At 37.0% G+C, this 72,089-nt stretch overlaps 2 protein-coding genes across 3 annotated transcripts; one reads left to right on the top strand and one right to left on the bottom strand.

The window, feature by feature from the left end:
* Positions 1-24,062: 24,062 nt before the first annotated feature.
* LOC115518393 (C-type lectin domain family 1 member B-like) lies at positions 24,063-42,905 on the bottom strand. Its single transcript, XM_030321866.1, has 7 exons — positions 42,794-42,905; positions 40,865-40,956; positions 39,025-39,120; positions 29,251-29,364; positions 28,481-28,632; positions 25,394-25,500; positions 24,063-24,998 (listed from the first exon to the last, which is right to left on the bottom strand). The coding sequence occupies exons 2-7, from the start codon at positions 40,929-40,931 to the stop codon at positions 24,866-24,868; spliced, it is 669 nt and encodes a 222-aa protein (XP_030177726.1). The 5' UTR covers positions 40,932-40,956; positions 42,794-42,905; the 3' UTR covers positions 24,063-24,865.
* A 13,306-nt stretch (positions 42,906-56,211) lies between these two features.
* On the top strand, positions 56,212-67,294 carry LOC115518298 (C-type lectin domain family 9 member A-like). 2 transcript variants are annotated; one of them, XM_030321723.1, is made up of 8 exons: positions 56,212-56,314; positions 56,878-56,988; positions 58,828-58,926; positions 60,005-60,124; positions 61,216-61,302; positions 62,109-62,260; positions 64,094-64,200; positions 66,936-67,294. In XM_030321723.1, exons 1-8 carry the CDS (start codon positions 56,281-56,283, stop codon positions 67,054-67,056), a joined length of 831 nt encoding a protein of 276 aa, XP_030177583.1. In that variant the 5' UTR covers positions 56,212-56,280; the 3' UTR covers positions 67,057-67,294. The 2 variants fall into 2 exon arrangements, with proteins under 2 accessions (XP_030177583.1, XP_030177584.1); XM_030321724.1 differs by lacking the exon at positions 58,828-58,926.
* The last annotated feature ends 4,795 nt before the right edge of the window (positions 67,295-72,089 follow it).

The following is a 72,089-nucleotide window of genomic DNA, read 5'->3' as shown; positions in this document are numbered from 1 at the left end:
CCTGTCTGACACAGAGTGCAGGAGTAAAGGAGACCCTGAGGCCAGTGGAAACCCTGCGGGGGAGTATCTAATGTCACATGGCCATCGCTATCTTTCTCCTGACACGGTCTCTCTGAGAGTCAGTCAAGCACGTCAACTAGTACCTTCTGGGGTCAGGGCAGAGGTGAAAGGCCCGCAGAGCCAGCACATCATCGTAGCTGTGATCCTGACCAAGCTCTTTTCCGGCTGTGAAATCCCAGGTACGATGAGGTATTGCAGCCAGCGAGGTTGGGTGACCTGTGCCTGTGCTGTCACATTGTCCAGCAGAGAGGGATAAAGTAGCATTTGCTATGGGAAAGCTGTGGACAAAGTTGGGAGGGCTTTGCATTGTTGCCCCAAGAACTGACTCCTGGATCCGTGTTAATCCATATCGAACGTTAACTTTATTCTGCAAATGAGGAAAGGAGTGGATCAGAATATTTCTGATGCAGAATATGATTTTTTTTTAATCCTGAGGTGTTTTAAGGAGTATGTGATTCTTTTTTAGACAGCATAAATCTGTGATTTTTCCCCTCTTATCTCTATGGGTGCTACCTAACTGGTTAGCAATGAACTATCCAAACGTTGAATTCTCTCTTCTTTTAGTTAAGTGTAATACAAAAGTTTGAAGCTTTGACAATAGGAGTATTTTTCTAGCAAAATAAATCCATCTTTATATTTCCAAGTTTAATTTCTTATTATTTTGTTATACAGATACTCAATTAAAATACCACTAAACAAAAACCAGTTAGCTAGGAATACACGGCCTTAAGACAAGATTTATAATTTGGCACTTTTGTAGAGAGAATATTTGTTGAAAAACAAATGACAGTGTGTATATACATTTTATCATTATTTGATGATTGTTCAAGTTTCCCAACAGTATAATGTAATTAAATCGTGAGGTATTAAGATCTTTTAAAAATCCAAAATCCATATCTATTGAGGAAAACCAGTTATCTGATTCTTTCTACACTTACCAAAAATATTCTTTTGGGGAAAATGTCTTCTCCTCTTTAATCACTGTGTATTTTATTTCTAGGGGAGAGAGATTATTATGTATTTTTTGTGGAAATATTATTTCTATAAGCCAAGTGTAGGTGAAGGATCATATTTTTGGATACATATAAATAAGCTATTTTTATGACATCTATACTTGAACTAAGTATATATTTATATTTCCCATTTAAATATAACTTAATATTTTGACATATATTTACGTGAACTAGACTATCATTTAACATATTTTATGCATGTTTATTTATATATATTTATAATATAAGTTTATTTTAACTAAAGAGTATCATTTACAGTCTGACATTGGGAATACTATATATATTCCTTGAGGCTCAGTTTTCTTCATCCACAAACAGAAAAGAAACCAATCACCACCCTCATTTAATGTTACTTCCTAAACTCCCTTTCCTTGAATCTCATGATTTTCATATTTTCCTCATACTTGAAAAAGGAGTCATGATCCACTGACTCTAAAGTTCAAGGGATAATATGAATGAATGAGCGGGGTCTGACATAAGCTATGTGGCAGGTGCATTGTTGGTCAAATTGGTGTGTGTGTGTCCTTAGTAAGAAGGGCTAACTCTATTTGGTGTCAATATAATTGCCATTTGGGCATAACACAGGCACTAAGTGATCAAACATAATTTTCAAAAGGTGATATAAGCCTAGAGGTTTAGGTGAGTATGGAATATATCGATTATTAAATTTTGGCCATGAATTCAATGATTTTGAAAGAACTGAATGCTTAACATAACAAGCCCATAAATGGTCATGGACCATTATTTAATTGTGTAGAATCTCTGTTGTAAGGCATTACAAAGATGAAAAAAAAATTTCCCTAATATTCCCAGATACTTGCTTTAACCTGTTTATTTCAGATGATCATGCTTCTCATTCATTTAGCTGTCTCTGTTATGTAATGATAAACATTGCCATTTTAATGCCTCAGGCCACATTGCACAGGATTCGAACTGTGTTCTTTGCCTACAGTCCTCAAAAATGAGCGAGTAGAGAGCGACGTGTATGAATCTGATATCACCCCTTTCAAGGAGACAGATGGATGAAAGATGTTCAAAGGATGAAAGGAGAGGTAAAGTTTTTTGTTTGCTTTCTTATTTTGTGAAAATATGATTTCAAGTAAGAAGAAGTGAAATCATGATAATTGGGTTCTGTATATTTGAAGTTATTTGTCCGGTGCTTCATAGATCAAGGGGTATATGTAAATGTAAAATTCAAGGATATTTGTAATCACAGTAAAAAGGGATATTCATTTCCAATTCCAGAATGAATTCCATTTTGTTCCAACTCTGAGGGGGTTCCTAAGCTCAATGCTTACTATATATTTTGCTTTCTGAATCTGTACAGAATTTCCACGGCGTAAGGTTGTATTAACCCTGGGAGTTACATGTATTTTCCTCCTGCTGGCAAGCACAGGCTTAAGATATATGCGTGAGTATCGGGCACACACATTTTTTTTTTTAAGAGAACAAGGAGCAGCGTGAAAAATGAGATACCATAACTGAACTTCTGCTTAGCCTTTGTAAATATAGAGTCCTATAGAAATGTTAGTAATCATGATGGTGTTTATAATATCGATGACGATGATTTTGCTATTTTGCCATCACTTAGCTTTTATACCACACGAAATAGTGTATGTCGTGGCTGTGATGGCACAAAATTTTGCTGAAATGTACAGTGAGGTTTACATATATATTCATCTTTATATTTTGTGAAGGAGGAAGTTTTCCATATGACCAGAGAATTGGGAAAATCTTTCTTTGAGTATTTTCCTCCTTATCATACTGCAACACTGCTTAAATCACAGAAGAATATAAGGTTGACCTATTTTTATATCACTTTTTATATTTTTCACATCGATTGTTAAAAATGTATAGAAAACACTTGTTTTTAATATCTTCTTTGTGAATTTTTAATCCTTTGGTTCATTAATTCCACAACAATTTTGAGTATCTTCTCTGGGTCAGGGATTATGTATAATAGATACTAAAGACACAGGAATTGTAAACAGTCAGCACGTAATGAGCTTAGTATAAAGGGGATTTTTTTCAAAATCAAAGTTATTCTTTTTTCAAGATGAGGTTTGTTTGTTTCCTTTTTTTTTTTTTTTTTTTTTTTTTTTTTTTTTTAAATTTTTTTTTCAACGTTTATTTATTTTTTGCGACAGAGAGAGACAGAGCATGAACGGGGGAGGGGCAGAGAGAGAGAGAGACACAGAATCGGAAACAGGCTCCAGGTTCTGAGCCATCAGCCCAGAGCCTGACGCGGGGCTCGAACTCACGGACCGCAAGATCGTGACCTGGCTGAAGTCGGACGCTTAACCGACTGCGCCACCCAGGCGCCCTGTTTGTTTCCTTTTGAGAGAGAGAGAGAGGGTATGCAAATGGAAGGGGCAGAGAGAGAGGGAGAGAGAATTCCAAGTAGTCTCCTCACCACAGATGCAGAGCCTGGTGCTGAGCTCAAACTCATCAACCGTGAGATCGTGACCTGAGCAGAAGTCAGATGTTTAACTGATTGAGCCACCCAGGCACTCCTATTTATTTTTAATGTCTCAGTTATTTTTGAGAGAGAGAGAGAGAGAGACAGAGAGAGAGAGCATGAGCTGGGGTCGGGGGCAGAAAGAGAGGAAGGCAGAAGATCCTAAGTGGGCTCTGTGCTGACAGCAGGGAGCCTGATGAGCAGCTGGAAATCATGAACCCTAAGATCAACACCTGAGCCAAAGTCAGACACTCGGCTGACAGCCTCCCAGGTGCCCTGTAAACAAAGCAGGTTTTAAAATAAAATATTATTAGTGCTGGGGTAATGGCTTCAAGATATCAGCTGAATAGAATATTTCATGCTGAGGGCCAGAAAACTTTCCTCCAGGAGATAATAATTGATATGATGTAAAGGATAGGTAGGACTTAATCAGGAAGCTTGGGGTAGAGAGACTACTTATCCAGGCATAGAAAACAAGAACCAAAGAAATGGATGCTTTAGCAGAATTAAGAAGTAGCTATAAATAGGTTTCCCTAGGTATGCATCTTTTGATAATTTTAATGTCTTAAGAAATTTTAGATCTGTGCTAAAAACAAAAGAAACCACTGAAAGGTTTTATGTGAGGGAAAAACATGACTCCTGTCCCATGAGGCGATAGGGATTTGGGAAAGGTCAATCTCAACATCCGGCAAGTGGGTGGAAGGGAAAGATAACAGGATGTTTCAGGAATCAGTGTTAGTTAGAATGACTGAATTAGTGTTATGAAGAAGTAATGAAGGGTAGGCACCATTTATGAGAAATCTTTAATAAGAAGAATTGCTAGAATACGAGTGCGTGAGGGAGACAATTGAATCAGTGATACCATTTGACATGAGGCTTACACACCTTGGTGAATGTCTTCCAAATATTAAATATTACTAAATTTTAATTACTAAAATTAAATATTACTAAATATTACTAAATAATACTAAATATTACAGAGAACACAAGAAGAACACTAAGTATGGTTTGGTGTTTGCGTAGGTGTGCTAATAACGGTAAGGAGTGAGGTGCTTGGATATATCAGTGGAGGTGACCAGAAAGAATGCGATTGGTCTTGTCTGTTAGAGTGGGTTTTAACAGCAGACACAGACCATCAGCACGTACACGGTGGTATTAAAAGTCTGGAGATCAAGGAAGATACCTGGATGAAAGATCCTGGAAGATATCATAGAGGAAAGCAGAAGCTGGACCATGCTCTACCTTGTGAAACCAGGGAGAGTAGATTAGGCTACAAGAACAAGGGTGAGGTGGAGGATTCTTAGGATAAATCAACATTTGGATGGAGGTCAAAGATGAGTAAAAACTGAAAAACCATGATTCTTGGTTAAACAAGTAGGTGGGAGTCCAAAACATTATGGTATCATGGAGAGAAGGCAAAGGTAGTCAAAGGCTCCAACTAGTACTGGAGGATCAGGTATTATAATGGCTAGAGATATGCTTATTAAATTTGGCAAGAGAGAGGCCAAAAGGATATTTTCTAGAGTAGCTCCAGTGGGATAGTGGGTATGGTCAAAGCCTGACTGTAATGGCTAAAATTCATTCAAACATTAGGAAGCAGAGACAGAGAATACAGTGAATACAGATCAGTGAATTCAGAGATCAGTGAATACAGAAAAGTATTTATTGTAATTGTGGCTAAGCAAAACATTTACCAAGCCTTGAAAGTATGTGGATCTCTATGATCTTGAGTGTTGTTAAAGGCAGTATAACTGGATACAAACACTTAGTGAGTTTGGTACTGTCTTCTACAGCTCAACATGATTCAGTAATTCTCACCCTAAGTGTATATACACTCGATATACTTGCACATACACAGAAATGAACTTCTACAGAACAGTTTGTAGCAGTGCCATTCACAATGTCGAACATCTCACAACTACTGAAATGATCATTAATGGGAGAGTAAATGAGATCTCTGCAACTGATTTGTCAATGGAATTTATGTGACAGTCAAAACAACGACAATGGTATCCAACAATATGCATGAATTTTAGCAAGAGCATGTGAAATGGAAAAACAAAGCAAGATCACAAAAGTTTGTGCATGTCACGATACATTTTTATAAGATGAAACAGTGCAAAACAGATACAATAAATAGTAATATTTCAGGAAATACACAAAGAGGCAATAACACTATATATAAAATATATGAAGGGAGTAATTGAAATGTGCATTAGTTACAGCATGTGAGAGAAGTAAGGAGATGAGATGAAATAACTATCAAAGTAAATAAATGTAATGCTTAAGGTCCTGGCGACAATTTGGGGTAGCTAACAACTTGCTAACTAAGGAAGAAAAATCAGTTCTGAGAGCAATGTGGTAAGTGTCTCATGAATGCAGGAATGTGAACAATCTTATGTTAGCACCCAATCTGAGAGTAAAGAAAAGAACTCTGTTACAAAAAAATATGAAAAAGGAGGACAGGAACTTTGTGGGAAAGCTGACTTGAGATGATCATATGCAAGAGAAGGGAACCATGAGAAGGAAACTGTGGAGGGTTCAAGAGAGAAATTGACAGTAGGAGATCAAGATCACCAAAGATTCGATACAGGATGAAATCCAGAGCAGGGGTGAGAGTTTCACACCTGTTCAATGCAAAGCACATTTTTTTCTGGGGTAGAGTGAGAGATTCCTGTGTATCTATAGGAGGAGGTGCAGGAAGGTGAGGAGAATGTATCCATGCTGGTGACGGTTTCCATGCGAAGGAGCAGATGAGGCCATGTTCTGAGAGGGAGAGTCAAGGAGGTGCTCCAGATAATTTAGGCAAAGTACAAATACTTGAAATAGCTGTTGAATTGAGAAAAGAGTGTGATTCAAGAACTATACTGTGTTGTAATGAGAGGGGAAATGTTGAAGAAAATCTAAGCGTTGGTCAGCATTAGTTTGTGTGTGTACAATTTTGTGATCTTTTGTTGTCACTTGAGTTTCAGAACCTTGAGGGGAGATGAGATGGTGAATGACAAGTGTGCTCCAAAATTGGCTATTTTATACATTAAAAAAAATTTTTTTTTAAATTTTCAAGGAGGCTCGCCACCCAACTTGGGCCTGACCTCACGACCCTGAGATCGAGTGGCTTGCTCAATGAGTGTTAGCCAAGAGCCCCAGTGAAGCTTGCTATTTTTAGATGTGCATAAAGACTATGCTGCAAGCTTCTTGGAGGTCCTGCCCAAATTGGTTCTGTACTACGTGTCCTTGGATGGACAAAAAGGAAAGGACAAGGGAATTGATTGGTGCCAAGAAATAGTAGTATTTAGGTACAGGAGGTCTTAATGTGGGTGGTTTTTTAAATGGTTTTTATTTATGGTTGAGAGAAAGAGATAGAGAGAGCACAGGAGGGGTGGGGGGTGGACCCAGGGAGAGGGGGACAGAGGATCCGAAGTGGCCTCTGTGCCAATAACAGTGAGCCAGACGCGGGTCCAGCTCATGAACTGTGAGATCATGACTTGAGCCCAGGTCAGACGCTTAACCACCTGAGCCATCCCGAGGCCCCTTAAGGTGTCTTTTCAATTCAGATCCAGTATAGGAACACTGGAATGGATGACTGAGTTGAGCAGTAGTTATATTTATTGCAATGGAGTACATAGGGGACTGTGCAATTGATGTTGGAGTTTTACAAGTGGACATTGCATTTGGTTCAGTGATGGGTGGTAGAGAGCTGGAAATGACGATTCCTAGCTGCCTAACAAATCCTTAAGGGATCTTTCTTTTCGTGTTTGTACACTTAAAGAGCCATATACTGCGTGATTTTACACTTTATTATTTGTGAGTTTGGAGAAGATACTGCCAATTTGCTCAGAGATTTTTCACTTACTTTTTGCATATTAGAAGTCGCCATGTGTGCTCTTCCTCTATGTATATTCAGTGAATTAATTATAAGCTTGTACTAGAGGAGAGTCAAATCCCTGGTGTTTAGCTTCCTGTGCAAATACTACATGCTAAATAAAATACTGGCTACTTCATTTCACCAACTTTGTAATCATTATTTGAAGAGTAGGTGGCATAGAAACTAAAAGTATATTTCATTTCCTGTTTACATTTCTCTTTTATAGAAGTTGATTCCTCTCTCACGTACGTCCAAAATAATGTATAGCAAGTTATCATTTTATTTAAAAATCTGTTTTATGTTCTGACACTTCGACATATTGTAACCTGGCATTTTCTCTGATCGTACTTTCATTTAGCCAGCGCCACTCACTGTGCCATTTAGAATTAGAGTAAGTGATTATAATAAAATGATCTATTGCAAGCATTCAAGACCTTAATTTTATAAAATGAATTGAAGTTTTTCACAGGTTTTCTGGAGAAATCAGGCAAGATATGAAAGCACCAGAAGACAAGAATGCTTCCTTAGCAGAAGTTGAAGATCACTTAATTTTACTACCCACTACAGGTATGTACTGAATGATTATACTGATAGTTTACAGTTTTTTTCCTCCATGGAATTATCTCATTCTGTTCCATTTTAATGTATCATTTTAAAACTTTACATTGTATTTTATCAAGTCCTTTAATTTTTCTCACTTTTTAAAATGAAATCCATTTTCTTTCTTCTAGCTAATTGAATTCTTGGGGTGCCTGGGTGGCGCAGTCGGTTATGCGTCCGACTTCAGCCGGGTCACGATCTCGCGGTTCGTGAGTTCAAGCCCCGCGTCAGGCTCTGGGCTGATGGCTCAGAGCCTGGAGCCTGTTTCCGATTCTGTGTCTCCCTCTCTCTCTGCCCTCCCCCGTTCATGCTCTGTCTCTCTCTGTCCCAAAAATAAATAAACGTTGAAAAAAAATTAAAAAAAAAAAAAAAACAGAGAGAAAGAGATAGAGAGAGCACAGGAGGGGTGGGGGGTGGACCCAGGGAGAGGGGGACAGAGGATCCGAAGTGGCCTCTGTGCCAATAACAGTGAGCCAGACGCGGGTCCAGCTCATGAACTGTGAGATCATGACTTGAGCCCAGGTCAGACGCTTAACCACTTGAGCCATCCCGGGGCCCCTTAAAGTGTCTTTTCAATTCAGATCCAGTATAGGAACACTGGAATGGATGACTGAGTTGAGCAGTAGTTATATTTATTGCAATGGAGTACATCAGGAGACTGTGCAATTGATGTTGGAGTTTTACAAGTGGACATTGCATTTGGTTCAGTGATGGGTGGTAGAGAGCTGGAAATGACGATTCCTAGCTGCCTAACAAATCCTTAAGGGATCTTTCTTTTCGTGTTTGTACACTTAAAGAGCCATATACTGCGTGATTTTACACTTTATTATTTGTGAGTTTGGAGAAGATACTGCCAATTTGCTCAGAGATTTTTCACTTACTTTTTGCATATTAGAAGTCGCCATGTGTGCTCTTCCTCTATGTATATTCAGTGAATTAATTATAAGCTTGTACTAGAGGAGAGTCAAATCCCTGGTGTTTAGCTTCCTGTGCAAATACTACATGCTAAATAAAATACTGGCTACTTCATTTCACCAACTTTGTAATCATTATTTGAAGAGTAGGTGGCATAGAAACTAAAAGTATATTTCATTTCCTGTTTACATTTCTCTTTTATAGAAGTTGATTCCTCTCTCACGTACGTCCAAAATAATGTATAGCAAGTTATCATTTTATTTAAAAATCTGTTTTATGTTCTGACACTTCGACATATTGTAACCTGGCATTTTCTCTGATCATACATTCATTTAGCCAGCGCCACTCACTGTGCCATTTAGAATTAGAGTAAGTGATTATAATAAAATGATCTATTGCAAGCATTCAAGACCTTAATTTTATAAAATGAATTGAAGTTTTTCACAGGTTTTCTGGAGAAATCAGGCAAGATATGAAAGCACCAGAAGACAAGAATGCTTCCTTAGCAGAAGTTGAAGATCACTTAATTTTACTACCCACTACAGGTATGTACTGAATGATTATACTGATAGTTTACAGTTTTTTTCCTCCATGGAATTATCTCATTCTGTTCCATTTTAATGTATCATTTTAAAACTTTACATTGTATTTTGTCAAGTCCTTTAATTTTTCTCACTTTTTAAAATGAAATCCATTTTCTTTCTTCTAGCTAACTGAATTCTTGACTTGCACAAAGTCATGTTAATTTGATTGAGTGATTTCTGCTTGTGGATGAATTTTCTCCAGTTTAGATCTCTTGGAATTAATACCATCCTCTTACATTCACTTAGGTTGATTTGTCCCGAAGGGAGAACTGCTTCCTATTTTAGCAGATTATCTGTACTTGGGAAGTCAAGATTTCTCAGTGTCATCTTAACGATGGTCTGACGTCTGTCAGTCTCTGGCTCCACAATTTGACCCCAAAGCTATTCTCAACATGAGGCTTTTGGGATATAGGAAAAGCACCTATTTTTTAGTCTTTCAGTCTGATGTAAGAGAGATGTATGCATACATGTATGTATATATATATATATATATATATATATTTATATATATATATATACACACATAAGGAAAGCATAGGTATCTAAGCGGTCTTGTGGTTGAGGATCATGTGGCTTTGGTTTCAAGATAAAGACCATGACGCATTACTTTTTCAAAAAAATATTATTAAATCCCAGCTGGTTAACATATAGTCTGGTAATTCATTCAGGAGTAGAATTTAGGAAATTGTCACTTATATACAACACCTAGTGCTCATCCCAACAATGCCTTCCTTAATGCCCATCACCCATTTGGCCCTCCCCTCACCCAACAGCCCTCCAGCAACCCTCAGTTTGTTCTCTGTATTGAGGAGTCTCTTCTGGTTTGCCTCTTATGGTTTGCCTCCCTTTATTTTTTTAGCTTATTTTTCCTTATCTTCCCCTATGTTTATCTATTTTGTTTCTTAAATTCCACATATGAGTGAAATCTTATATTTCTCTTTCTCTGACTGACTGATTTTGCTTACCACAATACACTCTACTTGCACCCACATTGTTGCAAATGCAAGAGTTCATTCCTTTTGATGGCTGAGTGATATTCCATTGTAGAATATACCGTCTTTACCCATTCATCAGTAATGGCCATTGGGCTCTTTCCATGATTTAGGTATTATTGATACTGGTGCAATAAACATTGGGGTGCAGGTGACACTTCAAATTAGCATTTGTGTGTCCTTTGGCCAAATGCCTAGTAGTGCCATTATTGTTTCTAATTATAGGGTAGCTCTATGTTTCATTTTTTGAGAAACAGCCATGCTGTTTTCCAGAGTGACTGCCCCTCTTGCATCCCCACCAGCAGTGCAAAAACATTCCCCTTTTTCCACATCCTTGCCAACATCTGTTCTTGCCCAAATTGTTCATTTTAGCCATTCTGGCAGGTGTGAGGTAGGATCTCATTGTGGTTTTGATTTGTATTTCCCTGATGATGAGTGATGTGGAGCATCTTTTCATGTGTCTGTAGGCCGTCTGGATGTCTTCTTTGGAAAAGTTCATGTCTTTGGCCCATTTCTTCACTGATTATTTGCCTTTTGAGTGTTGAGTTCCATAAGTTCTTTATAGATTTTGGATACTAATCCTTTGTCTGATATTTCACTTGCAAATATTTTCTTCCATTCCGTCCATTGCCTTTTAGTTTTGCTGATTGTTTCCTTCGTGGTGCAGAAGCTTTTTATCTTGATGAGGTCCCAATAGTTCCTTTTTGCTTTTGTTTCCCTTGCCCCTTGAGACATGTCGAGTAAGAAGGTCTTGCAGGTGAGGTCAAAGAGGTTGTTGCCTGTTTTCTACTCTAGGATTTTGACGGTTTTGACATTTAGGTCTGTCATCCATTTTGAGTTGTTTTTGTGTATGATGTAAGAATGTGGTCCAGGTTCATTCTACATGTTGCTGTCCAGTTTTCCCAACACCATTTGCTGAAGAGACTGTCTTCTTTCCATTGGATATTGTTTCCTGCTTGGTCAAAGATTAGCTGGCCGTACATTTGTGGGTCCATTTCTGGGTTCTCCGTTCTGTTCCATTGATCTGTGTGTCTACTTTTGTGCCAGTAACATACTGTTTTGGTGAAAACAGCTTTGTAAAACAGCTTGATCCAGGATTGTGATGTGTCCAGCTTTGGTTTTCTTTTTTAACATTCCTTTGGCTATTCAGTGTCTTCTGTGGTTCCGTACAAATTTTGGGTTTGTTCTAGCTCTGTGAAGAATGCTGGTGTTATTTTGATAGAAATTGCATCGAATGTGTAGATTGCTTTGGGTAGTGTCAGCATTTTAACAATGTTTGTTTTCCAATCCATGAGCATGGAATGAAGAAGATGACACATTTCAAGGAAAATGGTACTGCCGTGGAAAAAGCTGTTACCACTTTTCAAAAGAGGAGAAAACTTGGGAGAGGAGCATGGTGTCATGCCAAGATCTGCAGTCTAGTCTCCTGAAGATTGAGACTAAAGAGGAGCAAGTATGTCTACTTTCCTAAACCTGAGTAAATGCTTTGAGTATGCAATGCATGTCTGGAGTTCAGATAATTGTTTCGACTTTCCTCCAATATTATTTGGCATGTTGTTTTGAAGCACTTTGTTAACTGGTGCAGATTTCTCTGTGGAAGAGACACAGGTGTAACAGTGACCAAGAAGAACCATTGATTTAAATCAAGAAGAACAGCCATTCTGGGCATGCCATGGAATGATTATCAGTCTTTAGTATTGTATATATTGCATCTTGACACTTAGTACGCTTCAAAAGGCTCAGCATTATCTTCTCAGGGCTAATACAGGGCAAAAGAACAACTGCTTCAAGGGTATGAGCCTTCTAAAGAGATACTTTCTCATTGTACTGAGTTCTTTTGTTCCTTCATCAGTATATTGGAGGGATTCAACTTCAAAGGAAAGATGAGTCTCTCCCTTCATGGCCATGGGAAAAGAGGTTGAAAAATGAAGAGGTTGAATGTAGCTAGAATGATTCTTTTTTTTTTAATTATTTTTTTTAACATTTATTCACTTTGTAAGAGACAGAGAGAGACAGAGTGCGAGTGGGATATGGGTAGAGAGAGAGGAAGACAGAATCTTAAGCAGGCTCCAGGCTTTTACCTGTCAGCACAGAGCCTGACGCAGGGTTCTAACTCACATACCGTGTGATCATGACCTGAGCTAAAGTCAGACACTCAACCGACGGAGTCACCCAGGGACCCTGGAATGATTCTTTGGAAATGATTTTTTTCTTTTGCTTATAATCCAGAATGACAGAGAAAACATCTCTTTTCTAGAAGAGAAAATGTAGATCACATTTGCCATTACTTTTAATGTTTGGCAATATAAAGTCAGTAGAATGGATTCTGTGGGGTTCCTTCTAATGATTCCATAAATATTCCATGTAGGCACTGAGTTCTAGTTACACTATCTAGTTCTATCAGTGATATTTCTATTAGTGTCTTGTGCAGGATGAATTAAAAGCCCTATGTTTTCAAAAAAGAAAACAAAATAAAACCCAAACCAGGCCAATACTCAGGGGCTGTGGTTGGCCCAGTTGGTGGGCCATGTGCCTCTTGATCTGTGAGTTCAATCCCATGTTGCATGTAAAGCTTACCTAAAACAAACAAACAAACAAACAAACAAAGTTTGTGTTTCTTGTTTATAAAATTCTTATTAAAATAATGTATTGAATATGAATGATTCACTCATAAGTATGAGAAACAAATGAAGTACACATTAGCACATTGGTTCAAACAAATTTTAAAAATCCAGGACCTAATAATCCAGGACCTAATAATCTAGGACCTAATAATCCAGGACCTAATAAGTACCTTGATTAATTTCAACCTCAGCTGTTATGAATCAACTCAAATGGCTGGAGTTTTCTTCTTTCACAAATTAAGTTTATTTTTAATCCGTATTTCCCCTGTCATTTCCAATTCAGTTTTCTTCAGTTTCAGTCCTGCCATTGAAGTTTCTGGACTTCAGAATTTCAATGAAACTTCTTATACTTGTTATCGCTGTTTTTCCAGGAACTATCTAGAGCCTTTGAAATTTCCTGAGACTTTTGCCATTGTTTAGAGCAAAATCTGAGTTTCGTAGTCTAGCATCTCATTTGATGAGGGCTTGGCTCTCTGTATCTGAACTGGGCTGCTGGTACACTCTCTGAACCGGAGATCGACTTTGCTACAGAACAGCATTACTCTGACACTGCTGGTTTAGGATTTGCCATGTTTTGCTGCTTTACCAAGCCCAGGAGTGTAATGACAGTGGGGCTTAAGTCCATTGATACTGCAAACTGAAATTGGGTTTGATACCTATGCATACCCCTACGATCTAGCAAAATTATGTGAGTGAAAGAATCAAGGGACATTTAACATTCCTGTTTATTCAGAGACTTAGAAATGATAACATGTATTTTTGCCACACTTCTATAATTCCCATCCGTTTTCCTTAGGCATTCAATTTTGTCTTTGTCTTCAAATTTGTCTGATACAATGTAATTACTGTGAAGAAATATTGATGCATGTGTGTATTTTTGGGTACATTTGTGTTTGAGAGAGAGAGAGAGACTGAGAGAGATTCAATTATATTGCTTATAGCCAAGGACATTAATTTGTTACTTTCCATTCAATATGCCAAGTGGAATAATGATTACAAAGAACTTACAGAATTTTTATGGTAGAGATATTTTAGACACTGCATGCATTATTCAGTGCCCACACTGTTAACACAGACTGTATGATATCCACTGCCTACAGAAGGAAAATTCTCAAGGAAGTTTTATTTCCTGAGGTGTGTAGAGCAAATTAATGGGATACAGTGTTTGACCGCTTGTAGCTATAGTCTCTTCATTTTCACTGTTGTATAATATTCCCCAGTGTGGCTAAGAATTTCTACAAGATGGAAGTTTGTGTTGTTTCCACCTTTTGTGGTTAGGAACAGTCCTTCATGAATCATTCTTAGACGTGTCTCAGTGCAAAACTGTCTTGTGTGTCCTCACTTCTCTTGACCACAACTCATCGTAGGAGTGAAATCATTGGGGACAGGGTTCCTAAAGGTCCATTTTCATGTGATAATTTAAAATTACATTTCAATATGATTTTAGCAACATTTTGAAAGATGGATTTGATATCTACCATCCCACAAAGTTGGTGCTGTTATTTTTAATTTCTGCCAATTAAATACTAGTAAAATATATCCTGGTGGCTTTGATTTGAATTTTCCTGATCTCTAGTGAGCTTGGCATCTCTCTCTCTATTTCTTGGCTATACTCCCCATTTATTTGAAATATGTTCTCATTTGTTGTCCATTTTTTTTCTTATTGGATAATTTTTTTTCCTTGTTTATTTCTAGAAATACGTATTTGTTCAGTAAATTATTGCATATATCTCCAGACTTGAGGCTTGTCTTTTCACATGCTGTAAGGCGTCTTATGAAGAGGAGAAGTTCCTGATTTAGTGCAATCACATTTATCGCCCTACTTTATCATATACGGAGACTTGTTTTTTTCTAAGTCCATCCTGCCCCTTTGCTGATATCTTGGATCCAGTCACAAAGACTTGAGTGAGTCCTTCACTGAAGCATTTCCATTCCTGTGTCTTCTCTACCCCATGGAGAAATGAGCCTGCCTGTTCCATTTATCATAAAAAGTGTTTGAAGATAAAAGTGCTCAGTGTTTTATTTATGAGTCCTCTGTGGGTAAGATGTTTTCACTGACGCTATGAATAATACTAATAATTCCAATTTTTTCACAGGTCCTTATTCAATCAAAAATAAAATACAATCATTGGATTGGATTAAGTAGAGTTCAAGAAAGCGGGTATCAGTGGAAATGGCTGGATGGCTCACCCCTATCTCAGCAGCTGTAAGTTTTCATTTCATGGCCTTTCTCCCTTTACTGCTCAGTAACGGATTGGTAGATTATTGGTGAAGAAGAGGAACAGATCCTTGAGGACTTAGGGAATATCTTTCGTTCCATTTGATTTCATTTCTTAGATAGGCAACTGAACGCAAATCTGAGACCTCGAGACCCAAAGAGCATGATTTATTCCACGTTCTTTAATGGAAGGTCCTTCCAAACGCAGTGAAATGGCATTTTGCTTTTGTATCTTGTATGTCCTATGGTACAAGCATGTCCACAGATATGGTTGCAGGAAATGGTAAAAAGATAATGAGGAGAGAAAAGTGGCTAAGGCAGCCTCCTCTGTATGTGAAATTTGTCCCGTTTGCTTGGTATCATTCGAGAACAACAACAACAAAGAGCTTTTTCCAAAGGAGTCATTTAGTAATCTTACAGCTCTAATGTGGTGTTTAATATCATACAGGTTATTGTCTAACACATGTCCACAAGAATTTCTGCTAGCCATGTTTCAATAATCAATCACATAGGTTTGTCAGTTGATGTCTACGAAATGAGTTTAGAAAATGAAGAAAAGTGATCCGTTGTAACTAAATCTAGCTAACATGGGGGACGGTATGGGAAACATGGGCTACTTAACAGGCTGTTTATTGATGGCCCACAATGTGCCAGGCACCCTTCTAGCCGCTGAAGCTATAGTGGTGAATTAAACACGCTACAGTTCTGCCGTTGTGGATACTACATTCCAATGCAGGCTTGATGGAGCTCTTGGTGATGAGCGATGACAATCTCAACGTGCCAAGTGAATTTCATGGCACATTAGAGGGTGATATATGCTATGGAGTTATGTGAAATCTCTTACTTTTTGCTACAGTGCAAAGTGCCTTTTGTGTATGAAGGAAAGAGGGAGAGATTTCACTGCTTTCAGTGGAGTGGTCAGGACAGACTCGTTGAGAAATGAAGTTCGCACAGCATCTTGAATGAGCTAGGGATGTGGGTTAGCTGATACAAATGCATCCCAGCAGTAACAATAGCTGTGGTCAAGACTCAGAGGTAGGAGTGTCCTTAGCATTCCTGAGGATATAGCAAGAGGGCCTGGGATGCTGGAGCAAGGGGAACGAGGTGGGAGAGAAGTAGGTCAGCGAGGGAATGACGGTGAGAGCATGTGGGGATCAGAAAAATGTAAGACCTTGGATTGGTTCATGAGGGTCATGAGAAGCTATTAGAGGGTTTTAAGCGGAGGAGGGACAAAAGCTGGCTCCTGCTTTGGAGACGCTCTCTGGACAGTCTGTAGAGCTGAGATGGCCATGTGGCCAGATTCTATACTTGCTCCACAGATGTGTGTGAGACGAACAAATTAGGGATGGTGTCAAGGTTTTGGTCCAAAAGTGGTAAGAATGAAGTTCCCTTTAACGTTAATAGGGCATATTTGGAATTCAGGTTTAGATACAATGGTAGTAAAACTGTGAAGCATTTAGGTATGTACGGGGGTGTTGCAAGGGCCTTGTGATAGATGATCATGACGATCAGGTGAGAGGTCTGTGCCTGGGATCCAAATGTTGTGTGCAGCAGTGAATAGACTGTGTGACAAGTGCGAGGCTGGGTTGATTCTCGGGAATCTAAAGGCTGAGCCCTCGGACACCCTCATGTTTAAGTTCATGTTAAGATATGGGACAAGAGGATAACCAGAAAACATCACCGAGAAAAGTGCTTCAAGAGACAGAAGGAAAAACATGAAGGGGCAGCGAGGGCAATGGAACCCCCTACAAAGAAGTTCTACTGAAACAACAGCTGAATGTAAAAAGTTGGGGACACCTCCATTTTATTTCTTGAAATGGTTACTTCCCATCAGATTCCTGAGGATTTGGGTGAAAATTAAAACTAAGAAACATGTTTTTTCTGGGCAGTGTAGCCCAGCCTTCACATTTAAAATCCAGGTACCTTAGGCTCATGGCCCAATTTCACCGAAGTCTAATGCTTCGTTTGGTGTGGAAGACATTAGGCTCAGTGGAGAAAAAGTGCACTCTATTTTAAGTGCAAATCAGCACCTTTTTTGCTCAAAGTGAGGCTAGCAGTGGAGATGCTTGCTCTGGGCACATCAATCTGAATTATAGGCGCTTGGAAATATGTTTATATGTAATTGCATTGTATCACTTCATACACATTCTTTATTTGATCACTTCTCAGACGTGTCAGGAGTCTTAGGAGCATATTTCAAGTGTATATGTATAACTCCCTAGACCTCCCAGTCTACACTACCCTTTGTAATTCTTCACTAGTTCCAGTGGTCCATTGGCAACATTTCATTAGGTGTAGATACAATTACGCTTCCTAATCTTAACGCTATATGACTCTCTCAACATTTGTAAGGCCATTGAAATAACTGCACATATGTTTTCAATTTGTGATAAATTTTGCCTGAGAAATGTCTTTCTAATGAATTTATTTTCTGGTGCAGGAGTTTCCGACAGAGTTTATCTCGTGTGAAATGTGGACACATGAGACCATCAACAATTTATACTGCTGACTGTAGTAAACTCTTCCATTACATTTGTGAAAAGGAGTTCTCTGGCCCTGATAATTAAAGAACTGCTGTGATCAAATATTCACTATTTTCATTCTTTAACAGCTGTAAGGAAAAACACAGGGTAATCGCTCAAATTAGTCAACTATGCATGGCGTATGAAGGATTATGATCTTTCACACATCCCTCAGCATGGATAAAAGAGTAAGTTTTAGAAATAGTAAAATCAACTATCCAGAAATGAGGCTTCTTTTCTTTTTTTTTGAAATTTCAAGAACCATTCCATCAGAGAATGTGAAAAAAGTTTGAGTGTAAGACTTTACATTTAAAATATAACTAAAAGATCTTGATTTAAATAGGTAGTGAATACATTTGCAATGTTCACAGTATAAGAGGTCCTAAATGATGAACACATCCTCTCAACTCATCTTGTACTGTATTCACCTAGTTGCCACCTCAGAGGCACACATGTAACTGGTTTATATAGCATTCCAGAGGTATTCTAGTAAAGTACAAGTATACACAGGCCGTCTGCTAAACAAAATGTTATGTGGCTACAAACGACAGTAACGTTCCTTTATGTTTCTGTTGAAAATGTACCACGCGTGTGTTCCATATCAGTACATAGGTAGCTGCATTACTTTGTATAAATTTCTGCAAATGTCACACTGATAAATGTTTTATTTCCAATGGATGTTTAGGTTTGTCCCAGAATTTTAGAATTGTGTGAATGAAAGCACTTAATACTGTATTACTTGCCATAGAGTGTATACATAGGGTAAATGTCTAGCAGTGTCATTTTTATATCAAAATGTGTCCACATGAAATTTGCATAGACGTTGAATTTACAATAGATGCTCTACATCTCTATCTGCAGTCAGCAGCATTCAAGAATTCCTGCTTCCTCACTTGGTTACCAGCGCAACGTGTTATCAGTCTGTTTGAAATGCCAATAAAATCTTCACCAATTAAAAAAAATGTTTATTTGATTCACTTCAATTTACGATGTCCTGTTATTTGTGTCTCTGTGTTTATGGTATTTCTTTTCATTTAAAGTGTCTGTCCGTGTCTTTGTGGATTAATTTCACAAACGTAAGTTTGAGCAAAATAAAACCCAGACACAAAATCGCTCCTCCTATAACGTTCCAGTTATTTATAAGGTTCTACACCAGGTAAGTCTAACCTATGCTATTAGAAATCAGGACAAAATTTCCTGCCATATGGATTTATTCCTAAAACGAATAGTAATGGGAAATGACTAGTCTTTACCATGGTGCAACGTTATGCTTGGAAAGAAACCATGTCCAAGGTGCATCTCAGGTGCTGATAATATGGAGTGTAATAATCTGGATGCTGGTTACAGGGTGTTGTAGTGATTCCTTGGGCTGCCATGACAACTACCACAACTTGGGTGTCTTTGAACAACATACATTCATTTTTTCATTGTTGTGGAGGCAAGAAGTTTAAAAGTGTGGTGGCAAGGTCAAGCTCTGTTTGAAACTCTTTTGTTTACTCCTTTGGAATAAATTCTTTTTCGCCTCAGAGAAAGTCATGAAGAAAATTTAAAAAAACGTTTTTGCCGTTGTTTGTTCTAAAGGATAAATTTGGCATAGTTTGAACTGGATGAAAGCAAATCATCAAGAGAACAAAATATGTGGAGGCAGTTTGATCAGTGTTCACAGGGAAAATGCTTACATTGGAAGCAGCTTTTCCAATCAAGAATCACAACTTCTGCCTTGAGAAAGTCGAATAAGGAAAAGACATAAAATCCAAATCAAATAAAGGTGGAAATCACAAAACGAAGAGCAGAAATCAGTGAAGTTGGAAATAAAAGAAATAATAAAACAAATATAACAGTGAGTTTTGCAAAGGCCGACAACAGTGATAAACCTCTGGCTGGACCGATCAAGAATAGGCCTAAATGGCCAATTTGAAGAATGAATGAGCAGCATTATTACAGACATTGAAGGATTTACTGATGATTATAAGGGAACATGATGAAGAATTGTTTGCCAATGAATTCTAAAACCTAAAAGACATTGATTTCTGGAAAAAATTGATCTTTCAAAACACACTTAAGGAGAAGTTGATAACTTGAACTCATTGTACATCTAAAATGAGCTATTCAACTTGTAGTTAAAACATTCTGGAGAGAACCCCAGATGGGTTCTCTGGTGAATTCTGGTAAATATTTACTGAATAAAGAATAAAATTTAAAAAGAAAAAAAAAACGTGTTCCAGGAGACAGAAGAAAATTGAAAATGTTCCAACTTATTCTGTGAGGCCAGTGTTACTTGGATAGTGAAACCAGATAGCCAAGAATCCACAGCCCATGTGCACCAAACAAGCAAAAATTCCTAACAAATAGTTGCACATCGAATTGCATGGAGCAATTTATTGAGAAGATTATACATCATGATGGAGTGGGGTTTATTCCACATGTGCAAGATTAATGAATTGGGGTGATTTACCTGAATGATAGGCTGAGGAAGGAAAACCACATGATAGCTCTAGTGGATGCAGATAAAGCACCCCAAAGTCGCCATCATTTCATGATAAATCCTCTCAGTAAACTAGGAATAAGTAAAGTAGGAATAAGTGAGTTTTTCCTCAATATGATAATGACATTAGAAAGAAACAAACCCTCCAGTTAGTAATCTACTGAGCAGTGAAAGATTGAGTGCTTTCCCTTAACACCGGTAAAGAAGCAAAGATATCTGGACACATCACCCCTCTTCACCATCCCAAGGGAGGCCATTTCAGTTCAATAAGCAAGAAATAAAAAAGGGATACAGATTGGAATGCAAAAAGGAACGACACCCATTTGCAAAGGACATAATTGCCAACATAGAAAATCCCAGGGTTTCGCCTCATTCCTCCTAACACTAATATGTAAGTTTAATTTGGTTCCAGATCAAGGACAGTATGTTAAAATTCAGTAATGTGTCTATATGCTAAAATTAAGCTATTGGAAATTGAAATAAAAATACCATTTACAGTGGTATTGTCACATGCTAGCCCCTAAGACCTGACCTTTACTGCCCACCAGCTTATACTCCCCGAACTTTGTCCCACATTTTCCCTTAAGGGCATCTTCTTTCCAGTTTCTCTCTTAACTCTGGCAGGTGGAAAGCAATACCACCCCCCAAGCAACAGTGACTGTTCTGACAAAAGCTTCAGCCTGCTAGATCCCTCGAACCAGTTTGAGTGTCACCCTGACTCACACCTGCTCAGATGGACCATGGAGTGACCTCTAGAATGATTGATAATATCTGTACCTCATAATACTAAAATCTCCCCCCAGTGAAGAGCACAAACCTTATTTACACAACACACAGTGTGTGTGGAGGCCTGTTTCCTTAAGGTGCATGTGTGACCTCATGCCCTCCTCTACATATGGTGATGTGGATCCTCTTTTTCATCCTAAGTCTAAAAAAAAAAATAAAGAAAGAAAAAGAAAAAAGAAAAGTAACCGATTCACCCTTGTTTGGGGAGTCACGACTTTGGAAGTTACTCCCCATGATCTCCTTATTTGCTGCAAAGTTTCCTTTATGTGACAACTCAGTGTAATTTCCTTTTGTGACTCACCAAGGAGCAAACTCACATTGATTTGGTTACAGTATCCCATTAAATTAATAGTGTGTATGTGCCAAAATGTATGTACCATCTATATGCTGGAAATTAAAAAAAACACTTATAAGAGAAATTAAGACAAGTAAATTGATAACTATACTATCTATGGCCCTGGATGGGAAGCTTCAAAATGGTTATGATTTCTCTTCTCTCCAAATTGATCTAAGATTTAAGGCATTCCAAATCAGAAATCCAGTAAGATTTTTTTTTTGTTGTCACTTACATTCTGATTTTACTTTTTTAAATACACTTTATTTTTAGGACAATTTTAAATGCACAGAAAGAAGATGCAAAGATAGTACAGAGTTCCCAAATATTCTGCACTCAATCCCCTATATTAACATGCCATATTAGTATTGCATATTTGTTATAATTAAGAAGGCAAAACTGATATATTTTTTGTTATTTAAAATGCATAATTTACTCAGATTTTCTATTCCAGGATCTCATCCATGTTACCACATCACAGTTAGCTGTCATGCGTTCTTAAGTTCTCCCTTGGTGTTACAGATTTTCCTTGTTCTTGGTGATCTTGATAGTTTTGAGGAGTACTTTCCAGGTATTTAAAAAATATATCCTTCAGTTGAGATTTGTCTGATATTTTTCTCATGCGTAGACTGAGGTCGTAAGTTCGGGGAGGAAGCCCACACAGGTACAGAGGCAGTTTTATTATATTATATCAAGAGTGCATGGTATGGGGGCGCCTGGGTGGCTCAGTGGGTTGGGCGTCTGGCTTCGGCTCAGGTTGGGCGTCTGACTTCGGCTTAGGTGGCTTAGGTGGTGATCTCAGGGTTCGTGAGTTCAAGCCCCGTGTTGGGCTCTGTGCTGACAACTTAGAGCCTGGAGCCTGCTTCAGATTATCTTTCTCTCTTTGCCTCTCTGCCACTAACGCTCTGTCTCTTTCAGTCTCTCAAAAGTGAGAGAAAAAATGAGTTAAATAAAAAAAATAAAAAGAGTGCATGCTATGAATATGGCCTGTCACTGTTGATGATAACTTTCTTCAGTCCGGTACTATTTGTCAGGTGTTCCATGGTAAAGTTATTCTTAGTTTCCCCTTCCATATGATTCTATAATGATTTTTTGGAAGGAAATCATGATGTGCAGTGCGTACTTACAGAGCGAGGAGTTATGCCCCTCTCTTTGAAGCAGGAGTAAAATTATACTTGGAATTGTATCTGGAATTCTTCATGAAAATTTTGTCTCATTGCCCCCATGTATTTATTTGATCAATTCTTTTATACTGTTATGGACTGATGGATATTTGTTTTATATTTTGGTTTATAGTCCAATAGTACTTTATTTATTTTGTTGCTTAAATTGCAGTTGCTTTAGCCATTGGGAATTCATTCGTCTGGTCTCTGGATCCCTTTGACACACCCCGTTCTTTGAAGTACTCCCCTATTTTCTAGTAGTACACATGCTCCAGGCTCATATTGTATATTCCTACCCCTCACTTAAAAGCAACCATTTCTACAAGGAGCCAAGATTCCTTTAACTGGGTATTGGAATTATAATAAAATTATGGCCACTAACTGACCTTTTTTTTTTTTTTAACGTCAAAGAGAAAGACAGATACCATATGTTTTCACTCTTGTCTGGATCCTGAGAAACTTAACAGAAACCCGTGGGGGAGGGGAAGTAAAAAAAAAAAAAAGAGGGTAGAGTGGGAGAGAGCCAAAGCATAAGAGACTCTTAAAAACTGAGAACAAACTGAGGGTTGATGGGGGGTGGGAGGGAGGCGAGGGTAGGTGATGGGCATTGAAGAGGGCACCTTTTGGGATGAGCACTGGGTGTTGTATGGAAACCAATTTGACAATAAATTTCATATATTAAAAAAAATTTGAGAAAGGACAAAGTAGGAGAACTCATATTACCATACTTGAAGACTTCTACAAAGACACAATAATCAAGATATTGGTAGGGCACCTGGGTGGCTCAGTGGGTTAAGTGTCTGACTCCTGATTTCAGTCTAGGTTTTATCTCAGGGTCGTGAGTTCAAGTCCCACATTGGGCTCCACGTTGACATGGACCCCTACTTAAGAAAAAAATGATATTGATGAAAGAAGATAGATACTCAGATCAATGGAACAGGATAGAGAGTTTTGAAATAGATTCACAAATAAATGGTTGATTGATTTTTGACAAAAACGCCAATGATATTTCAGTAGGAGAACGCTGTTTTCAACAAGTGATACTAGAATAATTAGACATTTATATGCAAAAGTTTAAAGAAAGGAAACATGTCATATACAAAAATTAATTTGAAGTAGAGTGTCCAATTCACTGTAAACTTACAGCTTTTAGAGACCACATAGGAGAAAAAAATTCAACTTCAGGTAAATTGAAATTTTCATAGGACCAAAAACCCCTCAGAAGTCATGACTCAAAAAAAAATGATTACACTTTATCAAACTAAAACTCTGCCCTTCTTTTCTTCTAAAACTTCTAAGGACAATGTTAAGAGAATAAAAGATAAGAATGAGAGACTGCAAACAATATTCATAAAACACATGTCTGATAAAATATCAGTATCAAACATATAATGAACTTTCATTACTCATCAACAAGAAAACAATGAAATAACAGTAGGCAAAAATTTGAATCAATACTTTACCACAAAAGATACATGATTAACAAAAAAACACATGAAAATATGGCTATTCATTAGAAAAATACAAATTAAAACCACACTTAATTATGCTGTACCCTTACGAAACTGGTTTTAAAAACTGGCAGCATTAAACGTTGGAGGGATTCAAACAAATGGAATTTCATACCCTGCTGATAGGAATGCAAAATGGTACAGCCACTTTGCAAATGCAGTTTGTAGTTACCCACTGATGAGGAAATTATGACCCAGAAGTTTCAAGTTGCCAGAGGGCACATAGCTAACTGAGACTCAAATCTGATTCGAGATCCTATTGCTTTCTAGGATACAACACAGTCTTCCTCTTGAAAAGGAAGGAATCAAATAGAAATGCATACGCATTCATAGAGAATAATCTTTGTAATGACTGGTGGCATTGATTTCCAGACAAAACGTGCATGATGGTGACCGAAGTTTGCGGGATTCCTTCCTAAATCCGTGTGAGTTGTAGAAACAGTATGGAGAAGTTTCCTTCTTAATCCTCATCAGGAAAGCTGATACTCTCTTACTCCACCAACCTGTGCTCGTAACGTGGCTGTCTCCACGTGAAAGGGCAGAGGTGAGGGGTCTGATGTCGCTCACGCTGGTGCACCCAATATTCCAGCATCATCTCTGCCAGAGGCTGGCATATTGGTACAGGCCATAAAAAAGCAAAGGCATTCTGAAATGAGAGAGGAAGACTCTAGGACTTTAAGAAGTCTGGTTCTTTACAAGAAAAAATATCGTCCTTGTCTTTTGTTATTGTTCCTATTATGAGGTAGCCACACAGGGAATTCTCTTCTCACAAGTAAAGGGCAGGAGTTTGTAACAGTCAGAAGCAATCATCCTCATTTTTGTCATACTTGCACAGTTTCCACCTTTTGTCTCTTTCCAGTGACTTATCCTGAAATAGGAACATATAAACGATGTGAAATATACGCGGATGTAGACAAAATAGAAAATATTGGTCCAAAATTAAGGTGATGTGTCTTTTCTTTCCTTGTAGAAACTGTCCTTTTACACCCTAGGCTATCCCAGAGTAACTGATAAAGAAGAAAGCATAAAGTTGGAAAGCCTCTCTCTCTCTCCACATACTCATTGCCTGAACATAAGTCCTTTGGAAGTGTGTGTGTGTGTGTGTGTGTGTGATCTCTGTGTGTGTGTGAGTACACATATATGTGTGTATGTATGTATGCCTATATATTTATGTGTGCATGTTTTTCCTATATACTTTCAGAAATGTAAATGCACATCTGTGATTATAGAACCTACTAGTTAGTATCTACTCTAGAAACTTACACTTGGAGAAAGGGATATGAGTTATCTTCCCATTTCCATGACATGCTGGTTCCTTTACGGGAGAGCCCAATCCAAGTGTACAAGTGCATCTGACTTCGAATGAAGTTCTGTAATAAAAGGAACATATTTTATGACCAAAATCTTTTTATGTTCCTGAATATAAGTAACAATCCTGTTGTTATTATTTTATTGTAGTGTATAACATAAAACAGAAAATTAACTTCATCCCGATTCTATTTAAATTGTAAAATAATGAAATCTCTGTTATTGATATTTTATTAAATACCGAGGCATGAAAGAAGACTCTCTTCTCTTCACTATGTTTATTTTTTAATTTCTTTTCATAACTTATTCCTGTAGCTCAAAGATGAGTTCTGAACAAAGTCTGATTTTTACCTTGGAGTGCAGGTGTGATAGATATGACATTTTTTTTTTTACCAATGTTGTCTTATATTTTTGTTACACAAGCACCACATTTATTTCTTGCAAAATGGGCATCTTGAGGAAGGAGTCCTTACCCCATCAGATGAGCATTTCTATAGCTGGCTGGAAACTACTTAGTAAGTATTAAATAATCGATATTCACCTTGTACTTTAATTTTTACAAAGCATTTGCACATGTATTGTCTTCCTTGATCTTCCTAATTGTATTGTAAGGAAAATGCAGTCTTTCACAGGGGGGTTATAATAGGTCACTCATTTCTTTTTTATTTATTTGAAAACAGTTGACACACAATTATTGATTTAAGGGGTACAGTAAGTATAGCAGTTCAACTTTCCACACGTTATGCTCTGCTCACTCCAGGTGTAGTTACCATGACAGCCAGTTTCATTGCCTACTCTCCACCTTTTCCAAGTGAGGAGACTGATGCTCTGGTTGATTTAGTCACACAAGACAACAAGTGAAAGGGGGTTAAATTGAGGGTTTCTGGCCGTACTTTCTATTTTTCTCCATTCTGCTTTAATTTTCACCCTCCGTTTTTATTTTTCTGTTTGTCTTCTACTCCTTTGGGAAGATGATGAAAGCTGAGTCACTCTACCCAGAGATGTGTGCATCTAAATACAAAGCTTTGGCATCAATTTCAGGGTTTGCGTATATATGGCATTGATTCTCAATGAAGATAACCTGTAGGAAAGATACAGTTTCTAGATCCTGAAACTCATACTTGGACCCTCTGTATAACTGTGAACCCCAAGTTGAGATTTCTTTTGTCAACAGATGCATCACCTGTGGGTATGTCAAGAGAGGATTAATGAATACATCTTTTACAACGTTCTGAAATTTCTGTAAGCCTATGGAAAGGCTGAAGATGTACTCAGTTACGGAATACACATTCATAGTTAAAGCCAGAGTTACACAGGCTAACACATCTCACATGTTTTCCAGTGCTTCTATAATAATTCTGGTTAGGATGAGTATAGTTATATAATTGTGAAAATGTGGTCACTATTCATGTATATTCTATAGTTCTCATTTAAGAAGATGATAATGTATTTTGTCACTTAATGTGCTTATTAATTTATGCTGAACAGATTTCACATTCATTCTTTTATCACTGTAACATCTTTTCAATACATTATATTTTTATATAAATTCTTTACCATCTCTGTAATCAAATTAGGATTTAAAAATTTATCCTATTGGGGTGTCTGGGTGGCTCAGCTGATTGGGTGGCTGACTTTGGCTCAGGTCATGATCTCACAGTTCATGAGTTCAAGCTCCGTGTCAGGCTTTGTGCTGACAGCTCGGAGTCTGAACCCTGCTTTGGATTCTGTGTCTCCCTCTCCTTCTGCCCTTCCCTTGCTCACACTGTCTCTCTCTCAAAAATAAATAAACATAAAAACATAAAATAAAAAAAATTTATCCTATTAATATTACAATTATAATTTTCTTTTTTTAAATCTGAGATATAATGGACATATAAGATTATATTAGTTTCAAGTGTACAACACAATGATTCACTATTTGCTTGTATTAATAAATGATCACAGTAAATCTAGTAAACACCCTTACCATACATGCAATTTTGTATTGGAGTAAAAAGGAGATTAATTCAGACTCTACAAATGTCTTCTTTCTGGATTCCACATTTGCTTGGTTTTGTTGATGATTTTCAAGTTCTTTATATTTTTATAGCTGTTTTAGAGCAGTTGAAAGCCAAGTATATGGACAGTTGGACTAGTACCAAAAACCAAGTGATTTTTACAGTCAATCTATATTTGAGAGGATATTAAATGATTACCCTTAACTTAGAATGTTAATATATATTAGCTCTTTGGTAGAAATAATAGTAAATCATTTCAATATTCAAAGCAAGGCATAATGATAAGGATTATGAAACATTTAGTTTGGTTCTTTGGAAGCTAATATGAGTTAATGTAATATGAGTTGGAATGAGCTGATCTTCAACTTTAAATTTATATAGAGGTTTTCTTTTACATCAAGCTCAGTGAAAATGCTATATTTCTTGATTTTGTTAGAGGTATAATGATTTTTCTCAGAGAGGCTGAAAATAAATTTCTATGAAATTGTTGATATGGGATATAAAGTTATCTGTGATAAAGCAATATCCTTTAAAGGTAAATAATTTCTTTTTTTAAAGTTTATTTATTAATTTTTAGACACACACACACACACACACAGAGCATGAGTGGGGGAGGGGCAGAAAAGAAGGAGACAGAGAATCCCAAGCAGGCTCCCCACCTGCAGCACAGAGCCTGATGCAGGGCTTCAACTCACTAACTGTGAGATCATGGCCTGAGAGAAATCAAGAGTTGGATGCTTAACCAACTGAGCCACCCAGGTGCCCCAAAGATAAATATTTTCTCATTGCTTCATGTGTGACTTTACATTTGCTATACTGTGGAAATTCTAACTGTGGATGAATCAGTTGAGTTACATGAACTTTTAACCTCATTTCAATTGGTATGTCTCACTTTAACATGACCACTGTCTGGATCCGAGTTAGCTGATGACTGTAAACTCTTCAAATCACTCGAATATTATTGAGCACTAAGATTTAACCTACCTACAACTAAGGGCTAGACAAATACAGTGTGGGGTAGAAAACAGAACATATACATCACCAGTTCTTCTTCATCTTCTATCTTAACAAGTGTGGCGCCCATATTCTTGCAGATATTCTTACTGTCTTGAAAAGTGTTGAAATCACGTGAAAAATGGTAACATTTATCTCCACAACATGACCATTGAGTTTTACATATGTTCCTCCTGTGTCCTTGAAAACAAAAGATATCGCCCGGAGACCACTCGGTAAGTACCCTCATAGGCACCCCGGGGCTGAGAGATTGAGTCCTAGTTATTCTAGGAACATTTATTCTATGAGACTGATGGGCTTTATTTCTGCTTTCTGAAAAGAGCCATGACTTGGGAAGAGGGTCACATATCTTACAAACATCCAAAAATCTCTAGGAAAACCTTCTAAAAAGATTGGCATTTTCCCTCACAACCGCTGCCAAAAGGACTTCACAGTGGAAAGTAACCTCTCTGTATTTTTCAGACAAGGAAAATCTGTAGGTACAAAGCTCATCGTAACATAGTACCTGACTACGTACCAGTATTAAGGGGTGTGATAATGATCAGAGAATATGATAAGGGAGATCTACAGGGTTTTTTTTTGTAGAAAAAAAATACCATTTTGAGAGATGGTGATATAGTACATACTGAAAAATCTAAGCTCTGGGAAAGACTGAGTTTTTTCAGTTGAATAAGATTGAAAATGGGGCTCTAGTTCGTTTAATCTGTGAGAAAATCTAAGTGAGCAGAAAAGAAGAAGATTGAGGGAAATAGAGAAGAAACCTGTTGGTCTTATTCTTCAATCCATTCAGATTCATACCTGTGTTAAGTGGAAACTCTATGATAGTCGTGTTTTTAAATGTGGACTCGTCTTGCTGGGTCCTATTGTCCAGTGGAAGCTTCTGCGTTTCATTTGTCGTATGACCCTGGAAAACTTTATTTTATATCATTAGCTTGAGGGAAACCATATGGGACTGAATAAAAGACAACATTATAATTTTAATATGTTGGTTAACGTTCAGGACTAAGGACCATTTTTATTACTGTGCTTTTTTTTGGCAACTCTTCTCTGCATATGATTTACAGACTTACACCTCATTTAGTGAAAATACATTAATTGATGACAAGACATCTTCCCACACCGTGATAAGTGAGAACAACAGCAACAGTGAGAAATGAAAAGTTTCTGCCTTCAAGGAACTCACTCACTATAATGGAGATAGTATGAGATTAGAGGACTTTATATGGTGGGTGATAGAGCAAAGGTAATGGCGAGCTACTCTTAGAATTCAGAAAAGGGTTGACTGGCTAAAGGTAGGTTCTAGAATAGTGTGACAGGTCAGCCAGACCTCACATATTAGTGTTCATCTTCAAGTTGCTTTTTGTCTATGGATCATGCAGAGATAGTAGAGTGAAAAAGGTAGACAATAAAATTCTAGATCTGTGCACTCAATTTTCTAAAGTAGACAAATGGTGACAAAATGATGCATTAACTTGGTTCAATTAGTACATCCAGAAGACATGCTGTGTATAAGGGATTTTAGGGGTATAAGGCTGCAAAGGAAAACAGAAAGCGCATCATAAAAAACCCCTTATATGGACGTTAAGTTATTAATATAAGAACGGCAGTCTAAATGTTTTTAAGTTCCACAATTCACTTGCGAAATATCAGTAATGTTCAATATTCTGCTAGTTATGTTAATGGCCTTAATCGTTATAACGACTGCTTCACTACCCCAGAACTTGTTACTCCTTGAGTGTCATTGATATGGGGGTTGTTTAGCTTTTGAGAGCCAGTTAAAAGGAAAGCCAAATAATCAGATTTTAAAACATCACTTGATTGCTAAGTAAAGGATGAGTACAAGTGCAAAGATATGGGAATCATGAAGAATAATTCAGAGGCACAATTTCTTTCCCAAATTTTCTTATGCTGCAATCCTACAACTATAACATTACTAACTCCATACTTGGCTGTTAGTCACTTTGAACTCAAAAGTTCTTATACAGCTCAATGTTTCTCATACAGAAACATTTTCTGAACAGTTCACTTCTGATTCTATCTAAGGAATATCCTTGCTATGCTACTATGATAAAAACTTCCCTGAACGGTTATGTGGTTTAGTTTTTATTATTTTTGTGTTTTGATTATAAAAGGATAAAAGCAATATTTGATTGTTTACAGTGCTACACAAACTGTTTGTAATACTTGATTATATGAATTCTTCGATATTTGTAACAACATAGAATGTTGGTCCTGGCCACGCGATAAAAGTACTTTGATGAATTTATTAATTTTGTTCAGTAATATTTTTGGTTGTGGTTAGCCCTACATGTCCCACTTACTGCGGTATGCAAAGGGTGGTTTTCTACTAGAACCTTTAAAAATATTCATGATGAATGCTTACATTTTAATTTTTTAAAATTTTTTAATTTTTTAAAACTGTTATTGAAATATTGTCAACACATAATTTCACGTTTTCAGGTGTTGACAATTCTATCCATTATGCTATGTTTACACAAGTGTAGTTACCATCTGGCACTTTGCAAAGCTAATATGATACCACTAACAACATTCTTTATGTTACACCTTTCATCCCCGTGACTTACTCCATAACTGGAAGCCTGTACCTTCCACTCCTCTTCACCCATTTTGCTCTCCACCTACCATCTTCCCCTTTGGGAACCGTGAGTTTGTTCTCTGTATTTATGGGTCTCTTTCTGTTTTTTGGTTGTGTGTACTTCTTTAAAAAATTCCACATATAAGTGAAATCATTTGGTATTTGTTTTTCTCCGACCGGTCTATTCCACTTAGCATAATACCCTCTAGGTCCAACTGTACTGCATGAAAGGCAAGATCTTTTTCTCTTTTATGGCTGAATAACATTCAGGGGAATTCTTATGCACTGTTGCAGGGAATGGAAATTGGTAAATTACTGTGGAAAACAGTAGGCTCCTCAAGAGATAAACAATAGAAATACCATACATTCCAGTAATTCAAATACTGTATATTTATCCAAAGAAAATGAAAACACTAATTCAGAAAGATATATGCACCCTTATGTTTATAGCAGAATTATTTACAGTAGCTGAGAAATGGAATCAACCTCAGTGTCCACTGACAGATGAATGGATAAAAATATGGTGTGCATATGTAAAATGGAATATATATCTAAATTAACATATATCAGAATGTCTTTTATTTTTATTTATCATTTATTTATTTATTTATTTTTAATGTTTATTTTTATTTTTGAGAGACAGAGTGCATGTGCGCATGTGAGTGAGGGAGAGGCAGAGAGAAAGACCGAGAATCTGAATCAGTCTCTGCACTGTCAGCGCAAAACCCGATGTGGGGCTGGAACCCACAAACTGTGAGATCATGACCTGAGCCTAAGTCAGATGCTCAACCGACTGGAGACACCCAGGCGCCCCAGAACGTGTCTTTTAAAGAGAACAGTTTAATGCTTACACATCATATTTGACTTATTTTTAAGGAGAAATAAGTATATTTCAAAAGGTATATGTTATTTTTAAAATAAAAAATACTCTTTTTAAAACTCAAACTCTTATTAAGAACTGCTTTTTAAACCCAATCGTTCATTTCTTTTCTTTTTTAATTGAAGTGTAATTAACATACAGTGTTACTTTAGTCTCAGATGCACAATATAATAATTCAACAACTATACATTAATCAGTGCTCATCAAGATAAGTTACTCTAAGTCTTTTTTTTATCTATTTGACCCATCTCCCAACCCACATCTTCTCTGGCAACCACCAGCTTGTTCTTTTTTATTTAAGGGTCTTTTTGTTCATCTCTTTTTTCTTCTGTTTGTTCATTTGTTTTGTTTCTTCAATTCCACATATGAGTGGAGCCATATGGTACTTGCCTTTCTCCGAACATTATATTCTCTAGGCCCTTCTATGTCATTGCAAATGATAAGGGTTCATTATTTTTTTTTAAATTTTTTTGTTTTACATTTTTTAAAATTTATTTTTGAGAGAGAGAGAGAGACAGAGCACAAGTGGGGGAGAGGCAGAGAGAGAGAGAGAGAGAGAGGGAGACACAGAATCTGAAGCAGGCTCCAGGCTCCAAGCTGTCAGCACAGAGCTCGACGTGGGGCTCGAACCCACAAACCGGGAGATCATGACCTGAGCCAGAGTCAGATGCCCAACGGACCGAGCCACCCAGGTGCCCCAAGGGTTCATTATTTTTAATGGCTAGATAATATTTCCTTGTGTGTGTGTGTGTGTGTGTGTGTGTGTGTGTGTATACCATCTTTTCTTTATCCATTCCTCAGTTGATGGATACCTGAGCTGTTTCCATTTCTTGGTTATTGCTAATAATACTGCTCTTATAAATATAGGGGTAGGCACAGCTGGGTGCCTCAGTTGGTTAAACACCTGACTTCGGCTCAGGTCATGATCTCATGGTTCATGAGTTCTGGTCTTGTGTCAGGCTCTGTACTGACAGCTCAGAGCCAGGAGCCTGCTTTGGATTCTGTGTCTCCCTCTCTCTCAAAAAAATAAATAAACATAAATATAGGGGCACCTGTATTCATTTGAATTAGTGTTTTGTATTTGTTACAAACCCCAGTCATTTATATACTACATGAAAATTTTTGCTATATTTTTACTCAATCCATATAATTATATAAACGGTATTTTGTGTTAACTATTTTTCAACTTAAGTAAATTTACTTTAAAGGAAAAATTAATACCACCACCATAAATGGAGTCCTATATTTTTCGCCACAATGAATTTCAAGTAACCTATAACTAGTAAAAAATAAATTATATCCATTGATCTTCAAATCGTTTCAAGTTAAGGATGCATGCACTATATTTTACTTATTTTATTTAAAAAAAATGTGTATTTATTTATTTTGAGAGAGAAGAAGTGCCGGTGCATGTGAGTGGGGGAGGGCCATAGAGAGAGGGAGAGAGAGACTCCCATGCAGCCTCCATGCTGTCAGTGTGCAGAGCCTGATGTGGGGCTCAATGTAATGAACTGTGAGATGAGGACCGGAGCCGAAATCAAGAGTTGAATGATTAACTGATTTGAGCCACTCAGGCACCCCTATGCACTACATTTAAAAAAAAATTTTTTTTAATGTTTATTTTTATTTTTGACAGAGAGAGAGACAGAGCATGAGCGGGGGACGGGCAGAGAGAGAGGGAGACACAGAATCCGAAGCAGGCTCCAGGCTCTGAGCTGTCAGCACAGAGCCCGACGTGGGGCTCGAACTCAGACTGTGAGATCATGACCTGAGCCGAAGTCCGACTGAGCCACCCAGGTGCCCCGTCTATGCACTACATTTTAAAATGATCATACTATGATGTATTTACTAAACTGAATTTGTGAAAAAACAATAAAATAAAAATAACGTTGGCATGAAACTCATCTCTCAGAGCTTGAAGAAAGAAAAAAGTGGAAAAAAAATGTAGCTTGGAAATTCTTCTAGGTGTTCATTAATGAATAAGGAATAAAAAACTTGCATCATGGTATTGTGAGGCACTCTGATTATATCAGTTGAATCATGCTGAGGTTGTTTTTCACCCTTCTTTCTTTGTTCTTCACCCTTCTCTCTTTGCTGTATCTGTGTGAGATTGTTTGGATCTCTATTTCAATCCAGAAGGTACTAGATAAGCATCCATTATGTGTAAGTTGTCATGAAAGGGGTTGTGTCTAAGGAATATAGAGGTTTTCAAAACTTCTAAAGAGTACATTAAAAATACACATAGAGGAGTGTTTCTGCCAGAATGGTGGCATGATTAGTTCCGTGGGACTGCTCCTTAGCAGAACAACCGTAATGAATGAAAACAATCATTAAAAAAATCAACCACTTGGGGTGCCTGGGTGGCTTACTTGGTTAAGTGTCTGACTTTGGCTCAGGTAGTGATCTCGTGGACCATGGGTTCGAGCCCTGTGTCAGGCTCTATGCTGACAGCTCAGAGCCTAAAGCCTGCTTTGGATTCTGCGTCTCCTTTCTCTCTGCTTCTCCCCGCTTATACTCTGTCCCTTTCTCAAAAATAAATATACCTTTAAAAAAATCAACCACTTAAAGTCTTTGAAACTTGTGTTAAATATTTATTTAAGAAAATGAACTAACTCTTGATAAGAGCAGTGAGAATCTATAGCACTTGAGCTATGAACTGTAAAGCTTAAAATTATTTGGTTGAGGGGCGCCTGGGTGGCTCAGTCAGTTGAGCAGATGACTTTGGCTCAGGTCATGATCTCGCAGTTCGTGAGTTCGAGTCCCGCATCAGGCTCTGTGCTGACAGCTCAGAGCCTGCGGTCTGCTTCCGATTCTGTGTCTCCCTCTCTCTCTGCCCCTTCCCCGCTCATGCTCTGACTCTCTCTGTCTCTCAAAAATGAATAAACGTTAAAAAATTTTTTTAATTATTTGGTTGAAATAAGATTATGATTCGTGGAAACAAAGGTAAGTAAGGAAGGAAATTTTAACATAAATCAGGAGTGAGTAAAAAAACTGCTAATGGTTTCTTGGCACTTGGATGACATGATCTGAATTTATTTGGCAGTTTCAGTAGGAATTTGAAAGTCTATTGACTTCAGAGTTAATTAGCCGGCGATTGGAATAGTACAGGAGACAAGTATTAATGATTGTATGAAACATTTATGAGAATAAACAATTTAAAAAGTAAATGTGAGCTGCCAACCGGAGACATGGAGGTAAAGCCAACAGGACTGGAGAGTTCATCGAGAGGAGGTGTCATAGAGGAGAGAGAAATTTTCTCTACACCCAGCACGATCGATCATAAACAAAACCTCAAAGGCAACCTTCCCTGGAAACATCCTGAAAGCGATCCAGGCTTTAAGAGTAAAGCTTAGAGCATTTTTACTTTTGGCCTGGCTAGATTTTAATTCTTTTATCAACACAGAAAGGGATTTTCTGGTGTCTTCTATGCTTTTGTCAACCCAGCTAGTATTCTTATAATCGTGGTTTCAAATTCTAGTTCAGACATCCTACTTATATCTGTGTTGATTAAATCCCTGGCCATCATTTCTTCCTGTCCTTTCCTTTGCGGTGAGTTCCTCCATCTTGTCATTTTGGAGGATGAAAATAAAAAAATAAAAAATTAAAATTGAAAAAGTAAGAACAAAACACACACACAAAAGCAAATGAAGGAGGCTAGTTCCTAGGTATGCTTTGGTCTGCTCATTGAAGAAGGCTATATAGAATAGAGAAAAAGAGAAAGAAAATATTAGTTAAAAAAATTAAAAAATTAAATGATAAAATAGAATAAAATAAAAAAATAAAAGTCAATTAAAAAAATAAAATAAAAATAAAGAATTTGCTCTTTCTGTATCCAAGAAAGAGAAAGAAAAAAAGACAAATAAAAAAGAAAACAGTGTAAACAAAAACAGAAACAAAGAAAATGAGCAGATAAATGAACCAGTAAACAGAATGACCACTCGATTGAAGTCATGTCCAGTTTCCCCTAGTTCAGTTTCCAGAACTGAAACTGCAGCACACTTGTGTGGTGGAAGGGATTTTTGCTGGTCTTCTGGGGGATGTGCCTAAAGGGCACAGGTGGGCAGGGCTTGGTGTTATGACTCAGTTCTCCACTTGGTGGCTCTGCTTTACTTACTGGGGTCCATCTGTGTGCGCACCATTTCACTAGAAGTGAAAATGGCTTCACCAAGCTTCATAATCTCTAGTGCAGGAACCACATGCCCTCACCGACCTGCAATCAAGCACACCTCCCCTTTGACTCAGGCCTCTGTCTGATCCTTGCGTCTATCCTGTTCATGTCCAAGTTGTCCGCCTGCCAGCCAGCACCTCCCTCCAGAGTTTTATCTCAGAGGGGGCTGTGTTTCAAAACCCTGAACTTCAGAGACCCCCCTGTGGCTTGGACCCAAGCCAACTCTCTGGGGGAGTGTCTCACCAAGCGATGGCCGGGCACCGGCTGGTCCCAGAAAAATGCTCCCGCGATCACACAGTGGCAGAGTCCCAGAGTTTATGGCAAATCACAACACGCAGACCACACTGGGTTTTGCTGCCCTCCAGTGTCTTTGTTCCAATATCAGTAAATGTGGCTACTCTCCACAGGGTCTGCTTGGACTTTTGCCTATAGGGAGACCGCATGGCCTCTACCAAATGCACTCCAATCAGGGGAATCACTTTTCCCCCTGTGGAACATGGATCCCTCAGATAGTGCTGCCTGTTCCTAGGGATTTGTCCTACTTCCTCATCAGACACCGCCAGGCACTGAGCTCAAGACTTCAGACTTATACTCCACTGTTTATAGGGTCCTGGCAGTATTGAAACCCTCTCCTTTCTCCCTGTCAGTGGTTTAGGGGGGCAGATTTTTTGTCCAGTCCCCTACAATTGTTTTCACCCTTTCATTCACTCTCTCTTTCTCTCCAACTACTTTTGGGAGGAGTGCTTTTCTTGCATGATCCTGATGTGCTTGTTGCATTCTCTCCCTTTCTCTTTCTCTCTCTCTGTCCTCTCTCCTTGAAAACGGCTCCTTATCCTTGGCTCCATGGCTTTTCACTCCTCCAGTTCACCTCTCTGCACCACATACCTGCCAAGTTCTCTGGCTCTAATTACTCAGATTGTTGCATTCATTAATCCTCAAATCAGTTTCCTAGGTGTTCAAAATGATTTGATGCTGTATGACAAAGCTTTAATAGTCATCAAGACAGTATGGTACTGGCACAAGAACAGACACTCAGATCAATGGAACAAAATAGGACCAGAAATGGACCCACAAACGTATGGTCAACTAATCTTCGACCAAGCAGAAAAGAATATCTGATGGAAAAAAGGCAGTCTCTTCAGCAAATGGTGTTGGGAAAACTAGACAGTGACGTGCAGAAAAATGAACCTGGACCACTTTCTTACACCATACACAAAAATAAACTCAAAATCAATATAAGACTTAAATGTAAGACAGGAGACCATCAAAATCCTAGAGGAGAAAACAGGCAGCAACTTCTTTGACCTCAGCCACAGGAACTTCTTACTAGACATTATTCCAGATGCAAGGGGAACAAAAGCAAAAATGAACTATTGGGACCTCATCAAATAAAAAGCTTCTGCACAGCAAAGGAAACAATCAGCAAAACAAAAAGGCAAGTGACAGAATGGGAGAAGATATTTGCAAATGACATGTCAGATAAAGGGTTAGTATCCAAAATCTATAAAGAACTTATCAAATTCAACACTCAAAAAGCAAATAATCCAGTGAAGAAATGGACGAGAGACATGAACAGACACTTTTCCAAAGAAGACATCCAGATGGCCTACAGACACATGAAAAGATGCTCCATATCACTCATCATCAGGGAAATACAAATCAAAACCACAATGAGATACCACCTCACCTGTCAGAATGGCTTACATTAACAACTCAGGCAACAACAGATGTTGGCAAGGATGCAGAGAAAGAGGATCACTTTTACACTGCTGGTGGGAATGCAAACTGGAGCAGCCACTCTGGAGAACAGTATGGAGGTTCCTCAAAAAATTAAAAATAGAACTACCCTACGACCCAGCAATTGTACTACTAGCTATTTATCCAAAGGATACAAAAATGCTGATTCAAAGGCGCACATGTACTCCAAAGTTTATAGCAATACTATCAACAATACCTACGTCATGGAAGGACTCCAAATGTCCACCGACTGACACATGGGTAAAGGAGAGGCAGTGTACATATACAATGGAATATTACTCAGCCATCAAAAAGAATGATATCTTGCCATTTACAACAATGTGGATGAACTACAATGTAGGACGCTCAGTGAAATCAGTCAGGCAGAGAAAGATAAATATCATAAGATTTCACTCATATGTGGAATTTAAGAAACAAAACAGATGAACATAGGGGAAGGGAAAGAAAAATAAGGTGAAAACAGAGAGGGAGACAAACTATAAGAGACTTGTAAATACAAAGACCAAACTGAGGGTTGCTGGGCAGGTGTTGAGTGGGGGGATGGGCTAAATGGGTGATGGGCATGAAGGCGGGCACTTGTTGGGATGAGCACTGGGTGTTATTTATACATACGAGATGAATCACTAAATTCTACTCCTGAAACCATTATTACACTATGTGTTAACTAACTTGGATTTAAATAAAATTAAAACAACAACAACGACGACAGAAAAAAAACTAAAAAGAGTAAAGGATACATCAGAAGCTTCTGAGGAATTTTGTAAATGGCCAAGTAGTTACATTAGTGGTGAAGGTAGAACGATTTCCTGGGTAGAACTAGAGATCATAGCTATGGAACCCCCAGAAGAAGAAAAGCAGTAAAAATAGTAATTCCTGGGGTATTGTTAGGAATGGCTAGTGGTTCAGTCAGTTGAGTGTCTGACTCTAGATATTGGCTCAGGTCATGATCTCATAGTTTGTGGGATCGAGCCCCACTTCAGGATCTGTGCTCAGAGCACAGAGCCTGCTTGGGATTCTCTCTCTCCCTCTCTCTCACTCTGCCCCTCCTCTGCACGCACGCGCTCTCTCTCTCTCTCAAAATAAATGAATATTTAAAAAATTCTGTAAAAGAAATAGTAATTCTTAAAGCAGGAGATATTCGGTTCAGGGCACAGATCCTGATTAACTTACCAATGGATCCCAAGACTGCAGTTGTTACAAGGAGAAGGAAACAGAGGATTCCAAGAATCACTACAGCGAGACACCAGACGAATGGCACTGAAGGCCCTGGCCAGAGAGAAAGTGAGACACTGAGGAGGTCAGCATAAAAAAAAGACTGAATTAAAGACCAGGATTTTGAGGGAGACTTTCCCGTAAATTCAAGGCCCTAACTCTTGAACGTCCTCAAACTGGGAATTATAAGTTGAGGAGAACATTGATCAGTCGGAAACAATTGTGAACCAAGAGTAACACGTCTGGGTTCTCGTCCCTACTCTGTTACCAAGTATTTCTTAGGGAAGTCACTTATTCTCACTTTATTAAAAAAAATCCCCTGATTTATCTCAATGGTTTAGGGATTCAGAGTGGAATATTAGATCTATACACTTGTTTTAAAAATGTAAAAATGCTTCTAAAATATATCACTTTCATACATAAAAGTAGAAATCCCTTTTATTGACCCACAATCAGAAGATATTTATTAGTTTGTAATATCATATGTTTTCATACATACATAAACATCCGCAGTTTCCTCACTGGAGTCTCACTACTGTTCTCATCATTAGGAACAACCATTGCCATTACGTAGAAGAAATCGTAGGGGCGCCTGGGTGGCTTAGTTTGTTAAGCCTCCGGCTTCAACTCAAGTCATGATCTTACAGTTTGTGAGTTACAGCCGTACGTGGGGCTCCTGAAGCCTGGAGCCTGCCTCGGATTCTGTGTCTCCCTCTCTCTCTGCCCCTCCCCTGCTTGCTCTCTCTCTCTCTCTCTCTCCCTCTCAAAAATAAATAAACATTAAAAAAAGAAGAAACTATAATCAGAGACGTGAATCAAATAATGTTAATCAAGTGTTATTTCTTGAAACATCATAGAATGAGTCAGTAGTGACATCAGGAGATTCAGATGTTTCCAAACAAACTGAAAAGAAATAATTTCCATCCTTGCCTCAGTAATGAATGTATGGCTATGGCACCCACATGACTTTAATTCTCTGGAATATACTAACCATGGGTATCGGTTTTTCAACACGGCTTTTTCTTTAGAGTATAAGACACAGTTGAAGCAATCTTGTGAAAGTGGGTAAGCTGACTCTTGGCACAGTGGCTTTTGTTTTATGTTACTTGAATCACATACACATAGGCTAAGCAATGGGAAGCTAGGTCCTCTACGGGCACTTTACCTTTTTCTATAGAAGATTCCATTCTCATTACTTTTGTCTGATTGGAACTTGAAGTGTAAGTTTTCACTTTTGAGTAAACTGGGATGTGGTCACCACTTCATATTCTTATTATTTCTGAGAAAGCATGTAAGTTATGAATGCATGAAGAGAGTTGGCAGGATAGGGTGTTTCCCAAATAAAGGAGATCGATGGAATTGTTTTCTGCTTACGAGGTAAAGTCCATCAGGTAAGTCTTTTAAATGACAGAATCTTGAAAATAAGGTAGACATAATGTGTCATATGCTAAATTATAATGGACTTCTTTAGAAGAAATGCATAACAAGGAACAGAAAATAATATCAGAATTCAGTAAGGCGGGGGGACTGGGTGGCTCAGTCGGTTGAGCACCCAACTCTCAGTTTCAACTCAGGTCATACTCTCACAGTTTTGTGAGTTCGAGCCCCACGTTGGACTCAACAATGACGGTGTGGATTCTGCTCGGGATTCTCTCTCTCCCTTTCTCTATCCCTCCTTCGCTCCCATTGTCTCTGTCTCTCTCAAAATAAATATAAACTTTAAAAAAATTTTTTAAAAATCCAAAAGGATTTATATTAAAAAAAAAGAATTCAGTAAGGATTGGGGAAAAATACTCACTTTTTTTTGGCATCTGCTTCTTAGGAGGATGTTTGATATCCATATATGTTGTATGTGTTTCATTCATCTCTGAGAAATTTTAGGATACAATTCTAAAAGACATAAAAATTGGCAGTTTTTTTTTAAGTAAGTTTTGAGGTTCTGCCCATGGGTTTTCTCTAGACCACTGAAATTAGTGTTTCGTGCCATTTAACTGCTAATGCATGATTTTACCTTTGCAATTTTCTTCCAAGAAAGCTTTTTGCCTCAGATTATTTTTTTTATCACTTATCAGCATCTCTCTTTGTTCATATTTATTTATTTATTTATTTGCATCTATCTTTAGATGCTTAGGTAATTGTCATTTTGCTTGCCACTTGTAATTTTCCAAATGTGGTGTTAAATTAATTTTAAAAGATCAACACTGTCACGATCCTTGAAATATTTACACTACACTTAAAAATTGTCCCTACCCAGAATAATACACAGAAAATTTGTATGCATCATTTGTATTGTAAAGATAATGTTACATAATAGGTTATTCTAAAACTTCTCCCTCATGATCTTTCCTGATATGTATTTTTTTCAATTTATCTTTACTCTTTCTGTTTTATGGCTCAAAGGCAATTCACTTCCAGCAGTCTCCTAAAGGCTTATTGTCACCTCTTGTAACGTGATGTTGGAAATGAATGCCCTACAATTAGGACAATTTGGTTTAGTCGTCATCCAGTGGGTGTGTTGTGTTATTTCCATAATATTTGAAAGCATAAGCTAAAAGCAACCAGTTCTCCTTGCAAATTTTTGAAGAATTAATGAATTTGTTTCAAGTATTTTTTTTTATGTCTATTTATTTTGGAGAGAGAGACGGAGTGCAAGCGAGGGAGGGACAGAGAGAGAGGGAGACAAAATCCAAAGCAGGCTCCAGGCTCTGAGCTGTTAGCACAGAGCCCGATGTGGGGCTCAAACCCACGAACCTGAGCTGAAGCTGGAGGCTTAACCAACTGAGCCACCCAGGCACTCCTGTTTCAAGTATTTTAAAATAAAACAAAGAAATTTATATGAACTAAACTCCTGATTCCATAAAAACCTTAACATTTCTTATCATGACCGGTTTGCCAGCGTACCATCAAATTAAACACTTTTTACGTATTTTAATTTTTCAGAGAATTATGCTTCGTTGTTATCTTTTATAATGTAATTAGATATATACAGGTGTCTGTATGTTCATAGTATTCAGTTGATGACATTTAATAATTTCCAACGTGATAACTTCTCCCAAAAACTTATGATCACAGAGAAAAGTATTTATAATGCTTTACATATGTTTGCCAAGTCTGGAGTATATCAGAATGTGGAAGCCCTATCACATAAATAAGCAAAGACAAGACGTGGATATGAAAGAGAGAAACATTGATTAAATAATTAATTATTCATATCCTACCTTCATCGATGTGCTCTTTTGTTCCATTAACTCACGTGGTTAATCCAAGAGATAAATTGAAATATTTGCCTGGAAAACTATAGTTGTATTCGATGGTAAACCATGAAAAATTACCGGAGATACTCCCCTTGAAAAGCAATTGTAAAATCTGAACTGGTTGGCTCGTGTGCTGCAAGGCTAGATTTACTGGACTGCTTTTTAAAATTTCTATTCTTCGTGGGGCGCCTGGGTGGCTCAGTCAGTTAAGCATCGGTCTTCGGCTCAGGTCATGATCTCACGGTTCATGAGTTTGAGCCCTGTGTCTGGCTCTGTGCTGACAGCTTGGAGCCTGGAGTCTGCTTCAGATTCTGTGTCTCCCTCTCTGTTCCTCCCCTGCTCTCTCTCTCTCTCTCTCTCAAATATAAAATTAAAAAAAATTCTATTCTTTGTAATCTCTATACACAATCAAGTGGCCCTAGTAACAGTGAGATGTGCTGAGAGCAACAGCTATAGATAAGAGTTGGTGATACCTGTGTTAGTGCGGTGAGCTTCTGCTGGCACTGGAGTCCGATCCAAACAGAAGAGGTGAGCCCCAGTGGGCAAATGGAATAGATTCTTCTGGGCTCTACGTACCCTCTGCTCTGGTGACCCAATAGGCTTCGGTGTTTGTCAGCTACATGTGAACATGTCAGAACACAGTTCATATTTGAACTTCTGTCTTCTCATTTGCATCTTTGATTACGGAAATAGGCGGTTGTTTTTTTTTTTTCAGCAGAGAAGATAAAAGGGCAAAATAATTTAAAGGGCCATGCCCATTTTGCACAAAATCCAAACACATCATTGTTAAAAAAAACAAAAGGCCACTATCACCACTAGACCATCACCAACAAATACTAAGCTTCTAAACCTATCTCTATTACAGACACAAACCTTTGGGGTTGCATTTAAAATTTCTTTTAACGTTTATTTATTTTTGAGACAGAGAGAGAAAGAGCATGAATGGGGGAGGGTCAGAGAGAGGGAGACACAGAATCTGAAATAGGCTCCAGGCTCTGAGCTGTCAGCACAGAGCCCGACGCGGGGCTCGAACTCACGAACTGTGAGATCGTGACCTGAGCCGAAGTCGGATGCTTAACTGACTGAGCCACCCAGGCGCCCCAAACCTTTGGGGTTCTAAATAGAAACTCTGCTTAACAAGACATTGAAATCTACCTTCTAAACTAGCATAGTATCAATTACGTGAAATTCCATGAACACTAATAGTCCATCATTCCTCACATTTATCTGGAAGAGATTTTGAATAATAAATTCTCAAGTCTTAAGGCAGATTGAGAGCCATTCAATCCCTGGTTCCTTTAAAAGACATCTCAATTCAATTGCTTTATGTTTTCAAACTCCCCCCCCCCCCCCCATTTCATGGTATCTTTGCAGTCTGCTTTTCAGTTGTTCCAGCATAAACACAGAGCATACTTGCACTAATTTTCAAGTCTTAATGATTTTTGGTGTCCTTCCCCTCGAGTCTGTAATTATAAAGAACAGAAATATGTTCGCTTCCTCCTTTGTAGTCTGAGGCAACATTCCCTACGATATTAAAAACAGGCGTTTACAGAAGTGTTCAAACAGAATGAGCGCAATCAGAGGATAAATGGGGCAGCCTGGGAAAGAGTAATCCTATTTCTACTCTGTCTATATGTTCCTTTTGGTTTTCTAACAGCCATTTCTCATGTTTGTCCTGCTCTCCCCAACCTCTAAAGATGTCACAACAGCCATCACACAAGCTGAGCACTCAACACCATTGTGATTGCAATATTAGACCCTGAAGCTATTTGCTTAAGGCTTTAGTTGCCCACATTTGTAAATCCATCAAATGTTTCCATTCTTCTTAGTTACTCCTCCTCTTAATCAAAAAGTCAATTCTCTGTCCCACTTGTTGATCATTGTCTTTTCATTACTGCACTTTTTTATAGCATTTTATCTTTTTTCAACCAATAATATACAGTCATAATTATTTTCATCACACAGCACATGTGCCCCATTACTTCCAAAACTTTCACTGATTCTTTTTTTTACTTTTATTTATTTATTTTGAGAGAAAGAGAGAGAGAGAGAGAAAGAGAGAGAGCATGAGCAGGGGAGGGGCAGAGAGAGGGACTGAGAGTTCCAAACAGGCTCTGTGCTCTTAGCACGGATCCCGAGGTGGGCCTCGAACTCAAGAACTGTGAGATCACCCATGAACCAAAATCAAGAGCTGATACTTCACTGACTGAGCCACCACTATGTCTTTAAACTTTCGCATCCAACATAGTTCTCTTAGTCTTTCCTATGATTATGCTTTACCTTACAAATTGCTTTCTCAAAGTTTTAAGTATCAATTCACCCAGGTTACTGAACACTTTATAAGAAGTCAGCACTGTGCTAAGCACTTTGCGGGTGTTATCACAATCCTGAAATAGTTTGAAGTTTCTAAAAAACAAATCACATTTGCTATTACTAGGTAATGATAAAAGTAATAGGCATTGTTAGCTTTTTGTCGGTTTTCTTTTTTGTCTTCATTTCAAGAATATACACAAGTAGAGAAACACAAAACAATCCTAAACTTAGAGTCCACTCAAGAACCTGTTATTTCATACAAGCCTCAGGTAGCTGTTGAATAGCATTAAGAACCGAAAAAGAAGCTCAAAGAAATCAACGTTTAAAATATGGAAAAGAGGAGACTCTTAAGAAAATATTAACATTGGAACACAATATTTGTCATCTCCAAAGCATACTTATTCTTAAAATTAATCAGTGGTATTACATTTTTCAAAATCTTTATGCTTTATTTCTCTGATTATAAAAATTAAGACTCAGTTTCATATTTTCTGACTTCCCTTATACACTAAATACGGTGCAAGCTTTTTTACTTTTGTGTTATTTAGTATTCGAATAACATGAGCTAATTGGTTATAGCCATTAGTAGTAAATATTTTGCTTTTTGAAGAAAGAAGTATTTCTTACTATGTAAGTAGAGTACAAACAAAATTTTAACAAGACAATAACCACTCAATAAAACATTTAATTATTAAGTAAACAGAAAGACCTTTATTATGACCTTTTGCAAAATTATTGATAGCTTTTATATCTTCTATTTTCTTCCAATGACTAGCAGGGCTAAGTGTTACACGTTTTTGTACAAGAGTATTCCTTAAGTGTTTTTTTTTAAATCAGTTGTTTATTTTACAATAATTTTAGATTTACAGAAAGGTTACATAGTACAGTTTCCTTACAGTCCTCACCCAGTTTCCATAATGTAATCCTTTGTTACCACAATCAAAACCCAAAGTACTCAACCTTGATACATCGCTAATGAAGAATCTCCAGACTGTGTTTGAATTTCATCACTTCTTCCATTAATATCCTTTTTGTTTTTAAAGATTCATTTGAGGCTACAACATGACATTTAGTTACCATGTCTACTTTGAACTGTGACACTTGCCGTCTTTTCTTGTCGTTAGGTTGCACGTAAATGTCTCTCAATTTTGTTTTTCTGATATTTTTTCACATGTTCAGACTGGAGTTATGAGTTTCTAGAATGGCAGTTCCAAAGGTGAAATCAAATCTCACCACAGATACGTTGTCCACATGATATCACTGTGGATATTAACCTTATTGCTTGAGTAATTTAGTGTTTGCCAGATGTTCCCACTGTAAAGTTACCCTTGTCTGCCTTTCCTTTGTAAAAGGTCGTTGAGTTCTGTCCACTCCAGGTGGGGTTAAACATGTTGAAGAGGAGTATTTGAAACGTTTCCCTGAAGATTTGTCTTTCTCCCCTTTATTCCTTTTTATTAAATCATTTATAATAGCACAGGCTCACAGATATTAATTTTCTACTTCAGTTATGATTGAGTGCTGCTTTATTTATTTTGTGGCTTACATTGTTTCAGTTTTGGCCATTGGGAAGTTTTTCAGGTTGGCTCCTTTATGTATTCCTTTGACATGCCCCAAACTTTTTTTTTTTTTTTAAGAGAGAAAGAGAGAGAGAGAGAGAGAGAGAGAGAGAGAGAGAGAGAGTCTCAAGCAGGCTACACAACCTTGATCTCACCACCCTGAGATCATGACCTGAGCTGAAATCAAGAGTCAGATGCTTGGGGCACCTGGGTGGCTCAGTCGCTGAAGCATCCGACTTTGGCTCAGGTCACGATCTCTCAGCTCGTGAGTTTAAGCCCTGCATCAGGCTTTTTGCTGACAGCTCAGCCTGGAGCCTGCTTTGGATTCAGTGTCTCCCTCTCTCTCTGCCCCTCCCCCACTTGAGCCTGTGTCTCTCTTTCCAAAAAATAAATAAACATGAAAAAAAAAAAAAAGAGTAAGATGCTTAACTGACTTAAGCCACCCAGGCACTCCATGACCCAATCTTTACTTACATATACATATATATACACACATACATATACATACATATACATATATATATATATATATGTCTTTTAAGTCTTTTAAGAGTATAATATGAGAGGAAAATAGCTGGGCAAGGTAGCCTATTAATTAGTTGTTTGAGAATAATTTTCTAAGCAGTGAAACTTGAATAATAATCTCAAAAATTTGTTCAGGGCTGTTTTGCTATGTATGTACATATATGTGAGTAGGAGGAATTCATGTTAAGAGCAGCTCCAGTGTGTTAGACGTAACCTTAATGATACGGATTTGTTTGCAGTCTTTGTTTAACAAATTATACTTCTTAAGTTTGAGTAAAACCAACAAAAAGGATATGAGTTATATCTATAAGATTTTGAGATTAAATTTAGTGTTAAAATGCAAATAATAAGTGAAAAGTGTCCTCAGAGACCGTGTCACTTGTATTGTATTGATCTTATATACGTATGGTGCTTTCTCGAGGTCGCAAGATCAGAATTATTATGTTTTTTACTGCATACATATCTAGCCAGTATCCTGTTTTGTATATGTTTTCTGAATTAAAACGTTGCAGGGCATTTCAGAGAATGATTTACCAAATCAATTTAGTTTCTTCTCTTCAGAAAGAGGTATCCACAAATTGTTATAAATTTGTTTTCACCGGAAATATCATTTTGAAGTTGAAAGTTCGTGTATGTTTCTTTACCAAAGTGATGTGATGCTCTACTATTTTTCTCTTCAACACTGATGTACTACTTTACTAAGGGTACTGTCATCTTACGGTGTCCCTGGAGAAAATGGCAACGTGGTCTGGCAAAATCTCTTTTAATTTTGGAAAGCTGAATCATCTGTCTCATACTTTACCTCAATAGAAGCAAACCAAAAATATGACCGTCAAAGTTCCTAATTGGATGTTTAAATATTTTGCTGATAAAGACAAAAATTGGCCTTAGGTACATGTTAAAGCATTTTAGCTATTTTCATAGTACAATAAGGACTAATTTCAAACATAGCCTTGACATGTTTTTGTCTCCCTCATTCAAAGTTGAAGGTTTGAACTGCCTTTTCCTGGTCATACCACAACAAAGTCAGTGACAGTGGTCTAAGTCTATTAATTTCAACATGTTTAGTCTACTTACCATTATTAAATATTTTTAAGTGCCTTCAAATGACACAGAGAGGATAAACATGCACATTAAGAGTGCATTTGTAATTTATGAAGGTAGATTTGAAGTGAAGCATTATCTCGAAATGCATTCTACTTTTAAAATTTTAAATGGTTGAAGGAGTTTCAGTTAATTGACTTAATACTGTATAAAAATGGCTATTTTACCTGATGGATTAAAATATCCCATGTCTTGGGGCGCCTGGGTGGCTCAGTCGGTTAAGCCTCCGACTTCAGCTCAGGTCACGATCTCGCGGTCCGTGAGTTCGAGCCCCGCGTCGGGCTCTGGGCTGATGGCTCAGAGCCTGGAGCCTGCTTCCGATTCTGTGTCTCCCGCTCTCTCTGCCCCTCTCCCGTTCATGCTCTGTCTCTCTCTGTCTCAAAAATAAAATAAGCTTAAAAAAAAAAAGCAAAAAAAAAAAAATATCCCATGTCTTGTCCTACGTGAGAGCTAGTAACCATTTGGACAGAATTGAATTATCTCTATGTTGGTCGGCTCAGAATGTGAGTCTTGTGATTCCATTTCTTCTTTCTCCATGTCCAACACTATAGCCCTAGGTTTTCTTTCTCCAAGGATACGTTCTAAGAATTGGTCTATAATCCCCCCTCCTCCTTTTGCTTTTGTTTTATGGACCTCTGCAAAGTCTGCATGCCTATTAGCTAATTTACAGAACAGGATCCATTTTGCATGGAACTATCAAGATGTAGATGGCAATCTAAGTCAGACACGTTGGCTGATCATAGGCGCATGTTGATGTAGAACCACTCTTAACTATAGTAACGTCTAAGGCAAAACAATTTTGAGGCTATTTCCCCTTTTTTACTTCGTGAAATGATGAAGGTTTTAAGATTGTGTGATATTAGCCTTCCAATAAACTGTAAAATTACCTTAGCAGTTTGCTTAAAACCTAGGATAATTGTAGTAATAAGAGATTACAAGGACAACAACAACAAAATAGTTCTAAATATCCTGAAGAAAAAGCAACATTTATCTGATATTTATTAGTAATTTCTTTAATATTTTCAGTTAAACTATCCTTAGATATTAACTTTGTATTAAATAATATTAAATACTAAGTATTAAAATCTTAAGAAAGGTTTTATAAATCTTTTAATTAGATGTATAATAAATAGATATTAAATAGATATAAATATATATAAAATAAGATATAAATAGATATAAAAATATTTTATAAATCTTTTTAATTAGATGTATAAATACATCTTCTCTGATGGATTTATAGGAGAATTTGACTGGCTTCCCGGTCACTTCATGGACAATGGAAAATTATACCTTCCTTTCCTTAATAATGACATTAAATAAAACCTACAGGCTAAATGTCCTTTCCTTACAGTGAGGAAGTGAAATATCTACTGAAGTGTGGTGTGTGATGTGAAACATTGAATATGCTTTTACTGCTTTCCCACGTATTTTTTTTTTTTTTTTTTTTTTAATGCAAACTTTTTCTTTTAGAATTAACCTTAGGTCTGTTTCACAGCCCACATTCTCGGTGGTAAGACATGAATAAATGATTTAAACACAACGGCCAGGTAGAAAAACAGTAACAAAACATTGACATTGGAATTGTCCCCAGGAAGAGAGCTTGACCTTGGGTGAGAGGATTCTCCTCAGAGCAGCCCAGTTCCTGATAGGACCACACCCGTGTGCGTCTACCTCTCAGATTCCTTTACCTACAGCGTCCTGAGTAACGTCTTCCGTCCTGAAGGGGAGATCTAGATGGTTCGGTACAACATTTGTGGCAGGTAGCAAGCCTATCCTTCTGCCACCATTTCTTTTTTTTTTTCTTTTTTTTTTTTTTAACGTTTATTCATTTTAGACACAGAGAGAGACAGAGCATGAATGGGGGAAGGTCAGAGAGAGAGGGAGACACAGAATCTGAAACAGGCTCCAGGCTCTGAGCTCTCAGCACAGAGCCCGATGCGGGGCTGAAACTCACGGACCGCGAGATCATGACCTGAGCCGAAGTCGGTCGCCCAACCGACTGAGCCACCCAGGCGCCCCTGTCACCATTTAATCAACACTTAGTGTGTCAACATTTTGCTGAATTTTATGGTTAACTGTTGAAGGTGAATAAAGCTGTTTCCTCAAGAATCTGAAAATCTAGTAGGAAAAACCCAATGAGAAAACATAATGGCCTGTAATGTAATGAGCGTCATTGTCTGTATTTATCCACATATCATATAGATATACTACTTTCACTTAGAGGATTATGTGAAAGTAATGTGGTCTGAATTCCCTTTGATATTTCATCTTTTATAGATTATCATCACAAGGACCGGATTGTCCCATGAAATAGAGGGAGGTTGCTGTACTTGGCAATTTTATTAACTGCATTTGGGGAAAAATATGCACAGAATCTTGCTGACCTTCTGATCTAGACAGAGAAATAACTGACGGTGTAACTGAACCGACTGAGTTTGCTCTTCAGTGAGTCGCAGGGAAAGACTACACCAAGTGGAGGTGTCTCATAAAGGAGACTTTATTTGCAGCAAAGGAGATCACGGGGACTTCCCTTCCAAAAGGGTGACTCCCCACGTAGGAGTCGGTGGGTTTCTTTTGTTTAGAGTTAAGATGAATATTCAAACAGGGGAGTTGTGTCATCAGCCTGTATGAAGGCAGGCATAAGATTGCCCAGGGGTACAGAGAGAACAGGCCTATACATGCATTCTATGTTGTGTTAATGAAGCTTGTGTTCCTTTTTGGGGGGAGCTTTTTAACATTATAACGAGGCAGAAGTCACTGTGGACAGACACTCTGTGGTCTATCTATACTGCGCAGGTGTGAGTTGGTGGTCAGGCTCAAACTGGTTTAGGCCGGAGCTCTGGTTGTTTGCCTCTAAAAGCTGAGGTTAACAGTCCCGTGAAGAAGGGGGTCAGTAGGCAGCTTGCTGGTGACACTTTTAACCTCATTGACTCTATGGCTCATGGTGGTAGGTGAGGGTGGAGGTTAGGAGATAGGCAAGCGAAACAGTATTTATTCCAAAATGACATCTTTTGTAAAACATATGCCCTATAGTTTTATGTGCTCAGGAGCAACAGATTTTATTAAGGAAAGCATCTCAAAATTCCTCTTGTGTTAACTTCTTCATTTATACATTCCTAAACTATCTCTAAAGCATTTGCTTTATAGATATATTGCTGTATTTTATTGAGCCTCATAGAAAGACAATGTAAATTAGAAGAGAGTTAGATAATTATACATTTTCTGACCTCTTAGAGTTTTAGACATCACTAATAGATAATATAGTGGATTTTTTTCGTGTGTTTTCCACAAAATTGAAAGTATTTTTTTCATCCCACAGAGGTTTTCCAGATGGATTGGAGGATGTGTAAGATACGGTCACATAGTGAAACACATGGGTGGAGATTTCAAGTAAATGTGATAGCATTTCTTAAGTTTACGGTGAAAATAAGGCTGAAATTCTTCCTATTTTTATTCAGTTGTACTATAATTTCACATTTCGTATATCCTAAGCAATTACAGAACACTGGCAAATAAGTCTTGCATCAAAAGGGGATGCAACTCATTGGAAAGAAGCAGTAATTTCAATTCATTTGTTCCGTTTTTCTCAGCATTAAATAGTACCTTTTAAGCATCCTATTGAGGTTAGTGTAGGAATACCAGATAAAACGCAGAGGCCCCGTTAAATTTGTATTTTCAGATAAACAATGAAAATTTTTATAGTGTAAATATTCCTCTGAAAATTTTTTTATTTATCTGAAATTCAAAGTATTCTGTATTTTTATTTGCTAAATTCAAAAACTCTATAGTGACGCTATACTACAGAGATTAAGGGGAAACGTTACAACCTTTGCCCTTAAGAGGTGTATTTACAACATAGTCACATATGGCAAGTGTTATATAAAGATATGTGGGAAATTATCATTTTTGTCCTCTCCTGGTTCATAATTCAGAATATTTACTGATGAAAAAGAACTTTAAAATATTATATATAGAAAATTCCTTTTGGGGCACGTAGGTGGCTCAGTTGGTTAAGCATCTGACTCTTGATTCCGTCCCAGGTCATGATCTCACAGTTCCTGAGATCGAGCCCTGCCTAAGGCTCTGTGCTCACGGCTCAGAGCCTGCTTGGCATTCTCTCTCTTCCTGTCTCACTGCCGTTTTCCTGCTCACTTGGGCATACTCTTTCTCTCAAAATAAATAAATAAACTTAAAAAAAAAGAAAATTCCTTTAACATCTAGTAGATTTGCAAAAACAAACAAACAAAGAAATCTTACCTTAATATTATGTTACTAGCATTTTGTTCTGTGAAGAATAATGAAATGGTGTAATTCCAATGTCAAGACAAGTTTTGCTGAAAGAGTTGCTCTGATTACTAAAGTTAGCAAATACATCACAATAAAAAAAAGGGATTTCTAGTCATCCTAGAAACTTTTAAGAGAAATAATTCATAATTATTCAAATTCAGAGTTCACTGTAGGTCTGGCTGGAACAAAAATTAATTTAAAGTTAAGTGGCTTCAGAAGGACCACATATGCTTAACTTCAAGAGTATGTTAAGGATCATTTATTCTATTTTTTTTTTTGGCAAGTTTTTATTTAAATTCAGGTTAGTTAATATACAGTGTAGTATTGGTTTAAGGAGTAGAATTTAATGATTCGTCACTTACATATAGCGCCCAGTGCTCATCCCAACACGTGCCCTCCTTAATACCCATCACTCATTTAGCCCAACCCTTACCCACCACCCCTCCAGCAACCCTAAGTTGTTCTCTATATTTAAGAGTCTCTCATGGTTTGCCTCCTTATCTTTTTATCTTTTTGTTTGTTTATTTGTTTGTTTTTAGGTGCAGGGCAGTGGAGCAATGGATAATGTATCTGACTATGGATCAGAAGGATTATTCATTCTAATTTATTATATTCTAGATGGAGAAGCGTGCTAAATGGCAATTGACTAAAACACTGATATTTCAAAGCTACAAAACTTGGATGAGAATTTAACTATGTTGACTCCCGTACCTATTTTAGGAAACTATTCAAAAATTTTTCTATTATATTATACATTTTTCAATTCAATTCAGTTTGGTCAGGTATACCTTAGATTTTCAATCAGAAAGTGAAGCAGTTGTACTGTATGATTTAGGACTGTGTATAATTAGAACAAATGGGTTCTTACAGATGACATCCTTAACTGAATTTAGGTAGCAATTATTAAATTGAATTAAATTAAATTAAATTGAAAAGGTAAACAGGGAATAAAAACAAATATGTTATGCATCTATGATTTTGGAATGAAAAGAGAAAAAAATGCACTAACAGAAGAATTATTGGATAATGATGCCTGTGCTGAGATGAAAATGAAGGATGATGAAGAAATGATATACTGATTTGTATTTTATTTAACAATTTAAATAGTTTCGTTGTTATATGTTCTTACAAATGTAAAGCATGTTTCTTATAGAAAATTAAAAAAAAATGATTAGACCGCAGAGAAAATAAGCGCCAGGCATGATCTACTGCCTAGTGGCATCTACTAGCAACATTTTCAAGTATATTCCTCCATTCCTTTCTATCCTTGTATGATTTTGTTTCCCATCTTTTATTTTCAGCTTTATCGAAACAATCGTTGGGGGGGGGGCGTGAAAACATTTAAGTCCCGTCTTTGCAAATTTCAATTATATAGTACAGTGTTATCAACTATAGCCACTGTATTACCATATTAGTTCCTCTGACCTTATTCGTCTTATAGCTGAAAGTTTGTATCCTTTTAACAAGCTCTCCCTGTTTCCTCTACCCCCCAACCCTTGACAACCCATCTTCTACTTTCTGTTTTTATGCGTTTGATCTTCTTTTTTAGATTCTACATAAATGATGCCATGCAGTATTTGTCTTTGTCTGTCTGGCTTATTTCACTTAGCACAATGCCCCCATGGCCCCTCCATGTTGTGGCAAATGGCAAGATTTTTTTCTTTCTCATGGTTGAATAATATTTGTGCATGTGTGTATGTGTATGTATCAAATCTTCTTTATCCATTTGTTGGCAGACACTGAGGGTGTTTCCATATCTTGGCTGTTGTTAATAATGCTGCAATGAGCATGGGGAGGGCAGGTGTCTCTTTGAGATCTTGTTTTCATTTCCTTTGGATATATCTCTAGAAGTGGAATTGCTCGATCATAGGATAGTTCTATTAATTATTATATATTTAATTATATATCAATATAAACAATATATCTATTATTTATTATTTATATATTATATAATAATTATTAATTATATACAGAGAGAGAGAGAGAGAGAGGCAGAGAGAGAGAGAGATACTTAAGGCGGTTCCATGCTCTGCGTGAAGCTTGATGCAGGTCATGATTTCATGACCCTAGGATCATGACCTGGGTCCCACTTGCCTATGATCACCAGTGTAAATCATTATTTATGCTCCTATGAATTAAATAAGTATATTTACATATATTATTTCTTCTTTTTTTCCATCCTTTCCTTTTCTTCCTCTTGTTGCTCATTTTCCTTCCACTTTTCCTTTTCCTATGCCATGTAACTGCCCCCTAGTCTGCAACTTGATTTTTGTTTTTAAACAACAGAACATGTAGAACCTTCTTCTGGTTTATTCTTTAAAGAATTCTTTCTTTTATTTAAAAAAATTAATGTTTATTTATTTTTGAGAGAGAGAGAGAGAGAGAGAGAGAGAGAGATTACAAGCAGGGGTGGGGCAGAGAGAGAGAGAGGGAGGCACAGAATCTGAAGCAGGCTCCAGGCTCGAGCTGTCAGCACAGAGCCTGACGCGGGACTCGAACTCATGAACCCCGAGATCATGACCTGACCTAAAGTCAGATACTTAACTGGTTGAGCCACCCAGGTGCCCCAAGAATACTTTCTTAAAAATGCATGGTTATAGGGGCATCTGGGTGGCTCAGTCGTTTAAGTGTCCAACTTCAGCTCAGGTCATGATCTCACAGTCCAGGAGTTCGAGCCCCACGTCGGGCTCTGTGCTAACAGCTTAGAGCCTGGAGCCTGCTTCAGATTCTGTGTCTCCCTCCTTTTCTGCCCCTCTCCTGCTCATGCTCTCTCTCTGTCTCAAAAATAAATAAAAACATTAAAAAAAATTTTTAAAAATGCATGGTTATATAACTACTCATGTGGAGAGGTGATTAATCATATCAAAAGGCTATAGTATAGTCAACTTTATTTCATTCTAAATAGAATGAATAGATCCATGAATGGAATATTATATATGCCCACATGATATTTTTCATATTTGCTTATTATAAGTGATATTCAAACATTAATGATTAATACTTTCTCTTTTTTCCCACTTATATTTATCTGAACCCTGATCCAATGCAATACAATGAGAGTTTTATATTTAGAGTCAGAGAGTAAACAAAATAAAAATGAATCACAGTATAGGCAGAAAGTTAATGTATGATATCTTTTGATTAAGTCTCAACTCTCTCCATCCCAAGATTTACTGAGATCTTTGAGCGAACAGTAATGTTATAATACTCTCATTAGCCAACCTTGTATTTCATATACTAAAAGATAAAATGCAATGTATTTTTAAGATTACTTGTAAGGCCATTCTGAACTGGACATAGAAGAATGGAAAGCATGACAACCGCCTATGTCTAAGGTATCTTGTGTGGTTTCAACCAGACTGGCCTAAATATATATTCGTTTCTGTGAGGTTATAACACCAATGATGAGAAAGAGTCTTATGCCTATTTTTATTTATGTACAATATCGATTTCTACGCACTCCAGGTATTTTTTTTTCATCTGAGTTCAATAAATAGCACATGTTAGATTGTTAGTGGTTACCCAATTTTATTTCTATGAATAGAACTTGTTTTTACTTGAAAAAAAAGTGGCAGAGGGGCTTAGTACCAAAAAACCTTAAGCCAAACTGTCAATATCTTGATCTATAGATTTTATTATGTGGTCTAATTCCTCAATAGGTATTTATTATGGGGTGTCATTTAAATGTTTCTTTAACAGATATCTGTTATTTCCAATATTTCCTTCTTATCCCTCTAGTTGGCTAGACCCTTAGTTCCATGTACCTATGTCTTTCTTTAGTACATACCCAATTCTCACGAAAATTTTCACTGGGGACTACTTATTTACAATTTTTTGTTATGACAGTGACTTTTCCTAATTTATTTTCAGATCATTACTTGCACAAACCAGATGCTATTAAAAGGCTTGTTGTACATAATTTAATGAAGTAGGAACAATTTTTATGTTTGCAAAACTGTTAGAAATATATCCAGTTGCTTTCACATTTCCTCTGTGGTTTTTACCAAAGTAAGTTAGTATCATACACTGTAAGTAGCCTCCCATTTAGGGTAGGTCCGTACTTTTCATCAACTCTAGGGTAGTGGCAGAACAAATCTCTTCATTCACTTACCACCATCTTTGTGGATTTCTTTTCAGCACGGGGCTCAAGGAACTATCCAGAAGGCTTCATCATGTCCAATGCTCCAGACTCTCAGCAGCCTCCAGGTATTTTTTTTTTCATTCAAAATCCTATACCATTTTAATGAAAATAAAATTTTCATTATCTTTGTCTATCATCATTGATGGTTACGATTATAACAGGGGCATAAAGGCCTTATATTTTCTTTAATATTTTTCAGATATACTGAAAGGATGCTTTTAAATAAAATTAACAGAAATAATGATGTAGTTCCGGGCTCAACCAAAAGCATAATCAATCATTTAAATAGTTTTAGCTGAGTGGGCTCTTAGATGGAAATGTGATTTGAATGTTTTTGATTTCAGTACTACTATAATCATTTTTCTAACAGTTTTTGAAAATAGTCATGAATCTCTAAATTAAGTTCTAATCTTATTTGCTTTACAAGAGTATAAATTAATGGTGGATGGGAGATAGGCTAGATGGGTGATGCGTATTAATGAGGGCACCTGTTGTGATGAGCCCTGGGTGTTGTGTGTAAGTGACGAACCTCTTAATTCTACTCCTGAAACCAATATTGCATTGTATGTTAACTAACTAAAATTTAAATACATTAAAAACAATTAATTATGTATTTTCTATGCTAAAGAAATCACAGAGCAGACAGAGACAATTGTGGACTTGAACCTTCCTCTTCCTCCTCCTCCTCCTGCTCCAGAGGATGAATGGGGCCCAAATCCCGAGCCTACTAACATGAGTGGTACAGTATATATACCAGATTTTATGGATCTGTGTTTTCTCTTTCTTATCTTAAGGTACTTCTTCACCTGATTTTACTTTTCTCTGGCTGTTACTATTTTGGAATTTTACAATTTAGAGAAAATATAGACATTAAAAGTTTTTCAAAATGTATATAATAATTAATCAAAAGCATATTTTCTCACAAAGACATTTGAAAATTTCATACATTAAGGAGAATACTCAAATACAAAAGAAGCCATTTGTCCAAATTTTGACTTGTTTCCTGGCATGAAACGGAGAGACTTAAACATGATCAAGGTGCAAAATTTGAAATGTGATCATGATTTAAAATTCAGCAGATTTATAAAACGACGAGAAAGGTAGAGCCCTACTATATGATTGCATCCTTTTGATCATAATGAAACATTAGTAGAGCACAATCTCTCAGCTTCAGCACCACTGACATTTTGGGCTAAATGACTTTTTGTTGTGGGGGATGGTCCAGTAATTGTAGGATGGTTAGTAGCATCTCTGGCTTCTACTCACTAGACACCAGTCACATTGCTCCTCAGTAGCCCTTGCCCCTCAGTTATGACACCAAGAATGTCTCCAGACAGTTACAAATGCCTCTGGTCGATAACCGCCATTACATTATTCAGAAAGAGACGTGATTTGGACAGTAGTTATTAACATAACCATTTTCTTTATGGCAGCGTTTCGCCTCATTTCAGAAGTGCAATTCTTCAGAAGTATAATCGTTTTTTTTTTTAAACTAGAGTCTATAAGTTTATTTCAGAAGAAATAAACATACCAAGAAAAGACTATAAACCACGATGGCTAAAAGTTTGGTTTCTAAAATGTGGCGATGTAGCATCTTATTGTTGTGAAACTGAAGAAATTATAGATATTTGGCCTAAATCCAAAATAGTCCCCAAGATTTATTATAAAGTAATTCTTTCTAAGAAGAATGTACCACTAGTGAGAAAGATCACAGAAAGAATTCTATTTGAATAACAGAAGATATTTAAAATAATTAACCATTTCTCCCATCTGATTATATTAATGAGAATAAGGTAATCTGAGCTGAAATTTTATACCTGTTGTTTAAGGGTATTTAATACCTGTACGTAAATTTTTCATCTGACCATGACTAAACCAAGATCATGCTCAGGTTTGATGGTTGACTGGGAGAACTCACATAGACACTCATACTTATAGCAAAGATTCATGACAATGGAAGGATACCAAGCCCAAACAGCAAAGGGAAAAGGTACATGGAATAAAGAACGGGGGACACTAGACTCAAGCTTGCAAGGGTCTTTTCTCAGTAGAGTCACACAGGCCACGCAAATTCCCCCTGCACGTTGTGACAATGTGTGTCAAATGTTGCCATCCCAGGAAACTCATTAGACTATTGGTGTTCAGGGTCGTTATTGGGGCTGATTACACAGGCAACCTCTGGCTGGCATGTAACAAAACTCCAGACTTTTAGAAGGAAAGCAGGAGATTATCATGAACTACATGGTGTGCATAAACAGTTCAGGAATAGTGAGCCACTCTTATCAATGACTGTTGTGGAAACCCTCTTGAAATCTAGGTTTCCAGAAGCCAGCCAAGGCCAACCTTACAAGCAGACCTTTCAAAGGATGGTAGTCAGGTCTGCTATGTTAATTCATTTCTGCACATCCTCTTAAGTAGCTTTTGTTCCCTTCTCATTCAGCCTAAAAGTTCATTGGACAATATGTTTCAGAAAATTTGGGATATTTTAAGAGCAATAGCCAATGGCTAATAATGGTATTAATCTTTCAAACGATGGGAGCTCAGAATATCTCTGATTATCACTCACTCTGTTTCTTAGCTTCTCCTATTCCCTTTTTTCTGTATGGAATCATTCCTGTGGTCCTGGGAATCTTCAGCTTGCTGCTCTTGGCATTATGTGGATTCTTTGGTTATCAGTGTAAGTCTGATTTATTAGGGGAAAAGATTTCTCAGATTATCATATTGTTTTAAACCATTATCAGATAATAGTTTTTGGTGAATGTTTTAATGTCATAAGTAAAAAAAGAACAGGTAAAAAATGACATGAAATTTTTTTTTCAACGTTTATTTATTTTTGGGACAGAGAGAGACAGAGCATGAACGGGGGAGGGGCAGAGAGACAGGGAGACACAGAATCGGAAATAGGCTCCAGGCTCCGAGCTATCAGCCCAGAGCCTGACGCGGGGCTCGAACTCACGGACCGCGAGATCGTGACCTGGCTGAAGTCAGACGCTTAACCAACTGCGCCACCCAGGCGCCCCAAAAATGACATGAAATTTATCACAATTTTTACCATATGAAATAATTTCACTCTGTGAGCTCTCAGTAACTGCACCTGTTTTTCCAGGGAGGTGATATTATTGCAATTGCTGTAGAGATAGTAATAGCAATGATTATTATTGTTATTTGAAAACTACCACTAGCTAAGAAATAAGTTCAATGAATTTACGACTGTATTTACTTTGAAAACAGAAAGTAATTTCTTCTGTAATTTGCGTAAATTGTCAGTGCCTCCAGCAGCCTAAATTAGATTGGCAGAATGTTTTTATTGCTACTAAAATTATTCACAACTGGTGATTTGAAAATAAGTGTTCCTCTTTGATAACATCAGCTCGAAACTCAAAATTCTGTAATTTTGATCAGGAAGTGAAATTCTACACATTAAATCAACCACTCATGATGCCAAAAGATTTATTCAAGACTATGTTCATTGTTTTCGTTGTCTGTTTTGAATTGTACCATTTTTCTATTAATAGAAACGTGCATTCAAACTTCTAAGGAAATTAGGTTGATATTTCAGATTTAGTCATAGACTTTAGAAATGATAGTGGATAAATGAAAGTGTATTTAGCCATAGATCTTTTTAAAGTCTTGGAAAATATTTATGGAGACCTTTATTAGGGAGGAAACTATAAAAATTATACCTTGTAATTGAACACACTGCTACATCATAATTAAGAATGTGGTTTATATGTATTGGGAATTCTTGTTCTTAGACTTTCATACTGTTGAGGCATCAGCGACCAAGATGAAGAGCCTTAACGCATTGATTGAGTCTTTTCAAAGCAAAGCAGACAAATTTCTTCATGTCCAAAATGTTCTTGACCAAAATAAAGGTAATATGAAAGCTAGAACAAACTCTTTTTACAGAATGCTAGATTGTTCTTCTTGCGGTCCCGAAATAGTTGGTTGCATAATGTAACAGGAGCCCTCTGACACAACAGCATGGCTGTTTTGACGACTTCTTGCCTCTTAGTTCCTCACATAATCTTCTGAAACTGAGTGAGTCACATATTTATGAGACAAGGCTTCCTATATTAATTAATTAGCTCATTCACTCATTTATTCATCCACATTTGTTCAATGCACACTAAATGCCAGCCACTAGGCTAGTGATCAGTATGAACCCTACCATTGGGAGGCTCAGGAGAAAGCATATAAACCAAAAATAAATCAAAATGTCCAGGTGTGCATAGAGGTGTGCAAGATGTTCGTGGAGCATAGAAATGGAAGAATTTAAATACCTGAAAAGTCATGGTGTTTTCATAGTTTCAAACTCCTAAGAATAAGAGTTGAAAATACTAGAGTCGTCATAAAGTGTCTTTTATGTTAAGTAATTGTAACATAAAATAGTCTATATTTACAATAAATAAGTATTTTACAAAGGCCATGCATTAGAATGTTAGTTTGTTTCCTGTGAGGTACCAAATCTATCTTGAATACTTAAATCAACCATGTGGGAGCCCTTAGTGACAGGCTGTGATAAAAGACTGGTTTCTTTCTTTTTCTTTTTTTTATTGAGATATGCTTAACATCTAACACTGTGTCTGTTTGAGATGTATGAAATGTTGGCTTAATGCATTTGTATATTGCAGTATGATTACTACAGTAGCATATCATGTTGCATAATTACCATTTCAATTCTGTATTGAGAACAATGAAGATTCAGTGCCTTAGGAGCTTTGAATTTCTAATACAGTATTGTTGATTACGATCGCTAAGTTGTGCATTTTAAAAGGCTGGTTTCTAAGCGATTGATTATTTTAGCTAAAGGTAAAAGTAATTCAGAAGAGAGGGGAATTGACCAAAATTATTTATGTATTTTGCCGCGTGGTAATTTCATTATTGTGACTTGGTAATTTTCATTATTATAATTTCCCTATTGTGACTATATCTGATGTAATGTGTCTTCTCGTCTATTACGAAGCCTTATTGTCCTATGTGGAAACCCTAGAGTGGCTGCAAAGCCAGGAGTATCTCCTTGAGGCTTTACATGAACTAAATCAGAAACAAGGTAATTTGGAAGTGAAAAAATTCTGAGTTGATAATAATTCTTAATAACAGTCTTATTTATCTGAAAAGGGAAAGGTATGAAGCAATAAGGCCTTGTTTGTGGGTTCTGAGGGTCTGTGGGCTCTGAGTTGTAAATATTTTCTTTCCTGGGCACATATACACCCCAATGTTTATAGCAGTGCTATTAACAAGGCCAGATTATGGAAAAAGCCCAAATGTCCTTTGACTGGTGAATGAGTAAAGAAGATATGAGGTATGTGTATGTATGTGTATATACATACATGTGTGTGTGCATGTATAAATACACGTGTATATATATACACAGGCACACACACACGTATGTATATAAGTGTGTGTGTATGTATATATATATATATATATATACTTCACAATGAAAACGAATGAAATATTGTCATTTGCAAAAATGTGGGTGGAACTAGAGGGTATGATGCTAGGCAAAATAAATCAGGCAAAGAGAGACAGGTATCGTATGATTTCACTCATGTGTGGAATTTGAGAAACTGAACAGATGAACATAGGGGAAGGGAAGGAAAAATAAGAGAAAACCAGAGAGGGAGGCAAACCATAAGAGACTCTTAAACACAGAGAACAAACTGAGGGCTGCTGGAGGGGAGGTGATGGGTGGGGGATGGGCTAAACGGTGATGGGCATTAAGGAGAGAACTCTTTGGGATGAATGCTGGGTGTCCTAGGTAAGAGATGGATCACTGGGTTCTCCTCCTGAAGTCAAGACTACTCTGTATGTTAACCGACTTGAATTTTTAATAAAAAATATTTTCTTTCCTAGGAGTCAGGTGTGGACGTCCTCTGAAACACTGGGTTCAATCCAATGACCACTGCTACCACCAAACCATGGAAATGGTTTCTTGGTTAGACTGTTTCGATATTTGTGTCTCTTTGAATGCTACATTTTTAAAGACAGAAGGGAGTAGGTTAAAGGTGAGATTGTATTTTCTTCTTTACTTCTGGGATATGAATATATAGTAGATACCAGTCACAGGAAGTGTTCACCTGTGGCTCTAAAAACAGAGAAAGGAGTACTCTCTTGCTTTGTTTTTCACTCATCTTTTCCTGGCCTGCTCCACTTCAGCAAGCCGTTCTTTTCGGTTTCCTGTAGAAACGTTGCATTTGCTGCTCCCTCTGCATGCAATGTTCTTTTCTCATGTGACCAAGAACTATTTCACCTCCTTCAAGTATGCATTCATTCAGTTACCACCTTCTCAATGACCTGCCCTGACATCCCCATTTAAATTTGCAACTTGTACATCAGTGTCCACCCCCGGTCTCCCACAGATGCCCTTCTCTGTACTCCTAGTCTAACCTGCTTTAATTTTTTCCTTTTCCTTTCCTTCCCTTCCCTTCCCTTCCCTTCCCTTCCCTTCCCTTCCCTTCCCTTCCCCTCCCCTCCCCTCTCCTCCTCTCCTCTCCTTCCCTTTCCTTTCTTCTTTCCTTTCCTTGCCTTGCCTTGCCTTGCCTTTCCACTTCTTATTTTAATTGCAGTACAGTTAACATACGGTGTTACAGTAGTTTCAGGTGCACAGCATAGTGATTCAACAATTTTATGTATTACCCAATGCTCATTATGATAAATGTACTCTTTTTTTTTTTTCAAATTAACCTTATTCTATTGAATCCAGGGGCTAAAATAAGGAAATCATTCTTTATCTTTTGATAAGCGTACCTCTTGAATCCCCATCACCCATTTCACCTCTCACTCCATCCCCCACCTCTCCTCTAGTAACCGTCAGTTTGCTCCTTATAGTGAAGAGTCCATTTTTTGGTGTGTCTGGTTTTATTCTTTGTTCATTTGTTTTGTTTCGTACATTCCATATATGTTGGAAATTATATGGTGGCTGTCTTTCTCTTGCGGACTTATTTTACTTAGCATTACACCCTCTAGATCCATCCATGCTGCAAATGTCAAGATTTTATTCTTTTATGGCTGAGTAACATCACGTTATTCATACCTACCACATCTTCTCTATGTATTCATCTATTAATGGACACTTGGACTGCTTCCATAGCTTGGCTATTGTAAATACTGCTGCAATAAAAATAGGGGTGCACATACCTTTTCAAATTAGTGTTTTTGTATTCTTTGGGTAAATACCCAGCAGCGCAACTACTGGATCATAGGGTAGTTCTATTTTTAATGTTTTGAGGAACCTCCACACTGTCCTCTACTGTGGTGGCCCCATTGCATTCCCCACTAACAGTGAAGGAAAGTTCCTTTTTCTCCACATCCTCCCCAACCCCGTTTCTTGTGGTTTTGATTTTAACCATTCTGACAGATCTGAGATGATATCTCACTGTGGTCCCCTGCTCTAGTTTCTTTTATAGCTGGTGTCACCTTATGTATCACTTGCATGTATGTTTATCTCTGTCTGTACCCAATCGCCCAAAGCAGGAAGCGTTCTCATTTTTGTTCAATGATATGTCTCCTGTGGAAGAGTAGACAGAGTTGGATTAAGCAATAGAATGAGTAAATAGAAGAAATTCATTTTTGCTGTGTGGTGTCCTCTTGAATATAAGATTTTCTATTAGCAGTCTTTCTTTTTTTCTTTGTATGTAATTCCTGGTTTGAGAAAAGCACGGGCACTGAAGAACTGAAATATATTTTTTTATGTTTCTTTTATCATTGGATATATATATATATATATATATATATTTTCTTTTTGTGATTCTTTACTTCTCACCTGACACAAATTCCATATTTTTGGTCTGTAATGTGCTTTTAGTATTAATAGCTTTATATTTTTTGCTTCTGTGCAGAATGTCATGGAATTAATTGCAGTAGGTCCTACTTGGCTTGGCCTGTCTTACAGGGAAAAGGACAATGAATGGAAGTGGGAAGATGGCTCCTCTCCTTCTCCTGGGCTGTAAGTTTCCAATATATAATTTAGTTCTCTTTTCCTTTCCCAATGGTTTTTGCTGAAAGAGCTTGAGGAAATAGAGATGACTGGGGACAAAATTTAGACTTTTTTTTCCCCCTTGCCTTTGTTATTTCAATTATACCGTCAGCAATATTATAAACCATAAAGTCACGTATTTTATAATTAATGTAAATATGCCTCTCTAATTATAGAATCTGATTAATTACAATTTTAGATAAGAAAAGTAATATGGACAAGAATATGATTATATGTAAATTTTAGGACCTCTATGTTGCTCTTTTGGGAAGAAGTATAGAATTGTCATTCCCTGGCCAAAGAATTTGAGTCCTTTTTATGGTTTTATTTATTTTTTTTTCTTTATTTATTTTTTTTCCTTTTTATGGTTTTAAGCACATACTGGTCAATTGTGATCGAGAAACTTTACATTCGATAGCTACTGAAAAAATATGTATATAAATCTACTTCAACACTCTATGACAAATGTAATATTTCAAAGTTTTGATAATTTTGATAGCTGACTTTATTTTGTCCTTTTATGTTATAGTCTTCTGATATTTAGTGAGACCATTTTTCCTACAACCTATAATAACACTTTTGACCATTTTATCATATTTATTTATTTTTTTTATTTTGGAATGGTTTCTTATATATTAAGTGTCTAACCTCTCTTTCAGACATCTTACCAGATTTTCCCTTTAGTAATTTGCCTTTTAGTTTATTTGCCTTTATTACATGAACGGGAAGTTAACATTTAGGTATACAGAGATTGTCTTTATTCATTTGAAATTTGTTTTGACATATAATGGAGAAAGCTCCAGGTACACATGTACCTGGAGAAGCAGGTACATGTGTGTTTATGTATAATTATAATTATATCTGTTCCTAATACGTATATTTCAGTTAGGTAACTAATTGTCAGAGTACTGTTTAAATGATTATTTTTTCATCACTGGATTTAATGTCACATTTTTGATACACTAAAATGTAATATTTAAATAATTTAACTCACTTAATATGTCATTTAAATATTTCATAGTAAATGTTTTAATGTGTAAAAAACCATGAATATTTTTCTGGTCTTGCCTGTGCTGTAGTTTCAAATTATGAGTCTATGCTTATTTTCATGGTTGACAATTTTATTTATTACTTTTTTTAATGTTTAGTTTTAAGAGAGAGAGGGAGAAAGAGTGTGAGCGGGAGAGGGGCAGAGAGAGAAGGAGACAGAATCTGAAGCAGGCTCCAGGCTCTTACCTGTCAGCACAGAGCCTGACGCGGGGGTTCGAACTCAAGAACCATGAGATCATGACCTGAGCCCAGGTCAAGAGTTGGATTCTTAACCGACTTAGCCACCCAGGCGCCCTTTTCTCAGTTTTTATTACTTTTTCTGACTTTAAATATGAATTTTATTCTTCTTCCTTTGCCAAATGAAACATCATATTTGTTTTGAAATAACATTCTTTCATTTCAAACTGTTCAGAAAGGCAAGATATATCTCTGGCATATTTTTATTCTAAGTGGCCAGATAATTTTGCCTTATAAGCGATGTCATTTTCAAGTTAAAAATTATAAAAGATAAAGGGCTTTACTATTTCCATCTCAAAGTTGGCTTAAGTATGCTGTTTTTTTACGAAGGCTTTGATATTATTATATCAGGTTTCTTATGTGATCATGATCTCTTTATATAGTTAAATCACAGTCCCCCAATCACAATAAATTTCATCAGTCTTCTGGAGAATGATGAATGTTGTAAACATTATGACAACAAAAACATGTTTTAATAATTTTAGTAACCAGACTCAGGATGACATGGGATGGCTTTGGTTGATCTTTATAGTTATTAGAATTTTGGGACTTGAATGTTTTCCTCTACTTCAAGCCTTGTACAATGTTTGGTACATAGAATACTCAATATGTATGTGATTAATGACTGGAAGAAAGTATAAAATATTTCGGCAATTTATTTTTCCTACACAGTTCAGAATTCTTTTTTTTGTTTTCTAATTTCGTTGGCAATATGCATCTAATGTTTCAGTAGACAGACTTAACCTTTTTCCAGACAATATTAGACAACCAATTTTGCTGTAGAGTTGATGAGAGGTAGTTTTATTGACAATGACCTAAAATGCTCTAGAACTTTAGTTAGGGACTAAACTCAACCCGAGTATTAGATAGCATCTACTGTATGGCATTAAAGTCAGTGGTGATTTTGTAAATTGAAGTACACATTAGAGCAGAGAGAAGCATCCTGTAATATCACACACACAGACGCACACACACGTATATATACGTATATATACATTCTAAATTTTATTACTAATATCGGCTATCTAATGTAATGTATTTACAAGCAAAATATCTCTCCTCCAATTGCAGCTGTACATGCATAGCTGAATGGTTTCCATCATACCAATCTGTATTAAACCATAATTTTATATCCCAGGTCATATGTCCTTTCATGCTATTGCCATAGTTTTCCAGCCAGAGCGTTCTCTTTCTTTTTACACTGGTGTGTGTTTTCCCACTTGTAAATAATTGTCACATCATGCCTATCTTATCTCTTCTGTAAATGCATGAGGTCTTTATGCAAGAGGGAGAGTGTCTTTACTGCCTTGAGTTCTTGACAGTGCTAAGTGTGGTGAATTTCACGTAGTAGTTCTTAATGCTATTTAGTATACACATAATGAGTATGGCCAGTGACCTGTGTTTTCTAAATTTCTCAGGGGTTTACCAGAGCCAAGTCTGGATTTCCAGGGAAAATGTGTGTATGTAAAGGCACACACTCTTGGTACTGATAACTGCACCATACCCTCTTCATGCCTGTGTGAGAAGGCTGTCCACTAAAAATCAGAAGAAGAAAGTTATGAGAAAAGCTATGAGGGTCACATCTCAATAACATTCCAGACTCAAGACCTGCTTGTCTTTGTTCTATTGTTTTTTTCATGTTATTTGTAACCCTTTTATCTCATAGCAGAAACTGTCAAATGACTTTATGATAGACGAAGGCAAAGCCTAGAGTTTTAGCAGAAATATCAGAGGAGAACCAAAAAGTTACAAATTCAGAACCTGTTTGATTTCATGAGAATTGTATAAATGAACTAATAAACATTATCTGTCATGACTACTTAGTCTTTTTGGCTGTCTTTTACATTTCAGAGTCTATTTATTCATTTATAGTTGTGACCCTATGGAAATAAACCTTTAGAACAAATACAGTGGGAAATATAAGTATTAAATAATTTAACACATAGCATACAAAGGATGTGAAAACTACGAGGAGTATCAATAGTAACAAAAACATAAAATTAAAAAAAAATAAGATAAATTTCTGAAGTCACCTATTTTCCCAAATTGCTTACAGAAGCCTTCCTAGCAGATTTAAACATCAATTTCACTATTATCTTCAATCCCTTGCTTCTCTTCTCGGTGAAAAGAGTATTTTCTGTTAAAGATTACTTTTGGGGGTGACCGGGTGACTCAGTCGGTTGTGTCTGACTCTTGATTTCAGTTCAGGGTCGTGGGATCGAGCCTGGCATTGGGCTCTGTGCTGAGGGTGGAGACTGCTTAAGATTCTCTCTTTTTCTTCCTCTGCCTCTTCCCTCACTCACTCTCTTTCTCTCTCTCTCAAATTAAAAATAATATTAATAAAAAAAAATTTAAAGAAAGGAATTGCAGGACAAATTTGGGTAAGAGGAAAAGATCCACGTGGCCCTGAATATCTTAACACCTAAATAAAAACCCAGTTATTTCAAATCCTGCTTGTGTACACGCTGTTCTCTCTCACTCTAAACAAATACATAAATAAATAAATAAATAAATAAATAAATATTACTCTTGAGCAGACTTTGGATCAACTCCTGACTACTCCTCAAACTGTTTCAAGTTTTTATGCTATTAATTCTCCCATCACATACAGGTAACCACTTCCATTTAAAATATGTTATCCAAATGTCTATCAACAGATGAATGGATAAAGAAGATGTGGTGTATATATACAATGGAGGATTACTCAGCAGTCACAAAGAATGAAATCTTGCCACTTGTAACAACATGGACGGAACTAGAGTGTATTATGCTAAGTGAAATAAGTCAGTCAAAGAAAGACAAATATCATATGATATCACTCATATGTGGAATCTAAGATACAAACAAATGAACATAAGGGAAAGGAAGCAAAAATAATATAAAAACAGGGACAGGGACAAAACATAAGTGACTCTTAAATATAGAGAACAAAGTGAGGATTGCTGGAGGGGTTGTGCGTGGGGGGGATGGGCTAAATGGGCAAAGGACATTAAGGAGGACACTTGTGGGGATGAACACTGGGTGTTACATGTAGGGGATGAATCACTGGATTCTACTCCTGAAATAATTACTGCACTAATGCTAACTAACTTGGATGTGAATTTTTAAAAAATGAAACAAATATATTACTTTCCAGGGGCACCTGCGTAGCTCTGTTGGTGAAGCATCCGACTCTTGATTTTGTCTCAGGTCATGATCTCATGGTTCTTGTGTTTGAGCCTTGCATTAGGTTCCGTGCTGACCGTGCGGTGCGGAACCTGCTTGGGAGTCTGTCCCCGTCTCTCTCTGCTCCTCCCCTGCTCGCTTTCTATCTCTTTCTTTCAAAATGGACATGAACATACCTGTGCATCTCTTCCCATCTGCTTCTACTCATGTACCCTTTCAATTCACACCTTATATAGGTTTCTTTTCAAAGTAAATGTACTTGAGGGAAGAATCTATACGGATTATGTACTTTCTCACATTCCAATACTCACTCAGAACATTGTTGTTTGACTTTTCTTTTTCTCCTCTTTATCAAGACTGCTGTTATTTAAAACACTAATGGTCTATTTGTCATTCATTGACTTTGATTTTTTTTTTATATATGTTTCTGTGTTAGGCAGTCTGTTTAATACATAAATCCAGTTTACTTCAATATTTGTATGATTTGTCCTATGGACAGAATTTTTCTATGTTACTTATTTCCTGCTTCTTGACACTTTGCTGTCGTCGTCGTCGTCATCATCATCATCATCTTTGGATGTAGTATTATTTACTTTGAATGGTTCTGCTCTCTCTTGGTTTTCTTCCTATCACCCAGGTCCTGTAGTTTTAGTCTCCTTTATGGATCTCTAATTTCTCCCTCATCTTTTTCAGCTTTAAATTTTCATTAAAGAGCATTCATTCCATTTAGGACGACATTTGATTTATTGACATAGGTGTGTTTTGTCTCAGTTGGTGGCTATATCCTCACTGGTTCTCCAACTCCCTTAACGCCTGCCTCATCCATCTTTGCTTTTGTATAAAATAAATGAAAACATCTGAGAATCGCTTATATGTTCATATGTAAATATATAGCTATTAGAGCTCATTCATTCTTGTGATGGGTGTAAGATCTGTGTTTAAAGTCTTTTTTTTTTTGTCTTTGTCTTTGTTTTTGTTTTTGTTTTGTTTTGTTTGCGCGTGGATGTCCAGTTGGTTTAGCATTATGTGGTGGGAAGACTACCCCTTCTCCTTCGAATTGCCTTTTTTCCTTTCTCAAAGATCAGTCAGCTGTACTTACGTGGACCTACTTCTGGGCTCTCTGTTTTGTCTGTTCCCTCACCCAAACCACTTTGTCTTGAGTATTAGCGTTTTCGTAAGTCTCGAAGTCAGAGTCTTGGTCCTCCACCTTTGTTCTCCTTCAGTAATGTGTTGGCTATTCTGAGTCTACCTTTTGGGAGTTTTGTCTGTTTGTTGCATTAGTTCTTGAGAGAACTGGGTTGAAATCTTGCAGTGTTTTGTATACATCAGTTAAAACTTGGGCGTGTTATGTTTTTCAAATCTTATATATATCCTTACTAAATACTTTTTTTTTTTTATCTGTGGTAAAGAAACCTTTTGCTGTAAGATAGATAGGAGGCCTGGGCTCAAATATCTTCTATTACATTCTTTATATATTTGCCATCGGGCATGTTTTTCATGTGTAAGTCTCAGTTTCCTGATTCATAAGATTGGGATGATAATAGCTGTAGCTCCTAGCTGTTTAAGGATTAAACAGGATCGTATGTTTGAAGCATTTAGAAGAATGGCTAGATCAGAGTAAATGTTCCATTGGGGTTAGCTATTGTCATAGACGAGAAGAAAAATCTTAAGCTTCTTGTAAACAGTGGAACATTATATGACTTAAAAGTAGTCTTATTATAAATAATGATGATACGATGTAGAAATGTTGGCGATTGAAATGCATACTATTCATACATATAAATGCATACTATTCATACATATATACATCATAATATAAGATTAACTTCTTTACCTCCTTAATCTATTTTCCTTTTTATGTCTTTAACCCTTTCCTTTTTTTTTGTAAATTTTTTTAATGTTTTTAAATTATTTTTGAGAAAGAGAGAGAGTCAGAGCACAAGTGGGGGGAGGGGCAGAGAGAGAGGGAGACATAGAATCAGAAGCAGGCTTCAGGCTCTAAGCTGTCAGTACAGAGCCCCATGTGGAGCTCGAACTTACAAGCCGTGAGATCGTGACCTGAGCCATAGTCGGACACTTAACTGACTGAGCCACCCAGGTGCCCCTCTTCCACACGGTTCTATTCCCTTCCTTTTTCATCCAATTCTCTACACACTTTCTTTACGATCTTCCTTTCTTTTTGCCTGTTCTACAAGTCAGGTTGACTTAATTGATTACAAGTAACAGAAACAGAATTCAATCTGGCTTGGAAAAGTGGGAAAACTTTTAGAAATATACTTGGTTATTATGTATAATTGAAGAAGAATTTGAATAAACAAACCATAGGAAAGGTAGCGATAGAGCTTAGCCACAGGGAAAATGAGCTATGGAATTCAAGTCTACCAGCTGCCTGCACTGCTTTTCTCTGCCTTTCTCTTTCCATGTGGGTTTTATTCCTTTTGTTTCATGAAGATAGATTCCTTCCATATAATTGCAAACACTGACAACAACTACTCTCAGGGCTTCATCTTATAGCTTTTATTATAGGAGAGGTTCTTATCTAATTTTTACTAGAAAATATAATAAATAAGGTCTAGCTAGGGAGGATTAAGCCCTCAAAATATGGCCACCTTAGCTATAAGTGTATATTTTGAAGGGTCGGAAGTGTTCAGATGGAAGGATCCATGCTGGCTGACAAGAGCATAGATGCCCTTACAATTATTCACTAATTTTTCTTGCACAAACAAAGGTGCCACAAATCAAATATATTCCTCAAGAAAGCATAGAGATTTTTTTTAAAAACCTGAACAAAATAATACCAAGCACATATTTAAAATTCACTCTTTGTCAAGTGCTATTATAAGTGATTTGTATGTGTTAATCAAATCTATTCTCAAACCAACAAGGTAGATGGCAATATTTCATATATTTCATAGAAGAAAGAAGAGGCTAAGTGAAGCTTTGCAAAGTCGTGGAACTTGTCAGTGACAGAGCTGGAATTTGAACTCTGACACCTTAATGTCAGAGTCCATGCTCCCAAACACACTAGCATACGTATCTTCTCACATACCTGCCCATCTAATGGCAGGTAAGATTATACTAGAAGCCTTGGAAAATAGTGAATAAAAAAAATTAACAACTCCATATTCATACAAAATATTTTGGAATTCAGAAGACTATACAGGCATATATATATATATATATATACATATACACACACGGTATATATATATATATATATATATACACACCTGATATATATACCCGATATATATATATGTGAGATATATATACGATATATATATATATATATATATATATATATATCATATGTAAACTATACAGTTTTGTGGTAGAATTGCAGTGACAGCTAAAGAACATGCTCTTTGGGGAGTATATGTAAGGGACACAACTCAGATTTAAGGCCA

Source organism: Lynx canadensis, chromosome B4 (genome assembly GCF_007474595.2).
Source record: "Lynx canadensis isolate LIC74 chromosome B4, mLynCan4.pri.v2, whole genome shotgun sequence".
NCBI classification, from domain to species: Eukaryota; Metazoa; Chordata; class Mammalia; order Carnivora; family Felidae; genus Lynx; species Lynx canadensis.
Note: the sequence above shows the minus strand (reverse complement) of the source record. Positions and strands in the feature narration are given on the sequence as shown.

Coding starts and splice junctions, on each gene's coding strand:
- LOC115518298 (XM_030321723.1), top strand. CDS start 56,281: ATGTCCAATGCTCCAGACTCTCAGCAGCCTCCAG. Junction 60,125..61,215: donor TGTTCTTGACCAAAATAAAG/GTAATATGAAAG, acceptor TCTATTACGAAG/CCTTATTGTCCTATGTGGAA. Junction 61,303..62,108: donor TGAACTAAATCAGAAACAAG/GTAATTTGGAAG, acceptor TTTCTTTCCTAG/GAGTCAGGTGTGGACGTCCT.
- LOC115518393 (XM_030321866.1), bottom strand. CDS start 40,931: ATGAATGAAACACATACAACATATATGGATATCAAACATCCTCCTAAG. Junction 28,633..29,250: donor AGAGTTTCCACTTAACACAG/GTATGAATCTGA, acceptor TTTGTTTTCAAG/GACACAGGAGGAACATATGT. Junction 24,999..25,393: donor TCATATCCCTTTCTCCAAGT/GTAAGTTTCTAG, acceptor TTCCTATTTCAG/GATAAGTCACTGGAAAGAGA.